At 45.1% G+C, this 72,089-nt stretch overlaps 2 protein-coding genes across 2 annotated transcripts; one reads left to right on the plus strand and one right to left on the minus strand.

The window, feature by feature from the left end:
- Positions 1-11,319: 11,319 nt before the first annotated feature.
- On the minus strand, positions 11,320-30,209 carry LOC311111132 (fibulin-7-like). Its single transcript, XM_084153820.1, has 8 exons — positions 30,069-30,209; positions 25,051-25,210; positions 24,380-24,550; positions 23,463-23,588; positions 20,205-20,387; positions 13,282-13,419; positions 12,569-12,704; positions 11,320-12,451 (listed from the first exon to the last, which is right to left on the minus strand). The coding sequence occupies exons 1-8, from the start codon at positions 30,132-30,134 to the stop codon at positions 12,088-12,090; spliced, it is 1,344 nt and encodes a 447-aa protein (XP_084009946.1). The 5' UTR covers positions 30,135-30,209; the 3' UTR covers positions 11,320-12,087.
- A 3,593-nt stretch (positions 30,210-33,802) lies between these two features.
- On the plus strand, positions 33,803-51,595 carry LOC311111174 (C-type lectin domain family 18 member A-like; the record flags this gene model as incomplete). Its single annotated transcript, XM_084153863.1, has 12 exons — positions 33,803-33,929; positions 34,376-34,467; positions 41,361-41,591; positions 41,883-41,980; positions 42,110-42,231; positions 42,858-42,965; positions 43,743-43,835; positions 44,831-44,937; positions 45,090-45,219; positions 46,966-47,062; positions 47,640-47,731; positions 51,038-51,595. 12 exons carry the CDS (start codon positions 33,803-33,805, stop codon positions 51,073-51,075), a joined length of 1,335 nt encoding a protein of 444 aa, XP_084009989.1. The 3' UTR covers positions 51,076-51,595.
- Positions 51,596-72,089: the final 20,494 nt, after the last annotated feature.

A 72,089-nucleotide genomic window follows, 5' to 3' on the forward strand; every position in this document is an offset into this window, starting at 1 on the left:
GGCAAAAGTCCTTCTATGCTCAAAGAAACATGGTATCAAATCTCTTCAGTAGCCAAGGTTGATATGACTACACAAAGGAATACAACGAACTGATCAACTAAACCCAATACTTAATGCAACTGCTATTTCAGGCACTATACGTTTTGCTTAGCTTAGATAGTTGTATTTTGATAAATTGTATCCGTCCCCACAGAGAGAAGCCCATGTGCTTCGCTCCACACCATCATGGCTGCTTTTCACTTCAGACAGATGTGTGTGTGGCTGCCCTGACCTTGGTTGCCATGGAGACAAGGCACAGAGTTATTCACTGCCTGCCTGGAAACCGAGTTCCTGCTAATTGCTGTTGTCATGGCAATGAAGCAGCTGATGTAATAGTGGGAAAGGGCAAGAATCTTAACCCTTTTTAGATGCAGCCCTAAAATACCATTCACTTCTCCAAGAGCCGAGGTACGGGAGGATGTGCTGTAGTTAAATTAGTCTTTGAATGAAATAATGAATATGACTGTAACATTTCTTTCCGATGGATAACAAAAATACATTTAGGCCTCCAATGAAATATGCCGCAAAGAAATGATGGATGACGAACAATGAATTTCTTATTGTGTTCTTCACACACAGTCTCAGTAATTCCAAGTGGTCTTATTCTGGTTTTGTCTTAAAGATGGCAATTTGTTATGGCCTCGTGGTAAACTGCAGTGTGCTGATTTTTGCCAAGTCTATGTGATTTAACCCTGCTGTGCCTCTACTTATGCAATCACTTGTTACAATAGAGGTTGCCTAACTGCAATGTCAGTGGTTGATTTAACAATAGCAACAGGTCATGTCATCAACAACAAGAGCCTTAGACGACTGCATCACTAACCCAACATCAAAACCAACACTCTGTGATTCTAGGGCCAAATTCTGATTGTCAATCTTTTACATGAGCAAGAAGTAGAATAACATCACTGTTTCAATACTTCCAAGGTTTAATAGCAACGTTTCAACCACTTACTGTAATTGCCTGATGAACACAGCATGCAGGTATTCAACTTTTCTTCCCCATTGGCATTATATACTGCTCCTGTTGGTGTTGGATTTGTGTACACTACTCAATCTTGAACATGGACCACACATTATTCAGAATTTTTACATGTTGTATATGTACAGTTTGTGAGATTTTACTTTCTTACTTCCTCCTCTTCGCTCCTTGTGGAGCATAAGGCTGCAACAAACCCACACCACAAGGGTCCTTAACCTGCCCCGGGGTCGTCTCCTTTGTGGCGTCCAACGAAGGACTGTCTTGACTTTGACGTCTGATTACATCCTCAGTACATGACCTAGCCACCTGAGACTGGATTGGTTGACTTGGCATTACATTTTACATTTTAGTCATTTTAGCAGACGCTCTTATCCAGAGCAACTTACAGTTAGTGAGTGCATACATTTTCCATACTGGCATGACCCAAAGACATGACAATACACATCTCTGGCATGACCCTTGTCTTAAGATAACAACACTTCCAGACATAAGGGCAGTGTTTCTCTATGTAAACCACAGTCATCCGAAATCACTATCTCACCAGTAACTTCTAACAGGAAGAAAGGGTGGTTTAATGAGAGATGGCATTTTATCGAGTGTTTCTTACCAGAGAGCAGGGTCTCTTCTGTCCCGTAGAGAAGGAGGTATGTAATTTTCACTTCCCCTGGGTCCTACAGAGTGACAGTGTGACGGGTGAGCACCCATTGAGAGGAATAAGGTTGTCATTAATGATGAACACCTCCAATCCTTCTACATTTATCCCTTGTATGTAACCAGCAACTCTTAACTTGTTTATTTGCAATTTGAGCATAATCCAATGGAAAGTGCTTGATAAAGTTATCATTCGTCACTATAACTGTTACTAATTTGCAAGACTGGGGCTGGCATAGGTACTTGGATGGGAGACCTCCAAGGAAAATCTGGTTGTTAGTGATTGTGTCACATACTTAGCTTCTGACTCTGTGTGGTCACTAAAGATCCTATGGCACTTGTCATGAGAGGGGCTATTGATCCGGTTTCCTAGCTAAATTCCTAATCTGGCACTTCATACAGCATTATCGTAGCAACCTAATCATCCCGGCGTCTAATTGGCCCATTCAACCCCTCAACCCTCTCTTGCAAGTCTCCAGCTGACTGTTGTTGGAAATGAGAATGCATTCTCGATCACAATCTACGTTTATAGACAAATATCAACTCCCGAGTGGCGCAGCGGTCTAAGGCACTGTATCTCAGTGCTTGAGGCGTCACTACAGACCCCCTGGTTCGATTCCCGGCTGTAATTGGGAGTCCCATAGGGCGGTGCACGATTGGCACAGCGTCGTCCGTGTTTGGCCGGTGTAAGCTGTCATTGTAAATAAGAATTTGTTCTTAACTGACTTGCCTAGTAAAATAAAAATTCTACCAACTGTGTATGGACCTCTGTAGTTATTGGTGTTTTTTCCTCTAGAGCGTTATTATATTTAAATCTTCTATATTGACACACCATACTTCCGGTTTTGATTATGTTGTTCTCTCTTCACAGGGAAATAATTTGACATCAGCAGGAAGTGCATACAGTGCATTTATTTACTAACTAGGAGATAAGACCCTCTCTGTGCGTTCGTCTCTGACATATTCATCATCAATGATTCTGTTCCCTTTCCTCTGATGTCGATGTCACATAGACACTGTTTGTCTTTTTTTTAAATGACGTTTAAAAAAATAAGCATTAAAAACATAGTTAGAGAAAGCAGATCATCAGGGGAAATAGCTAAGTACTTAAAGTATAAGGACTAATTGGCAGAGGGAAAAAACAGCAATATAACCCTCCCCTTGAACCCTCTCACACCCTATTGTCAAGACTAGAACATGAAGGCTTAGGAGAAGTTTGCCCCCAACTATTGATCTCACCACATGTATTTCATTATTTCATAGCAGCTATATATCTCAGCACAGACATTGTCTTTGAAAGTGTGGTCGCCACCAGAGGAGAGGCCTGTTACAACACTAAGACGCATGGACTGCTGACAGCTGATATTAAATTGAGTGCTGTCGCCTGGTGATGCCGGCTGTGAATGTATTGGGTGAGGAGAGGAAGGCCTCCCACAAGTTCTGACAGCACCCCACAGTGCTCCTCACAGCCCCCCACAGCCCCCCACAGCCCACCACACCGCTCCTCACAGCCCCCCACAGCCCACCACACCGCTCCTCACAGCCTCCCACAGCCTCCCATAATGCTCCTCTCAGCCCCCCATACTCCTCTCCCCCTAGCCCTCAGCGATCCTGCCGCTCGCAGCCATTCACTGCCTCATCACATGCTCAGTGTGTTTTCATCTCTGCTCTGCTCCAGGGACGCATCTGACCAGACCACAGCAGAGCTGGCTGTTTGTGGAAGGTGTGTGTGTGTGTCTGTGTGTGTGTGTGTCTGTGTGTGTGTGTGTGTGTGTGTGTGTGTGTGTGTGTGTGAGTCCGTCTGGGGGGGTCAGCTGCAGGGCACTGAGGAGGCAGAGTTTAAGTTCTTATCATTGATTGGATTCTAAGTGTTCAAATTAGCATTCACATTCCAGACAACATATCAATAACAGCATCCTAATGATCCAGTACAATGCAGATACACACACACACACACACACACACACACACACACACACACACACACACACACACACACAAACATACTTGATTACATTGCATTCATTAATTTGCTTAGCTATCTAAGCTAAGGAAATTAATCAAGAACAGAAATAGACATAACCTTTCAACAGTGTGTCGCCAATATTCCTCCTTGTCATTAATAAAGCAAGGATATCTGTTTGCATATGTCATCACCGCATTCCAGACCTGAGGTCTCATTTACCGTGCCTTAAGAATGTATTCACACCAGTTGACCTTTTCCACATTTTGTTGTGTTACAAAGTGGAATTCAAATTGATTTAATTTGCCCTCAGAACAGCCTCAATTCGTCAGGGCATGGACTCTACAAGGTGTCAAAAGCGTTCCACAGGGATTCTGGCCCAGGGATGCTGGCCCATGTTGACTCCAATCAATCAAATCAATCAAATGTATTTATAAAGCCCTTTTTACATCAGCAGATGTCACGAAGTGCTTATACAGAAACCCAGCCTAAAATCCCAAACAGCGAGAAATGCAGATGTAGAAGCAAGGTGGCTAGGAAAAACTCCCTAGAAAGGCATGAACCTAGGAAGAAACCTAGAGAGGAACCAGGCTCTGAGGGGTGACCAGTCCTCTTCTGGCTGTGCCGGTGTCGATTACAGTGTAAGAGTACATGGCCATTAAGGCTAGATCGTTCTTCAAGTTGTTCAAACTTTCATAGATGACCAGCAGGGTCAAATAATAATCACAGTGTTATAGAGGGTGCAACAGGTCAGCGCCTCAGGAGTAAATGTCAGTTGGCTTTTCATAGCCGAGCATTCAGAGATCGAGACAGCAGGTGCGGGGGACCTGTTGAGTGTGAAAAACCCAGCAGCGTTGCAGTTCTTGACACAAACCTGTGCGCCTGGCACCTACTACCATACCCTGTTCAAAGGCACTTAAAATGTTTGTCTTGCCCATACACCCTCTGAATGGCACACATTCTCAGTTGTCTCAAGGCTTAAAAATCCTTCTTTAACCTGTCTCCTCCCCTTCATCTACACTGATTTGAAGTGGATTTAAGTGACATCAATAAGGGATCATAGCTTTCACCTGGATTCACCTGGTCAGTCTATGTCATGGAAAGAACAGGTGTTTTTTACATGCTCAGTATATCTTGATTAGATAAGTATTCAACCCCCTGAGTCAATTAGAATCACCTTCGGTAGCGATTACAACTTTGAGTCTTTCTGGGTAAGTCTCTAAGCGCTTTCCACACCTGGATTGTGCAACATTTGCCCATTATTCTTTTCAAAATTATTCAAGCTCTGTCAAATTGGTTGTTGATCATTGCTAGGCAACCATTTTCAGGTCTTGCCATAGATTGTCAAGCAGATTTAAGTCAAAACTGTATTTGGCCACTTGGGAACATTCACTGTCTTCTTGGTAAGCAAGTCCAGTGTAGATTTGGCCTTGTGTTTTAGGATATTGTCCTGTTGAAAGCAGTGGGCTGGTGGGAGGATCTATAGGAGGATGGGCTCATTGTAATGGCTGGAATGGAATAAATGGAACAGTATCAAACACATCAAATATATGGAACATCTGGTTGAAAGTTTCATTCATCACCCAGTGTCTGGTGGAAAGCAGACTGAACCAGGTTTTCCTCTAGGATTTTGCCTGTGCTGTTCTTTTTTATCCTGAAACAGTCCAGAGTCCTTAATGATTACAAGCATACCCATAACATGATGCATCCACCACTATGCTTGAAAATATGGAGAGTGGTACTCAGTAATGTGTTGTATTGCATTAACAAAAAGTTAATTGTTTTGCCACATTTTTTTCAGAATTCCTTTAGTGCCATGTTGCAAACAGGATGCATGTTTTGGAATACTTTTATTCTGTACAGGCTTCCTTCTTTTCACTCTGTCATTTAAGTTAGTATTGTGGAGTAACTACAATGTTGTTGATCCATCCTCCATTTTTTCTCCTACCACAGCCATTAAACTCTGTAACTGTTTTAAAGTCACCATTGGCCTCATGGTGAAATCCCTGAGCGGTTTCCTTCCTCTCCGGCATCTGAGTTAGGAAGGACGCCGGTATCTTTGTAGTGACTGGGTGTATTGATACACATTCCAAAGTGTAATCAATAACCATGCTCAATGGGCTATTCAATGTCTGCTCTTTTATTAAATTTTTTCATCTACCAATAGGTGCCCTTTTTTGTGAGGCATTGGAAAACCTTTGCTGAATAGTTACAAGGGTAAACCTGCTTTATCAGAGTGTTGGGACATAGCCACAGGCATAAACATGATTTGTATGGGTATTTGGGCTGAGATATGCAGGTGTAGATCTGGTTTATATTAGTATTGGGACTCAGTCAAAGGTGTAGACCTGGTTTGGAGGAGTACTGGAGCTGAGGTGCAGGGGTAGACCTGGTTTACAGTGTATGAGTACTCAGGCTTTGGCACATTTAGACCTGGCTTAGTTGACTAATTGGGTTCAAGCACAGGTGCAGACTTTGTAGGTATGTAAATTGGGGCTGAAGTACAGGTGTAGACTTGGTTTGTATGAACATTGGGGGTGAAATGCACAAGTACACCTACTTTTATGACAATTGGGGCTGACATGAAGCAGTCAACCAGTTTTTTCTTTTTTTAAATCAATACTGGGTTAGACATGCAGGTGTACACCTGGTCTATTATAATATTGGGTCTGAAGTACGAGTGTAGACCAGGTTTGTATGAATGTTTTAGCTTGGTCACAATTGTGGCAAAAATGTGGGAACAAATGGGTTAAGGTATCCAAAGCCATCAAACCTGCAGGTACAATTACCCTGAGCATGATGTTGTGGAAGAAACAGGTGGCCTGACTCTGGAGCTGTAATTGGGGAAGTGTGTGTTATTTCAGTCACCGAGCCACAGTAATCACACAGACATGTTCTCTTCCACACAGTAAAGGTAGAAAGATATGAACGACCACCTGTTTGTGAGCTTGACTGTCTAATAAGTGATGGAGGTAGTACTAGAGGGATGAGGAAGAATAACAAACTAGAAGAGGAAACATACTGCAGGCTCCATTTGCTCATGAACAACAGCTAATAGATAGAAAACAACCCGAGTCTAATGCTCCATTCACAGGAAACAACATCAACCTCTCTGAAACCAGTGATTAACCTGATATCTATATTTAGGATCAATAACAGGAGAGGCTTTTGTGTTCCGATTACTTTATTGATTCATTTGACGAGATGATTGGGAGATGTGAGTCCTTTTAAAAGTTATATTGAATTCATAGCAGGGGAAACAGTCTTAACTTAATTTAAGGAGCTATGGAGAAGCAGTGGCAGCTCAGTCCACCTTTCACCATAATAGCAGTGGAGGCTGCTGAGGGGAGGACAGCTTATAATAATAGCTGGAACGGAGCAAATGGAATGGCATCAAACCATGTGTTTTGATGTATTTGATACAATTCCACCTATTCCGCTCCAGTCATTACTACGAGCCCGTCCTCCCCAATTAAGCTGCCACCAACCTCCTGTGCATAACAGTGAATTAATGTTAGCTGGTGCTGCCACCTTGTGGTATAACACCATTATTGACCAATCTGACACACCCTGTGTGGGGGGGGGGGGGGGGGGAATCTATAGGGGAGGCATGTTTGGTGAGAGGTAACATGCTGTTCCATTAGAGGATGCCTCCACATAAAACCATGTCTCCCCTCAGTCTGGTAAAGTGCCTTGTTATTGACACTAGGGAGCAGTGTAGCTCCATGTGACTGCCTGGTAAACCTATCTTGATACACACAGCTGCAGTGTTCCCCAACTGCCCCATAATAACCACACACAGACTTTGGAATCTTTGCTACTAATCAGAGCGAGGAATGAATTTCCATCATAGACTGAAGTGGGACTGTAGCCCCCTGAAAGAGAGCGACTCTCCATTTGGGCTGTTCTGTAACCTGCTAGCACCTCCACTGGTGAATGAGACAGATTCAGAGTTACACACAAGGGAACTTTATTGCCATACACATGCACAACAGACAGGGAATAGATGTTGGAAGGATGTGGTTTTCTGCATGCACTCCAATCCACAAGTCCACTCAGAGAAGTGAGGAGATAGTGGCCTGCACAGTCTGAAGTGGTGTCCTGGCCCCTAACAATGTGGCCCTTAGCAACCATCAATGAGGGCCAGGTCACACAGGTCAGGGAAAGCTTGAGAGGCCGGTCTATGGTGCCTCTAGACCCTCAGGCTCTGGTCGTGGGGGATTGGGAGTGGAGTGTGCAGCTTGGAAGGGCTGTGAGGTGCTGAAAACAGCCACCGGCAGGGAATTCATAACACCTCCATAACACCTTCAATAGAGAAAAAGAGAACGGGGGAGAGAGAAGGAAAGGGAGGAATAGAGGAATAGAGAATGACACAGACTCAGAACAGAATCCCGGAGAGAGGAGTAAAGGACAGTTAGAGGTCAGATCAGACATCTTCCGGAACAGTTCTTCCCCTTCCACCACCCCACACCCACCTTCCTTACACCCCCACATCCTGTTAGCCGTACCTGGCTGCATGTGTTACCTGCTCCTGGCTCTAGGACTGGGGGACTGACATGGGCACAGTCAGGCTTTGTTGGCCCCGGCTGTACCTCTCACAGACCTCCCATTGTAACAGCTGGGCACTGCTGCCATGCATACCAACCCCCCTCACCTGCCCTGCACGCCCACCCAGGTTGGGCCTGTGCCAGCCAAACTCTGGCTCTAGATCTAGTCCATGTCTCAGTTTACCTGGGCCCAGTCAACAGACAAGGGTCTGGGTCGCAACTCTCCTTCCTTCCCTTAAACCCATGACAGGGACGGAGTGTCCCCCTTTCACATACACATCTGACTGAGAGGGGCTTCAAAGAGGACTAGGTGAAGGCTTATAGCAGTATAAGCTCTTATTGTGTGGGGAGGCCGGACTGAATGAGGATATTGATTTCAGAGAGTTGGCACTGCTGGCACTCAGAGGTAAATCTGCTCAGAGGGTGACTCATCCACCACATCAGACAGACAGACAGACAGACAGACAGACAGACAGACAGACAGACAGAGAGAGAGAGAGAGAGAGAGAGAGAGAGAGAGAGAGAGAGAGAGAGAGAGAGAGAGAGAGAGAGAGAGAGGAGAGAGAGAGAGAGAGAGAGAGAGAGAGAGAGAGAGAGAGAGAGAGAGAGAGAGAGAGAGAGAGAGAGAGAGAGAGAGAGAGAGAGAGAGAGAGAGAGAGAGAGAGGGAGAGGGAGAGGGAGAGGGAGAGGGAGAGGGAGAGGGAGAGGGAGAGGGAGAGGGAGAGGGAGAGGGAGAGGGAGAGATGAAGGGAAGGAGAGACGCTCTAGACCTGACACATGGGCACCCACAGACAGGCCGTGATAGATAAAATCATCAGAGCACCCTATTGGCTGTACTGTGTGTGTGTGTGTGTGTGCGTGCGCGCATGTGTAGGGGGATACAGAGGAAGAGAGCTTGAATCTCTTTGATGTTGTTGGAATGGAATGGTGGTCTAAGGTTACTAATAGATAAAGAGTACTGGAACGCTCGCTACTGTTTCCGACTGTTTTCAACTCAGATCCAGGGCAGGTGTGTGTGTCTGTGTGTGTGTGTGTGTGTGTGTGTGTGTGCATGTGCCTGGGTGCTCATGCATGTTTGTCCATGCTTGTGTTTTAATGGCCCAGTGCAGTCAAAATTATGTTTTTATATAATATTGTACAACAGTTGATGAAACTAACACTGTGAAAAAATTTAGCAGCGTTATCTCCTAATAGTTGCTGGATTAAAATACAATCTTCCACAAAGGACCTTCTAATTAGCAGGTTTGCATGGGCGGGAGTTTCAGCTTTCCATGGTGACATCACCATGCGGTAAATTGGTTAATAGACCTATAGCAAAGAGAGTTCCAAACTTCTCTGCCAATAACAGCTAGTTTTTAGTTTTCCCCTCACCAAATAGTTTAGAATTTTTGCCCATTTTAATGGAAATCTATTACAGTAAGGTACTTAAGTGTTACCCAGAAATGATTTGATATTGATATTTAAAAATAAGGCTGCATTGGGCTTTTAATGTGTCTGTGTGGGTTCTGAGACAGATTGAAAAGAGAAGAGGAGTGAGGTCAGGGTGAGAAACAGGTAGTCCTGGGTGGGCAGAGACAGCAGAGTTAGGAGGGGGTGAGTAGAGGAGAGGTGTGGAGGGGGTCAGAGAGGATATGGGGACTGATTCATCACCACATCAGCTTTGTTCCTCCCCCGGGGACAGACAACATGGGCAGGCAGCCATTCAACTATACATCTCTTTTCTTCCTTTCTCTTTCTGTCCCTTCATTTCATCAAGACAGAAAGGGAGAGAGATACAGACAGAGTGAAGAACAGCGAGGGTCTCTTTCAGAGCAGAAATAGAGACACTGGTCTCTTAATTCACAGCAGTCCTCAGCCGATGACTGACTGACCGCTGTGAATTGCCTGCTATTCAGACCACTCTATTCAGCTCTCTCTCTCTCTCTCTCTCTCTCTCTCTCTCTCTCTCTCTCTCTCTCTCTCTCTCTCTCTCTCTCTCTCTCTCTCTCTCTCTCTCTCTCTCTCTCTCTCTCTCTCTCTCTCTCTCTCTCTCTCTCTCATTTTGTGTGCAATCTCATTTTGGGATCCTCCCCCCCCTCCCCCCTGTGGTCCCCTAGTGGGTCTCAGCCAGGCCAGGGGAGCCCCCTCCTCGTCTCTCTCTCAGCCCAACAGTGTGACTCCGAGGTGGGGCTGGGTTCAGCGTATTAGTGCCTGTTTGTCGCCACTGAGGCACACTGCCTGCCTCTGTGTGGCTGCACTGGGCTGGTTAACCCCTCACACTCTACACCTACATCAGTGTCTATATAGAGTACACTAACCGTGCCGTGGTCATTGCAGGGTGCTTTATTTTGAGGGAGCTGTGATGTGGGATATGTTGTACACTACTGGTAATTTATTGTGTAAGAGCATGTGTGTATGTGTTCTCACACCACTGCTCACATGGGTCTTGTTTGTGTGTGTCTGAGGCATTGGCCCTGTGTGTGGTGTGGTGTTAACCAGGGTTTTCACATCCGTCCAGATGATTGAGTGCAGAGAGTGGGGAAGGTTTTGTGGGCAGTCTGACACAGGGGTGAAACATTTCATCAGCCTCCTCTACAACCCACGCCACAACAACACCAGCCGGATCTACAGTACCTCTCCTGACAAACACACACACACACACACACACACACACACACACACACACACACACACACACACACACACACACACACACACACACACACACACACACACACACACACACACACACACACACAGGCATGCACCCCTAAGCACCCAAACACCCAGTGCTAAAAAGGTGGAAAAGAGCATTTCAATTCGTCATATCTCATTAAGTAACAATATACACAGTGTGTGTGTGTGTGTGTGTGTTTGCTGGTTTAGCTCATGCATATACTGTAAGGATATAGTAGCTCTTTAAGCAGAGTGTCTGTCTGTCTGTCTGCTGGACAGTGTAGCTCTGTACTGCCATGCCCAACGTCTTCCCCAGACCTGCATTACTCATACTGTACATCATACTCCTGTTTTAGCCTGTATGAGGAACAGATCATCTACAGGTCACACTTCAAGGCAAGCCCCTTATTCAGTCCTGTGCAGAGACATAACTATATAGGAAAACTAAATAATGAAACCATAGATATCATACAGTATTATTTGGATTAAATGTTTAATAGTGCTTTCTCAGATAAATAAAAAGCAGATAACAAACAGGGGTTTACAACACCTTCAAAATAAATATATCAACGCAAGTTTAACACAAGACCAGGAAATATAGGATTGTCGATGTGTAGCTTCATGTCTTCTCATCTTACAGATATTGATTGTCACTTTGTCATATGTTGGATGTAAAACAATAAAACCAGTTAAGGACTTCAGCTAGTATTTATAAGCCCTGCTCGCTCTCTCTGCTACAGTGGGAAACATTCAATCTCCACCACAAGTGGGTGAGGGTTTCTCCCTATGTAGTGATCCTATGCCATTTTCCTCATTTTCATGTCTCTGACCCCGTGTCCCCATCGTTAATTTCTAACCCCCCTAAACCCTTCCCTTTCTGTCATTAGAATTGATACAACCAAATGCATCCGTTCCTGTCATACCTGTATGTCTCAACTCAACTTCAACTCCCTCTTCCCCTCCTTTTAGTCCCTCTTTGTTTGTTAGGACATAGTGCCTCACCCCTCTCTAACCCCCTCCCAGCCCCCCAGCCCTAGACACTCCAAAACTCTTACCACAGTCCCCTTTCATGCACCCCTCTGCCAACGGCCCCTCGTCCAAACTCTTATCTAAACTCTTGTCTCTTTGTATTCCTCTCCATACCCACACCCTCTTTCACCCTATTCACTCTCTCCCCTCCCTTCTCCATTCTCCATCCAACTCCCTCTCTTATTTCCTCCCTCTACATCCCTCTATTTCTCTCTCCCTCTCTAGAACTCGTACTGGGAGATGAACATGGTGATCTTGGTGATGTACCTCCCCAGCTGGACCCCTTTCTCCAGCTCGGTCATCTCCACCTCAGCCTCCAGTGTAGCAGGGCCCTGCACCGGGCTCCCCAGCACCAGCTGGCCTGTCTGACGGTCTGACCGCTGCACCGTGAAGTGGCGTCTGGCCTGCCCGCGGCCTAGCAGGGAGAAACGCAGCGTGTCGCCCATGAGGCGGAGGGCCGACACACGGAACATGGTGCGTGGTGCCGACAGGTTGGATACGACAGACAGGTAGTGGTGGGAGATGGAGTTAGGGGCCTGAGAGCACACCTTGTTGTCCACAGAGCAGGGGTTACGCTCACAACGCCTGGGGAACGGGGAAAGAGAAAAGGATGCAGGCATTGAGAGGGTATTATTGCAAGAGAGTGATAGAGTTACATGTTATCAAATCTATTGTTGATTAACTATAAGAGAAGGTACTCACAGGGGGGAGGTTTTGCTGTAGGTGGCGTTTCGTATGCGGGGGCAGTCCACACGTACACACTGGAACCCTCCGTAGGTGTTGATACACAGCTGGTCCCGGGTGCAGTTATTCTGTCTGGTGGCACACTCATCTATGTCTACAGGACAGGGAGAGAGGGTGAATAATGTGTGTAAAAGTGATGGAGGGAGAGATAGAAAGAGAGGGAGAATAATGTGTGTAAAAGTGAGGGAGGGAGAGATAAAAAGAGAGGGAGAATAATGTGTGTAAAAGTGAGGGAGGGAGAGATAAAAGAGAGGGAGAGAAAATAGAGAGCGAGACAGAAAAATAACTGATTTATTGTAATTGTCTACAAAAACAAACATCAGACCAAATGTATGGTTTTGTTCAATTATTCAGCGAATGGTTTACAGAATTGCATGGAATTACTGATAAAACGGATATTGGAAATAATAGGAAACATTCATTATCATTCAGACAAGTTATCTTCTTTCTCTTTGTGGTAGACTATTAAAATGTTTAGTACTCATCTGGCATAACTGTGTGTGTGTGTGTGTGTGTGTGTGTGTGTGTGTGTGTGTGTGTGTGTGTGTGTGTGTGTGTGTGTGTGTGTGTGTGTGTGTGTGTGTGTGTGTGTGTGCGTGTGTGTGCGCGTATGACACTTTGGTGGAGCATTTGAGACTTTGGTACAGTGTGTGTGTGTGGTCTCCCTTCACCTTTGCAGTTGCGTCCGTCGCGGGTGACATTGTATCCAGCAGGACAGGTACAGCGGTATCCTCCAGGGGTGTTAACACAGGCATGTAAACACAGCCGGCCAGCCTGACCCATGTGGAACAACTCACACTCATCAATGTCTGAAACACACACACACACACACACACATAAACACACAGTTAAAATTGCCATTGATGTCAGTTATATAACATTATGTGGTCAGACTGTGTGTCTTTTGATGTTACCATAGCAAGACACTTGACACTAGACACTAGACCAGACACTAATGTGGGAAATTATTCTCTTATATTTTAGATGTGCTGTTAGCTTAGAAAGAATACATTAATGATTAAACATAATAGGTTTGTGCTGTACTGATATAGACTGTTCAACATAACAAGCTGTGATTAATGTGGGGAACTATTAGGGGGTAGGCTGAGATAAGACTTGTGTCTCACATACACACACACTGCCTCTTTGTTAGAACGCTCAAGGACATGTGTTCTGCTACAAAGATGTCTGAGGTTGCTGACTCGAGACAAGTTGCAAAACAACTAAACACCTGGCAACAGTGAAGCGCCAAGGGGCTGGGACCAGCCTGTGCGCCAACGATAGGCTGAGTAAGTCTAAACCACGCTCAGTCTCTACTCTGATAGGCCTGCTTGGAGCAGGAACTATCTCTGTCAGAGTATTTAAAGAAGAACTTATAACAATGGACCAGTTCTCTGACTGCCCTGCATGCTATTTCAGTGGACCCATATATACGAACATCATATTTACCATTGAAGTGTTTTGCATTAATTAAAATACTAGTCTATTTTAGAAGACGTTTATTGACCTCTTTTTGTTCCAATACCAGATTTGAATTGACGCAACTTAACACTAACTAGAGGCAAAAGAAAGAACTAGTCTGTTTGGTAACATCGCTAATAGACCAGACACTAACTAGAGGCAAGAGACAGAACTAGTCTGTTTGATAATATCGCTAATAGACCAGACACTAACTAGAGGCAAGAGACAGAACTAGTCTGTTTGGTAACATCGCTAATAGACCAGACGCTAACTAGATGCAAGAGACAGAACTAGTCTGTTTGGTAACATCGCTAATAGACCAGACGCTAACTAGAGGCAAGAGACAGAACTAGTCTGTTTGGTAACATCGCTAATAGACCAGACACTAACTAGAGGCAAGAGACAGAACTAGTCTGTTTGGTAACATCGCTAATAGACCAGACACTAACTACAGGCAAGAGACAGAACTAGTCTGTTTGGTAACATCGCTAATAGACCAGACGCTAACTAGAGGCAAGAGACAGAACTAGTCTGTTTGGTAACATCGCTAATAGACCAGACACTAACTAGAGGCAAGAGACAGAACTTGTCTGTTTGGTAACATCGCTAACAGACCAGACACTAACTAAAGTCTATTAATCTAAAGTGGAAGTTGGGAGAGTTATATTTGAGTGTTTCAGTGAAACGTGAGGGAGGCCCCGCTCTCTCGCTTTCCCAGATGCTTAGTTAATTTCATTCCGATCTCCTTTGCATTATTGTAGCCTTTTCTGTAGCCTGTCAACTATGTGTCTGTCTATTGTGGGGATCTATTCTCTTACAAATAGATGTGATGCCTAGCTTAGAAAGAATACATTAATGATTAAACATAATAGGTTTGTACTGTACTGATATAGATTGTTTAACATAACAAGCTGTGATTAATGTGAGGAACCGTTAGGGAGTAGGCTGAGATAGATTTGTGAGACACACACTTTGTTAAACTGCTCAAGGACATGTGTACTGCTACAATGAAGAAGTGCTGACTCTCGAGACAAGTTGAAAAAACAACTAATGCCTGGCAACAGTGAAGCGCCAAGGGGCTGGGACCAGCCTGTGTGCCATCGATAGGTTGGGTAAGTTTAAACCACACCCAGCCTCTCCTCTGACAGGCCCAGCCTGGAGCAGGAACTATCTCTGTCAGAGTATTAAAGAATAACTTTGGGTTGAAAAAGTTAGTTCCCTGTCTGCCCTGCGTGGTGTTTCAGTGAGCCTGTATATACGAACATCATATTTACCATTCAAGTGTTTTGCATTAATTAAAATACTAGTAAATCTTAGAAGACGTGTGTTCACCTCTTTTGTTCCAATACCAGATTCGAATTGACGCAACCTAACACTATCCCTGTTCTCTCCTCTCCGCACAGGCCATACAAGCGCTTCACACGGCGTGGCTGCTGCCACTCTAATCTGGTGGTCCCTGCGCGCATGACCCACGTGGAGTTCCAGGTCTCCGGTAGCCTCTGGAACTGCCGTTCTGCGGCCAACAAGGCAGAGTTCATCTCAGCCTATGCCACCCTCCAGTCCCTCGACTTCTTGGCGCTGACGGAAACATGGATTACCACAGAAAACACTGCTACTCCTACTGCTCTTTCCTCATCTGATCATGTGTACTCGCATACCCCGAGAGCATCTGGTCAGCGCGGCGGTGGCACAGGAATCCTCATCTCTTCCAAGTGGACATTCTCTCTTTTCCCCCTGACCCATCTGTCTATCTGATCATTTGAATTCCATGCCATCATAGTCACTAGCCCATTCAAGCTTAACATCCTTGTCATATATCGCCCTCCAGGTTCCCTTGGAGAGTTCATCAATGAGCTTGGCGCCTTGATAAGTTCCTTTCCTGAGGATGGCTCACCCCTCACAGTTCTGGGTGACTTTAACCTCCCTACGTCTGCCTTTGACTCATTTCTCTCTGCCTCCTTCTTTCCACTCCTTTCCTCTTTTGACCTCACCCTCACACCGTCCCCCCCAACTCACAAGGCAGGTAATACGCTTGACCTCATCTTTACTAGATGCTGTTCTTCTACTAATCTCACTGCAACTCCCCTCCAAGTCTCCGACCACTAATTCGTATCCTTTTCTCTCTCGCTCTCCTCCAACACTACTCACTCTGCCCCTACTCAGATGGTAATGTGCCGTCGCAACCTTCGCTCTCTCTCTCCCGCTACTCTCTCCTCTTCCATCCTATCATCTCTTCCCTCTGCTTAATCCTTCTCCCTCCAATCTCCTGATTCTGCCTCCTCAACCCTCCTCTCCTCCCTCTCTGAATATTTTGACTCTCTGTGTCCCCTATCCTCCCGGCCGGCTCGGTCCTCCCCTCCTGCTCCGTGGCTTGACGATTCATTGCGAGCTCACAGAACAGAGCTCCGGGCAGCCGAGCGGAAATGGAGGAAAACTAGACTCCCTGCGGACCTGTCATCTTTCCACTCCCTCCTCTCTACATTCTCTTCCTCAGTTTCTGCTGCTAAAGCCACTTTCTACCACTCTAAATTTCAAGCCTCTGCCTCTAACCCTAGGAAGCTCTTTGCCACCTTCTCCTCCCTGCTGAATCCTCCTCCTCCTCCCCCTCCCTCCTCCCTCTCTGTGGATGACTTCGTCAACCATTTTGAAAAGAAGGTTGACGACATCCGATCCTCATTTATTAAGTCAAATGACACCGCTGGTCCTGCTCACACTGCCCTACTCTATGCTTTGACTTCTTTCTCCCCCCTCTCTCCAGATGAAATCTTGCGACTTGTGATGGCCGGCCTTCCAACAACCTGCACGCTTGACCCTATATTCTCCTCTCTTCTCCAGACCATTTCCGGAGACCTTCTCCCTTACCTTACCTCGCTCATCAACTCATCCTTGACCGCTGGCTATGTCCCTTCCGTCTTCAAGAGAGCGAGAGTTGCACCCCTTCTCAAAAAACCAACACTCGATCCCTTTGATGTCAACAACTACAGACCAGTATCCCTTCTTTCTTTTCTCTCCAAAACTCTTGAGCGTGCCGTCTATAGCCAACTCTCCTGCTATCTCACTCAGAATGACCTTCTTGATCCAAACCAGTCAGGTTTCAAGACTGGTCATTCAACTGAGACTGCTCTTCTCTGTGTCACGGAGGCTCTCCGCACTGCTAAAGCTAACTCTCTCGCCTCTGCTCTCATCCTTCTAGACCTATCTGCTGCCTTTGATACTGTGAACCATCAGATCCTCCTCTCCACCCTCTCCGAGTTGGGCATCTCTGGCGCTGCTCATTCTTGGATTGCGTCCTATCTGACAGGTCGCTCCTACCAGGTGGTGTGGCGAGAATCTGTCTCCGCACCACATTCTCTCACCACTGGTGTCCCCCAGGGCTCAGTTCTAGGCCCTCTCCTATTCTCTCTATACACCAAGTCACTTGGCTATGTCATACAGTGGGGGGAAAAAGTATTTAGTCAGCCACCAATTGTGCAAGTTCTCCCACTTGAGATGAGATGAGAGAGGCTTGTAATTTTCATCATAGGTACACGTCAACTTTTTATTTCCAGAACAACAACACAGAATTTTATTTCCAGAAAATCACATTGTAGGATTTTTTATGAATTTTATTAGCAAATTATGGTGGAAAATAAGTATTTGGTCACCTACAAACAAGCAAGATTTCTGGCTCTCACAGACCTGTAACTTCTTCTTTAAGAGGCTCCTCTGTCCTCCACTCGTTACCTGTATTAATGGCACCTGTTTGAACTTGTTATCTGTATAAAAGACACCTGTCCACAACCTCAAACAGTCACACTCCAAACTCCACTATGGCCAAGACCAAAGAGCTGTCAAAGGACACCAGAAACAAAATTGTAGACCTGCACCAGGCTGGGAAGACTGAATCTGCAATAGGTAAGCAGCTTGGTTTGAAGAAATCAACTGTGGGAGCAATTATTAGGACCTGGAAGACATACAAGACCACTGATAATCTCCCTCGATCTGGGGCTCCACGCAAGATCTCACCCCGTGGGGTCAAAATGATCACAAGAATGGTGAGCAAAAATCCCAGAACCAGACCTAGTGAATGACCTGCAGAGAGCTGGGACCAAAGTAACAAAGCCTACCATCAGTAACACACTACGCCGCCAGGGACTCAAATCCTGCAGTGCCAGACGTGTCCCCCTGCTTAAGCCAGTACATGTCCAGGCCCGTCTGAAGTTTGCTAGAGTGCATTTGGATGATCCAGAAGAGGATTGGGAGAATGTCATATGGTCAGATGAAACCAAAATATAACTTTTTGGTAAAAAAAACTCAACTCGTCGTGTTTGGAGGACAAAGAATGCTGAGTTGCATCCAAAGAACACCATACCTACTGTGAAGCATGGGGGTGGAAACATCATGCTTTGGGCTGTTTTTCTGCAAAGGGACCAGGATGACTGATCCGTGTAAAGGAAAGAATGAATGCGGCCATGTATCGTAAGATTTTGAGTGAAAACCTCCTTCCATCAGCAAGGGCATTTAAGATGAAACGTGGCTGGGTCTTTCAGCATGACAATGATCCCAAACACACCGCCCGGGCAACGAAGGAGTGGCTTCGTAAGAAGCATTTCAAGGTCCTGGAGTGGCCTAGCCAGTCTCCAGATCTCAACCCCATAGAAAATCTTTGGCGGGAGTTGAAAGTCCGTGTTGCCCAGCGACAGCCCCAAAACATCACTGCTCTAGAGGAGATCTGCATGGAGGAATGGGCCAAAATACCAGCAACAGTGTGTGAAAACCTTGTGAAGACTTACAGAAAACGTTTGACCTGTGCCATTGCCAACAAATGGTATATAACAAAGTATTGAGAAACTTTTGTTATTGACCAAATACTTATTTTCCACCATAATTTGCAAATAAATTCATTAAAAATCCTACAATGTGATTTTCCAGATTTTTTTTCTTCTAATTTTGTCTGTCATAGTTGACGTGTACCTATGATGAAAATTACAGGCCTCTCTCATCTTTTTAAGTGGGAGAACTTGCACAATTGGTGGCTGACTAAATACTTTTTTCCCCCACTGTATCCTCACATGGTCTCTCCTATCATTGCTACGCAGACGACACACAATTAATCTTCTCCTTTCCCCCTTCTGATAACCAGGTGGCGAATCGCATCTCTGCATGTCTGGCAGACATATCAGTGTGGATTTCGGATCACCACCTCAAGCTGAACCTCGGCAAGACGGAGCTGCTCTTCCTCCCGGAGAAGGACTGCCTGCTCCATGATCTCACCATCACGGTTGACAACTCTGTTGTGTCCCCCTCCCAGAGTGCAAAGAACCTTGGCGTGACCCTGGACAACACCCTGTCGTTCTCCGCTAACATCAAAGCGGTGACCCGATCCTGTAGGTTCATGCTCTACAACATTCGCAGAGTACGACCCTACCTTACACAGGATGCGGCACAGGTCCTAATCCAGGCACTTGTCATCTCCCGTCTGGATTACTGCAACTCGCTGTTGGCTGGGCTCCCTGCCTGTGCCATTAAACCCCTACAACTCATCCAGAACGCTGCAGCCCGTCTGGTGTTCAACCTTCCCAAGTTCTCTCACGTCACCCCGCTCCTCCGCACACTCCACTGGCTTCCAATTGAAGCTCACATCTGCTACAAGACCATGGTGCTTGCCTACGGAGCTGTGAGGGGAACGGCACCTCCTTACCTTCAGGCTCTGATCAGTCCCTACACTCAAACGAGGACATTGCGTTCTTCCACCTCTGGCCTGCTGGTCCCCCTACCTCTGCAGAAGCACATTTCCCGCTCAGCCCAGTCAAAACTGTTCGCTGCTCTGGCACCCCAATGGTGGAACAAGCTCCCTCACAACGCCAGGACAGCGGAGTCACTGACCACCTTCCGGAGACACTTGAAACCCTACCTCTTTAAGGAATACCTGGGATAGTATAAAAGTAATCCTTCTACCCCCCCCCCCCCCCCCCCACCCCCCCCCCACAAAATATAAATAAATAAAATACTTTTAAAAAATAATTTGACTCATATTTGTAAAGTGGTTGTCCCACTGGCTATCATAAGGTGAATGCACCAATTCTCTGGATAAGAGTGTCTGCTAAATGACGTAAATGTAATGTAAATGTAATGGTAGCTGTTTGCGGTGTACCTGTGCAGGTGGTGCTGTCGCGCCCAGAGATGGTGTATCCGGGGTCACAGGTGCAGTGAGTGGTGCCCTGGACCTGCGTACAGCGAGACGGACGAACAAGCGGACCAACAGTCACAGCCGGGGGAGAGAGGGCAGCAGCCGCAGAGGAGGTGGCAGAGGAGGTGTTCGTCATGGTGACAAAGACTGGAGAAAAAGAAAGAGAGGAATGAGGAGAAGAGTAAAACTAAGGACGATTCTCATTGATTTGGAGGTTTCTGACTGCAGTCTGAGGGCATGGCCATCTAAACATCTCCATCTTCAAATTGGTACAGTGCAGCTTATTTCTTTATAAAACACTATGGTTACCATGTGAACAAAGAGTAACAAACTAACTATTTGTTCACAGGGTAACCACAGTGTTTGGAACAGTGTTGTGTTCGAGACCACCTAAAGCGAGACCAATTCAAGACCAAGACAGGAGCAAATCGAGACCAAGACCGGAGGGGGGGGGCAAGAACGAGTCAAGACCGAGACCGGGAGGGGGACAAGGGGTCCGAGACCAAGTCAAGACCGAGTCCAATTCAAGACCATGAATGATTGTAATTTTGTCAAATCGCCACCATAATAAGAGTTCAAAATGCCCAGTATTTCTGTGTTCATATTTCAGAAGAAAATATGGATTATTTCAGAATGGTGAAAAAATGCATGCTGAGGGAAATAGAGCCACTCTACAAATTAATACTAACCCGAACACAGTGGGGAACAATGAGGGCCTTCTACACCTTCAGAGAATAGCTAAAGATTTATAAAATAATTATAATAACAATGATAATTCTAATTACATTATTCTTTTCAATGATATTCTGATTTAATCTCTTCCGTTTTTGTTGGAAAGGAAAGGGTTAACGCTGAAGAGAAAAAAAGATCCACTCAGGATTTTTCTTTAGTGGTCTCTGGGGAGATAAATCTAGCTAGGGAAGTCAGCCATTGGCTAGGCCATCAGAAGCTAGATAGAAGGCATCTGCCGTTCAACTGTATTAGGACAACATTTTGGAGTGACAGTGGAATCAACCAATCACATTGTGACTTGTAATGGGTGGGACTGTTATTACAAAAAACAAATAGAAACTTATGCCTTCTCAAAGGCCAACAAGTCACTGCGCAATAGCAAGCAGTAGTTTTCCCATGGTGTAGCTAGCTATCTTTTGTTGTAGGCTAGTTTGCAGTGACTGTAGCAGGTGTTATCGAAGAGGATGTTGTTGCTAATTTGTTAGCTTCTCCCTTTTCAAGAATAACTTTCAACAACAAGTTAAGCTTCAAATGATCTTAATCTAGTGAGTGGAACTGTTTTTTTTATGCAGCTCGCTTGCTGTTGTTAGCCATCTCTTTGAAAATAACTTATGTGTGAAACATTGTTACGTTTAAACTTTAGGTCACCGGCTACTTTGTGTGCTGAACGTGAAATGTTTTTTTGCAATGGGAAGTAATAGTTGTACATTTCGATTAGGAAATGCTTAACCTAATGGTTGTGTTTTTGTATTCTTATGATTGGGACCTACTGGCTTATTATGTCTGAGTGAATGGACTGCTTATCCTTTAACATCATGCTGTGTGTGACAGCTGTCTTTCCATCAGCCCTATGCAGTGGTGTAGTGGAGCCTGGAGAAGTGGGCATACTCAAATCTTGCAAAACATTTTTCCAAACGACCTGCCCAGCAAAGGAAAGGCACCCTGTGTGAAAAATCATATGTTTTTCTATGTTTTTTTATTAGTATTCCTATATGTTTTTCACATTTGCACTCTCTAAATCACCTTTTTTAAAATAGAAAAACAACAAAAATGTGATGTTCTATGTCCACAACAATGCTTAAACCACATCAGGATACCATTTTGGAGGTCTGGGAAAAATACAAATAAATATATTTTTGGGGGTGGGGGAGTATTTTTATAATAATAATGTATTCTTTTTCTGGTTTTGCTCAATCTGATTGGGTGGGCCTGGCTCCCCAGTGGGTGGGCCTGTGTCCATCTATGCCCACCCATACATACGCAAGACCGTGTATAAATTTATCCGACACGAAACAAGACCGAGACACTCAAAATGTAGTCTCGACACCGGACTCGAGTACTACAACACTGGATTGGACTGACTTGCAACTTAAGTTAGGCTACATTCAACTTTTTAAAATGAAACCTTACATTTACATTTTAGTCATTTAGCAGACGCTCTTATCCAGAGCGACTTACAGTTAGTGAGTGCATACATTATTTTTTGGGGGGGATCGAAACCACAACCCTGGCGTTGCAAACACCATGCTCTACCAACTGAGCTACATCCCCGCCGGCCATTCCCTCCCCTACCCTGGATGACGCTGGGCCAATTGTGCGCCGCCCCATGGGTCTTTCATGCAACACTTTATGCAACACTGTAGTTTCCCAGCAGTGTTGGCCAATGCTTCCCCATATACCACAGCTATATAACATTTATTGGGCTCAGTGTTCACATCCATTGCACCATGCAGCCCTCTATTAGTGGGCTGTGTGTGCGTGGGATGATGGACTTATAGAAATCTCCCACACAGTGCCAGCAGTGTTCGTCATTGTCAAAGTCCATCTAAATCCCCATTAGTCTGTGTGTAGCTCTCACCTACAGTAGTGTACTGTACACAGGGGGGAGAAATTAAAACAAACAGACAGAGAAAAACAAAACCTAACTGGGCCGTATTGATTCACTGGCTCTGCCTGGAGCCCTGAGTGTGTATGATAGCCCAGCCGGCCAGAACCAGCGAGAGGGAGTGGACCTGGGTCTATCTCGGTGTCTGGCCCTTGTTTGTTGTTACTACAGTAGTTAGCCATAGCATAGAGATAGACTGTAAGTATTGGTTCTGCGCTATTGCTTGTATTTATATTCAAGTCATACCCTACCTTGTACTCATTGTGCAACACACACTTCAGAACATAGCGTGCTGTATACACCCAGAGGTCATGACCTAGTGGGTATTATAAACCGCATAGTTTGGGTCCTGGATGCTGATTGGCTGAAACAGCTTTTCAGCCATGTGTATATCAGACAGTATGATGTAAAAACACTTGTTTACTGTTCTATTTATGTAGGTAACCAGTTTATAATAGCAATAAGGCACCTCAAGGGGTTTGTTGTATATGGCCAATATCCAAGCACTCCACTTCGCGTCGTGCGTAAGAACAGCCCTTAGCCGTGGTATATTGGCCAATATACCACACCCCCTTGGGCCTTATTGCTTAAGCATCTCTACATACATGTTGGCATAGGGCTCTGGCAGGTGGCTCCGGCCCAGCCTTTGGTACACGTGCAGGAGAACTGGTTCACCTCATCCACACACATCCCCCCATTCAGACAGGGAGACGAGGCACACTCATTTATGTCTGAGGAAAGACAGGAGGAGTAAGGGATTAGTCAGGTGAGGAGAATGAAGTCATATTAGCCCTGATGTAAATGTTGGCTAGCTAACTCACTGACATGTGGAACCTTATAGCTCTGATGCATGAACCAAAAGAGAAAAGCTCCTTCTTTCTCTCTCTCTCTGTGTGTGTGTGCGTGTGTGTGTGTGTGTGTGTGTGTGTGTGTGTGTGTGTGTGTGTGTGTGTGTGTGTGTGTGTGTGTGTGTGTGTGTGAGTATTCGACCTAACCAGAGCGAAAGGGATGGCCTGACTTTTAGTCTCACAAAACGTCTTTGAAGCGTTATCTAAATGTTAACGAGCTGTCAAGACATAGAGGGCTGCTATCACTATGTGTCACAGTCACTGGATTCAATAACCCCTCCTGGATGGCCACGAAAATACATAAAAAGGAAATTTGATAATGAAACGTATATGGATGCAAGCCATTTTATCTAGATAAATGTTAGTAATGTGCATGAAGTTTAAAACGAAGGAAAGAGAGATAAAGAAAAGAGGGGGCACAAAGACGATGGTGACAAGGACATGAGAGAGATGGGTAGAGCAGATAAAGAGATGAGTGACGGGGCATAGAATAGGGAAGGAGAAGAGAAATGGTGGGGGAGGAAGAGACACCAGACAGGAGCCAGAGAAAGAGAAGAAGTAGATGGTAGCTGACAAAAGACAGTGATTTCACATCAGATATGTGTTAATCTCCCTAATGGTTAAGGTTTGGATTAGGGGTAGGGTAATCTGTAGCAGATGGTAGGGTCACTCACTGCGGCAGGTGGGCTGCTGGCCGCTCCAGGTGAGGCTCTCCTGACACACCCTGCTCTCTGCTCCCACCAACTCATAACCCGCATCACACAGGAAGTGAACCTCGTGACCTGGGGTTTGCGCTTTTCCCAACTTCCTGCCATTGGCAGGCGTGTCCAGCTTTAGACAGGTACCTGTAAAGCGAGGGGGATGGTTGATAGGGCGACATAAGCCAAGACTTAACTCTCCAGCCATAGTTCAATAGGAGCTAAATGTAACTGTTATCCACCAAAAGTCAAATTACATACCAGTAGTAGCAAAGGAATAATAATCCACGAGAGTAAACATTTTTAGAACGCAGCGTGACGCTGTTAACAGCATTTTTACAGCTAATTAGCATTTTTACCGCGACTAGTCGGTCCGGCTGTTGCTGTGTGTAGGCCTACACAACTTACTGAATCACGATTGGTTCTCGTTCACGAGGTTGACAACAATAGCAAAAACATTAGTAATACAAAACTTCTTCACATCCTTGCAACTGATGTTTTTTGGATTCTAAAATAAAGAGCAGCAGGCCTACTAATAGCCATTTTAGGTGTTTCAGTATCATTAAAAATCGAATTTAAGCCTTTGGCTAAAATGTTAGGCTACATGTTGCTTCTTTGACTGATGTTTGGGCTGTGTGCATACTTACCATTGTTTGCCTTGCCAGTCTGTTTGGTGGCTGTGTTCTGTAGCAAGTTGAGTTTCTTCCTCAGGGTGCGGAGGCTCTGAAGATATGCAGCCTCGTGGGTCGACAGCAGCTTCTGGACCTGCTTTAGGGAGCTCTGCATCTCCTGCCTGCTGGGACAGTCCTACAGGGACAGTGGACAGGGGCAGTGGAACAGTTAAAAAGTGTTATACAGGGACAACTTGACAAGAGAGTCATCCCCAAAAGGCAATTCATTTGCAGAGTTACTGTATTTTAAAAAGCTGTAATACAGAAAGATCTTAATTGCATTTTAGCAAAGCGCCAGGTTACAAACATGGGTTTGCAAGATCCATTAAAACATTGAGAAGCATGCAAGTTTATTTTTCCAATACTGACATAGGCTACACAGAGCACATTCATTGCCTAAAGAAATGCAGTTACAGTTGATAGATGACTGACTAATTTAAACTCAAGTCAGGGACCGTGAGACATAGGTGACTTGGTCAAAGGATGGAGGCAGAACTAACTCTTACATTAGCTTCCTAGAATTTGACATCACTCAGTTATACAGACCACATTCACTGCAGACACTGGGCAAATGTCCTCGCTACTCAATCGCTGGACAGAACAGAGAAATCACCTTCCCAAAAAGTTAATGTTGGAATAACAGGACGGAAGTACAGCAGCTACTGTACATTTGCTTGAATTATGAATGACCATCATCATGATAAACTAGTATCTGGTGAGCCACATTAAGTGATTTGTTACTGCATTTAGGGTTTTCCTAAGATAGCACTGAAAGGTAAAGAATGTAGTGTACAGTTCATAAAAGTTCCTAAAAAGGCATATGGTCACCCGTCTGGGTTTATGGGGAGACCAGAGGAGAGACATCAGAGTAGACATACCTGCTTCACCACTACATCAGCACTCAGAGGGTCATGTTTTTAATCTCACTGTCCACAGTAGGCAGCCTAGTCGATGTGGTGAATGGTGAAGGAATTAATTGAGCGGCGACATCCTCCCCCTGGTTGTCTGACCTACATGTGAACTAAGAGTTCTGAGCACGCATTGGCATCTCAACAACCCCTACCACCAGCTGGGGAACATAAAGTCAGAGGTGGTTGTAGTGTTGGTAGGCTTTTGCCTTTGTGCAAAGTTAGTTATTCTCTAGTGGTAGTAGTTTTATGTTTTGGAGGTCGCGTGCTTATGCCCCTGGTGGTGTTACTTGATGGTGCCAGAGAGAAGACCTATAGACCTACTGTACGGTCTAAGGCAGGGCTGCCCAACCCTCTTCCTGGAGATCTACTCCTGTGGGTTTTCAGTCCCTAATTTAACACACCCGATTCTACTTATTAGCTGCTCAACAAGACCTTAACTACCTGAATCAGATATGCTACATTAGGGTTGGACTGAAAACCTACAGGACAGTAGATCTCCAGGAAGAGGGTTATGCAGCCCTGGTCTAGGGGGTTTGCTGTGAAACACTAAAGACACTCTCCACGAGAGAAAGAGTGGCTCCAATCCTATCTGGACTCATTCTCACGACAGATTCCCATCATACTAAAGCCCCTCCCAGTCTGTCTTCGCTCATATCCCAGCCTGTCTCTTCTGTTCTATCTCTTTAGCCCAGAAGTGTGTGTAAGTTCTGACAGTCAGTGGAAGGATCACCCTGGAGGTGCTTGCCCATAGCATTCATCGTTTGATGCAGGGGTGGGTGTACTGTAGGTTTTGATAAAGGGTGGAGAGGCTGTTTGGGGTCAGATGGTGTGGCATAAACACCCAGAGGGTAAACATCCCCTGTGTATGAGGCACAGCCTCTCCTCCTATTGGCTGGGAAAATCAGGGAGTAGTAGTAGTATATTTTCCCTAAACTCTCACTCTCTCTTTCAACTCTCTCCCTCCTTGTCTCTGTCCTCTCATGAATGTTTTCAGAAAGCCAATTAGTGTTTTCATCCGGCAGAAGTTATGTAAGAAAAGTCAATATTTGGTCATCCTGTGAAAACACCTGGCTGATTGAGACTGGAGCAGGGAGCTGGGCTGCTGGAGAGACATCAGTCAGGACGGAGGGAGGGAGGGAGGGAGAGGCTGCTGTTTGTGTGCCCCAGCGATAATGTCCTCTTTCTGCCTCCACTGCAAAACATTTAATGTGTTTGCATTTCATGTGTCTGTGACATTATCTTGGTGTGCCTAGGTAACATACCTATAGTCTCCTTCAGTAAGTTCTGAGCTGCTCTTTGAATTCGAGAGGTGTGCAGTGCAATGAAGGCCAAAGTAGCATGGTGATCTAATCCAAGGATTTTAGATTGTTCTAAGTGAATTCTGTGATGCTGAAAGGTTTTGCTTTAAAATGAAAAGTGTTCTGTAGCTTATAATACTCTGGCTGACCTTGTTCAATTATACACTGCTCAAAAAAATAAAGGGAACACTTAAACAACACAATGTAACTCCAAGTCAATCACACTTCTGTGAAGTCAAACTGTCCACTTAGGAAGCAACACTGATTGACAATAAATTTCACATGCTGTTGTGCAAATGGAATAGACAACAGGTGGAAATTATAGGCAATTAGCAAGACACCCCCAATAAAGGACTGGTTTTGCAGGTGGTGACCACAGACCACTTCTCAGTTCCTATGCTTCCTGGCTGATGTTTTGGTCACTTTTGAATGCTGGCGGTGCTTTCACTCTAGTGGTAGCATGAGACGGAGTCTACAACCCACACAAGTGGCTCAGGTAGTGCAGCTCATCCAGGATGGCACATCAATGCGAGCTGTGGCAAGAAGGTTTGCTGTGTCTGTCAGCGTAGTGTCCAGAGCATGGAGGCACTACCAGGAGACAGGCCAGTACATCAGGAGACGTGGAGGAGGCCGTAGGAGGGCAACAACCCAGCAGCAGGACTGCTACCTCCGCCTTTGTGCAAGGAGGAGCAGGAGGAGCACTGCCAGAGCCCTGCAAAATGACCTCCAGCAGGCCACAAATGTGCATGTGTCTGCTCAAACGGTCAGAAACAGACTCCATGAGGGTGGTATGAGGGCCCGACGTCCAGAGGTGGGGGTTGTGCTTACAGCCCAACACCGTGCAGGACGTTTGGCATTTGCCAGAGAACACCAAGATTGGCAAATTCGCCACTGGCGCCCTGTGCTCTTCACAGATGAAAGCAGGTTCACACTGAGCACATGTGACAGACGTGACAGAGTCTGGAGACGCCGTGGAGAACGTTCTGCTGCCTGCAACATCCTCCAGCATGACCGGTTTGGCGGTGGGTCAGTCATGGTGTGGGGTGGCATTTCTTTGGGGGGCCGCACAGCCCTCCATGTGCTTGCCAGAGGTAGCCTGACTGCCATTAGGTACCGAGATGAGATCCTCAGACCCCTTGTGAGACCATATGCTGGTGCGGTTGGCCCTGGGTTCCTCCTAATGCAAGACAATGCTAGACCTCATGTGGCTGGAGTGTGTCAGCAGTTCCTGCAAGAGGAAGGCATTGATGCTATGGACTGTCCCGCCCGTTCCCCAGACCTGAATCCAATTGAGCACATCTGGGACATCATGTCTCGCTCCATCCACCAACGCCACGTTGCACCACAGACTGTCCAGGAGTTGGCGGATGCTTTAGTCCAGGTCTGGGAGGAGATCCCTCAGGAGACCATCCGCCACCTCATCAGGAGCATGCCCAGGCATTGTAGGGAGGTCATACAGGCACGTGGAGGCCACACACACAACTGAGCCTCATTTTGACTTGTTTTAAGGACATTATATCAAAGTTGGATCAGCCTGTAGTGTGGTTTTCCACTTTAATTTTGAGGGTGACTCTAAATCCAGACCTCCATGGGTTGATACATTTGATTTCCATTGATCATTTTTGTGTGATTTTGTTGTCAGCACATTCAACTATGTAAAAGAAAAGTATTTAATAAGATTATTTCATTCATTCAGATCTAGGATGTGTTATTTTAGTGTTCCCTTAATTTTTTTTAGCAGTGTATAATCACTGCATGGCTTCAGTTCTGCAGTGTGAGTTGTGCCATGACAAGAACAAGCCAAGGATCACTAATGAGACCTGGACAGACTCCTCTTTCACACAGCTCATTACCATACAGTACGTCATGATCTCAACTAAATGTGGACAAAAACAAAATTGAGTCCCAATTTGACATTCCACATTTATTTCTAACTGAAGAACAGAAAGAGTACAGCATAGCATGCACACACACACACCAGCCTGCAGTAATATAGACCCTTGCCCTTGGACAAGGTAGAGGTTTAGCAGTTTTGTGCTGAAACACGTCAGAGGTGTTGGGTCTATTTATAGTGATGGGCCTCACGGTGTCTGGACATGCATGCAAGGGGCCTTAGTCATTGTTTGTTCAGCTTGCCTGGGAATTGAGGTCGACCAAACACCAGTGCTATCAATGGGTATCTGTCCATGTCATGATGCAGTGATAATGACCTTATAGCTGGACTTGCAGGCTCCTGACTTTGACAAGAGATTGTCACTTCAGCTTAATGCATTGTGACCTTCAACAACACCCAGACATCAATGCTGCATCCCTCAGTGTTAGATGTTGAATTAAAGCCTGTCCATGAAAAAGGCATTCAGACAACCTTTCTCTCAGGTCTATTTTCTCAGTTGTAAATCTTGTGTGATATTCACCCACTGTCTTTTCAGGTCATTACAGATAATGGCAAGAATTTTAACTATGTCCTGAGGCTATATGTGATAATGAATTGGTCTGGAAATGTGTATTACGTTAATGGACTACCTAAAGCATGTCAGAAACCACAATAGCCTACATTAAATCGTAACACTCATAGATTATAATGGTAACCCATTATCAAATACGGTAATTTACTTAGATTTTACGTTTTACTCTGTGATATGTAGTGTGATATGTGCTTTTAAATCAGCTACAGTTTTGATTGGACCAACCAGCTGTGCAAAATAAATCCAAGAAACACCATATGTTGTCTCTTAATAGTGCCCAAGGTGCCCCCATGATACTGACAAGCGCAGGAAACACTCACCTGCCCAAATGCAGCGTGGATTGGACAAAGACACAGGAACACAATGACAGCGTGCATCCAAATCATTTTCAGTTAATCCTGTACTGCGTAGAATACACTCACTCCCCAAGCGCGCTGGGTTGGGTATCTTCCGGGTACAGTGAATTTCCAGTGCGTAAAATGCGCTTATAAGCACCTCAGTGGTATTTGTGAGAAAAGCTATTAATTCATTCACATGTCAGACAAGTTGCAAAAGCGAAACTTTATGGAATGTAGGGTTTACTCTTCGAGAACCAATCAGGTTATGGGACTAGAAGACCTGTTGACCACATTTTACAAAATAACCATTGCGTAGGCATGTGTATTTTTTTCAAACTCTTTTCCTTTTTTTGGAAGGCACATGGCAAATTTCCTCCCTCATGAAAGCATCTCAGATGTGGAATTTGTAAACTGGAGAGAACCACATTTAGCAGGAAGCTTGGATGGATTTAGGCAAGCTCCACTGGGCAGTGGGCACTGTGGGCAGGTGACAAGCAGGGTCATGTGAAACACAACTCATACAGGTTTCATCTTCTCATGATTTATGTAGGCCCATCTTTGATTAGGGAAATAACTATGTAACACAGGGATACATGTAACCTACTTGAACAGCACACACATTTTGTTGAATTAACTCAGCTTTGTGCTTATTACCAGGTAATTACAGTAGCCTAATGGATAATGAGTCTGTGTTCCAATGTGTTTTTCTGTTATCTTGAATGGCAGACATACTGAGAGTAAAAGTGTACTGTTGAATGAGCATAGAAAGTGGGGAAGGTGTGCCCTCTGCAGGGAGTAAGTGTTCATCACCTTGCCATCATCTAAATCAACGGTTCTGTTCTCATCTCCCCAGCAGAACACACCTGACACCCCCACCACCATGGAAGTATAGCTGAGGTTAGTTGTTCTGTCATACCCCCAGCCTGGTGATAGTTCTCATACCATAAAAATGTTCTCATGCCATAATCAGCTCCAGATATTCAATCACCAACTGCTGAAGCATCAGGAGTCCTGTTTCATTCCCCACACTGGGGCCATCACAGACCTGTCAGTGAGTTAGATCTGATTCCACCTGTACCTCTCCTCCCACACAACCACCCACCCACGTAGTATAGACCCACTGTGACTGCACTGAACTGTACTGCATTTACAGGCTTCTACTTTACTGCTCCTTGCTTGCCTGCTTGCTCAGCTACAGTTCTATCCCACTGCTTGAAGGTCCACTGTCCATTATGATACACGTTTATCCCTTCTGCATTCCATTCTATTCCAGGGCTTGTGGTTATGCATCACTCATCACAGGCACTTCCGCACCCGTCCTCTTGGGTAAAATCTCTGTCTCTTTCACGACTCATTGACATGATGGTCTCAAATCCCCCAGGACAGCACTGAAGACAACAGTCACACAACAGTAACTTCCCCACTACCACCCACCCACCTACTCACCCATGTACAGTACCCCATCCCACTGAAAGCCCTTCACTAGGCCCAGGATGTGATGTAAGCAATGCAGAGTAAGCATCACCCCCATGTCTGAATCTCTGTCCTATTCACTGAGGTGACTCAGCGCTACTACAGTACCTTCCCTAATCCTAGTAGGTGATGTCACTATGGGAGGATAATGGGAAGAGAGCAGCATGTAGAATAGATAGCCCATGACCAGTGAGTGGTTTGTGACTGATTGGCGCCTCACTGCATGGGGGTCTCAATCCACAATGTCTGTTTGTTAATATCTTTGAGAATTTAATACAGAAACACGAGATGGCTCTCAATCCTGTGAGATCCTTCTGTAATGAGAAGCAGAACAGTACAGCTAGTTGAGGTTCTGTTGAAACTGGTTCCCCAATATACACCCCATACCCCCTGTCCTTGGGTTTCTGTGGGGAACACACACATACAGTATGAACCCTCAAATGAAATCATAGAGTCTTGAGAAGACTCAAGTTTGGAGGGATCTATTGTGAAATGTCATTTTTGATTACATTTATGCCAGTTATTCGCTACTAATGGGCAAGACATTTGATGTGCTGTTTGCATGTCATGCGGCAGGGGGTATAGTTGGAAAAGTTGGGTTTTGATGTGATGATCGAGAATGATTGGGTATCAGAACTCTTCTGTTCAGCAGACGTTTCATAGTTTCACTGTGGTGATTATATTGTCTTGCTACCTTTGTGGGGATCTACTGCAAAGGATTCATGTTTAAAAAGATGGGTGGGATTTCTCTTCATGGTGTGTGAGCATTGCTGATTATTGAAACTTCTCTCATTCTATAGCTGTAGTGTCACGCCCTGGCTCTGGGGACTCTAGTATGTTGAGCCAGGGTGTGAGTTTTCATGTGTGTTATTCTAGTTGTTGTATATCTTTGTTGGCCAGGGTGGCTCCCAATCAGAGACGGCTGTAGCTCGTTGTCTCTGATTGGGAGTCATACTTAGGTAGCCGTTAGGCATTCATTCGTTGTGGTTTCTTGTTCGTGTTGGTTTGTGTTTGACCATTGACTGTCACGTCATCGTTTTGTTGTTTTTGATCGTGTGATCATTAATTAAATAAATATGTTCGCATTCAACGCTGCGCCTTGGTCCTCCTCTGTTCCCGACGAGCGTGACATGTAGTCTGTGTTTGCAAAGATTAGCCGTATAAAGCTGGCATAGGAAAACCTCTGATTATTTGGTCTCTCTCACAGTGTTACCCACTATTGCATAAAGGCAGACTGAGTAATTTCTTTCAGCGCTACACCCTGCAATCACTATAGTTACCTATCCTGAGGGAATAGGACAAGCGGTGCAGGTTTCTCCAAATGAGTGCCATAGTTAGGACTGTAATGCCAGTAATTGGTAGCCCAGTCTCATCAAATACACACACACACACACACACACACAATATCTGTTCTTTGGGAAACCTTCACTGAAAAAAAGATTGTGGAAAAAAAGATTGTGCCACATGTCAGATATTTGTTACGTCTGTGGCCTTCAGTGAAACATAAATATTTTCATTGTGAGTCTGTAGAAGTTGGAGATGTTATTCTCATGGATCAGTGGCACTGATGTCTGCTTGGTTTGGGCTTCTTGTCTATCTCTCAAGTACTGTATCTGTTGTTTATAAAGCGTTTAGGTTACAGTAATTGACTTGCTAACACGGATGTAGCCCACTGTTGTCTATAGCTTGCCCTACACCAAAGCTGGGATCACTCAAATATGTCTACTGACAGTCACCTTTGGCTTTTCATAAATTTTTTCTTGATTGTTTTACCTAGGCTATACATCGGCCTACATTATTTCATGTAAAACTACGTTTCACAGATATAGTCCGTTATGGTAGGCCTATATTCTCTGTAAACTACTTGATTGAGTTGAATTGTCCCACTTAATTTTCCTTGGGAATGGTTGGCATTTACAACATTGAGGAACAGACAAAACATTTTCACATATGAGACTCAATACTGTGTGGTTGAAAGCTCAGCCAAGTTTTTAGAAATTTGGTTGTCCTTGTTCATCGCTGATCGTGTATCATTAATTCAATTAAAGTTTGAGTAGGCAGAGTGGCTTGGGCCAAATGTGTGCGCGTGAGTGAATAAGAACAGTTGCAAAAGGTTGACAACTCGTGGGAGGGGAGAGAGAGAGTGAGTGCGAGAGAAAGAGAGAGAGAGAAGAGCAGGGTTAAAGAGGGAGCCACTTGTCCGCAAGGAGTTAGAGTACTTGACACTATTTACTTCAGTAGCCATGGGGTCTCAAACGGGACCCTGGTGTCTGCTTCTGTTTTTCATGGTGAACCTCCAGACCCTGTACAGCACCCGCTCGAATAGGATAATCACGGAGAAACCGGGCCGCGCTTATTCACCTGAGAGCGGTAAGAGCGCGCGTCGCCTGTTGTGTGTTGTTCGGCTCAGCACCCGTCATGGGAAAACAGCAGCGTGGCGGATGCACGCAATATAAGATGATTTAGTATAGGGAGGGACTTCGTGCTTTCTATATGCCTTGCAAATAATCCTCAAACTATTCTAATTAATGCAGAATATTTCACTGTGCGATGTCATTTACTTTAGCAGCAGATACAACAGGAAGGCTATATTAGACCTAAACATCGAATAGAGATATTTGTTCTCCAATGATAGGCGAAACAAATGTGTATGTCCTATCGCATATACAGGCTGTGGATATACACTGTCCTAATGTTGTGGAGTGCTACTGTATCAACAGAACATTCAGCCAACCCCCTTTCCCCCCTTACAGACACTTGCATTCCATTGCCATGGGGACCTGTCCTAAATAATTGTGTGCTTTTCTTTATTCCAGGACTTGGGGTGAAGGAGCATTTTCTGATTGTTACACAGCACAATAGGCTGCGCAGCCGGGTCACCCCCATGGCTGCTAACATGCAAAAAATGGTTAGTTGCCTTGCCTGCCTTTCATTACATTTCTTGTGTGTGTGTGTCAGTCTGTCTGTCTGTTTGTCTGTTTGTCTGCCGTCTGATTGGGGAGGATAGGCTGGTCCTAGCTCTATAAGGGCAGCTTCTACCCGGAGCTGTAAGCAAATGTAACTCTGCCGACTGCCGTGCTGCCATGCAGGCTTGCCCCATTGAAACACATCACTGAGTTACATGGCTGCTGCTGCTTGCTGGACACCAAGGTCACCTGAAATAGAGCCCTGCCAGAAACCCTCCTCTGTGCTCTTTCCCATGCTCCCAATCCGTGTGTGTGTGTGTTTGACAATGACAGTTTGTCACGGAGTCTGTCTCTTGGTTAACCGAGCCCTCGGTAAAGGCCCCCCATTTGATCCATGATTTATAACAGTCTACCATTTCTCACAGGGTATCTTCTGTTGAAACGTTGATATCCCCAACAGTGAGAGACAGTGGGGATCAGTGTGTTAATGTACGCAGTGCATGTTCCAGTCACAGGAGCACTGACACCACAGCTGTTCTGTATGGTGCTGTCTCTGTCTGGGTGTTAATGCTGAAGGCCATAAACACTGTTTGGGGTGGCTCTGGGATCTGTCCCTGGGGCTCTGAGATACGTATATCTGTTAGGGACCAGGAGGATTACATACTGCATCTCTCTGTTTCTACTCAAACTAACAGGCAGGATAGATGTTATATCAGTGTGTGTAGATGAAGTCAATGGCAGCGCCTACCTGGTGGCTCAGATAGATTTAGGGTTTCCTCACTGTTAGAATCATTGTTAGCCCGCAGACTGATGAGTCACGTGAAAACTACAGCGACTAGTTATATACAGTGCTTCAGAAAGTTTTCATACCCCTTGACTTGTTCCACATTTTGTTGTGTTACAGCCTGAATTCAAAAGGGATTAAATATATTTTTTCTCTCTCACCCATCTACCCTATAATGGCAAAGTGAAAACATGTTTTTAGAAATGTTTGCGAATGTATTGAAAATTAAATACAGAAATATCTCATTTACATAAGTATTCACACCCCTGAGTCAATACTTTGTAGAAGCACCTTTGGCGGCGATTACAGCAGTGAGTCTTTCTGGGTAAATCTCTAAGAGCTCTCCACACCTGGATTGTGCAATATTTGCCCATTATTATTTTCAAAATTATTCAAGCTCTGTCAAATTGGTTGTTATTGATTGCTAGACAGCTATTTCCAAGTCTTGCCATAGATTTTCAAGTAGATTTAAGGTAAAACTGTAACTCGGCCATTCAGGAACATTCACTGTCTTCTTGGTAAGCAACTCCAGTGCAGATTTCGCTTTATGTTTTAGGTTATTGTCCTGACAAAAAGTGAATTGCTTTGACACATTTTTTGCAGTACTACTTTGGTATTTGGTATTTTATTAGGATCCCCATTAGCTATTGCAAAAGCAGCTGCTATTCTTCCTGGGGTCCACTTTAGTGCCTTGTTGTTGTTGTTGCCTTGTTGCAAACAGGATGCATGTTTTGGAATATTTTTATTCTGTACAGGCTTCCTTCTTTTCACTCTGTCAATTAGGTTAGTATTGTGGAGTAACTACAATGTTGTTGTTCCATCCTCAGTTCTCTCCTATCACAGCCATTAAACTCTGTAACTGTTTTAATGTCACCATTGGCCTCATGGTGAAATCCCTGAGCGGTTTCCTTCCTCTCCGTCATCTGAGTTAGGAAGGAAGCCTGTATCTTTGGAGTGACGGGTGTATTGATACACCATCAAAGTGTAATTAATAACTTCACCATGCTTTTTTATTTTTACCCATCTACCAATAGGTACCCTTCTTTGTGAGGCATTGGAAAACCTCCCTGATCTTTGTGGTTGAATCTGAGTTTGAAATTCACTGCTCGACTGAGGGACTTCACAGATTATTGTATGTGTGGGGTACAGAGAAGAGGTAGTCATTCAAAAATCATGTTATATACTATTGCACACAGAGTGAGTCCATGCAACTTTATTATGCGAGTTGTTAAGCACATTTTTACTCCGAAACTTATTTAGGCTTGCCATAACAAAGGGGTTGAATATTTATTGACTCAAGACATTTCAGCTTTTCATTTGTAATTATTAATATTTTTTAAAATTATGGGTTATTGTGTGTAGGCCAGTGAAAAAAAATATCAATTTAATCCATTTTAAATTCAGGCTGTAACACAACAAAATATGGAAAAAGTAAAGGGGTGTGAATACTTTCTGAAGGCACTGTAAATTAATCTTAATTGAACTTAATTGAACAAGGAGCGAGATCAGAAGAAGTGGTAGTTTTCATCACTGATGAGGTAATGCAGACTAATGGTCTCAGAGATAGTCTCATGATTTCCACTTAAACACTCAGATAAAGCGAGACAAAACAAGCATGTTGCCCAAGGAGTGAGTGAGTAGTATGGGTGAGCACTGTGAAGCATGAAACAACACCCATGTGTGACAAGCCTCCAATGATAATCCTCCTGTTGACTCAATGAGAACCACTGGGCATTTTCTCCATATCTGAACCCATCTATTACTGTGCTATTCTTATCTCCCTTTGCTTACATTGCATGAGGACAAACGAAGACAGAGGACAATCAGTCAGTGGATAATGAAACACACAACGGTGGGATTGAATAGTCTATGTCCTAGAGGCCTAATGGACGTTTTGTCCAAAACCATCACTTATCATAGATTGCGTTCTCAAAGCCCATCAATACAGATAGAGCAGAGTTCCTAGACTGCTGCTCAGCATTGGCAAACTGCACATAGCTGATAACACATAATCGGAAAAAGAGGATGAGGATATTATCATGCTGCATTCAGGACTGTGGTATTACAGGTAATTTGCCTGCGAAGGCCGATGGAGGAATCCCGGGCGAGCTGAAGAAGCATATTAAGGAGCTTTACTGATAAACGTTTAAAAGGCTCAGGGCTTTAGCGGCGTTTGTGATTCTCTTTGAGGAATTTCCACCCAGGCAGGGCAGCAGGCGTGGGGAAGCGCTATCTGATTGTGTCGGTAAAGAGATTATAGTGTGGCCCTGCAGCCTCCCTCTTCTCTCGCTTCTTCTCTTCAGGAGATAAAAGAGCAGCGCTTCACAAAGTTTCACAAATGAGGCTCTTCTCTTTCTGTACTCAGTCCATGCCCTCTGGGGGTTCACCTAGGGCTGGGGAAGCCTGTCTGAGAATAGGAGGCACTTAGCTTCAAATACAGAAATGGAAATGAGGTATTTTCTTTTGGTGTAAGACATGAGAGGGAGGCGTTTGTTTTACATCTACTCATTGCAGAAACTAGTTTTCTCATTGTAATGACGTAATTTCAAGTTTTGCCTGCTGGGTATGTGTGAGAGAAAGTGTATAGGCTATGTGTGTGTCTGTAGCTAAGTAATTTACTGTACTTTAGGTCAAAGTTCAACCCTCTTAATGTCTCCACTTAGCTGAGGACTCCCACGGCTAAAAAACAGTTTTGAGTGGACATGAAAACATCGCATGGGAAACAGTGTTCCTGCTCACTGTCACTTTGCTATAAAAAGCTCTGTGCTGTCTTGGCTTATTTTATGGACTACACTCCTTGCCAACATCATATCCTCAGCTATAAGTTGTTGACTTTACGGACCATAACAGAGTAAGACTAAACATATTCCTATGTCTGGTCTTTGCTTCACTCCTGTAGTTATTTAATTCCTCGCACTGATGCATTGTGATGTAAAAATTGAATATTCATGAAGGGGACTTGACCGGTGACTCTGCTCCCCTCTGGTGGCATCAAAGCGTGCGCTTATGATTTTGACCAGAGGACATCAGAGGGACAGAGGGAACAATGTGCTCAAAGGGGGCTTAGCACAGACTCTTAATTAGCTGCTCTGCTCGACACATAACTAATGTCACTCCCCTGACATCTGGACATGCCTCCATTCATCAAACAACAACAAATATTATACGACAAGGAAATAGTGCTAATGATGAAGTTAGTCCTACAGGAAGCAATACCATCCTTTTCAAGTTCTTTATAGTATGGCATGCATACTCCCGTACACTGGGCCAGTTGTATGTGCCCCAATGTTTTTATGTGTCAGTCATAAGACCTTCATCAGAGTTTTAGTAGGTCTATTCCTTAATAAATTGAAACAAATGGCTCCAATTAGTGTTTCTGAGTATTGAGGATATCTTACTTCACTGCAAGGTTGAATAATTGACAAACTGGACAGTGTTCCCTTTTAGAAGGGCCTTAAATATGAACACAAATGTGCCAGAGGAAGATTAACTTAAAATGTGACAAGATGAAAACTCCCCTCTTTTCACCCCTCAGTGTACCCATTTGAAGCCACTGTGGAGGAAATTACACTGATTTGTTTGGCTGTCTCATTCTGGCTCCTCTCTAAGGGGGGGGGTTATATAACACACATTCAGGTGAAAACACCAGCTGTGAGCTCTGCTGAGCACACACAGGCAGGCTGTGAGCTGTGGCTATCAGTAGGACAGGAGTGGTCTGGAGAGGGAGACAAGTCTGTTTGTGTGGGGGTCCTCTCAAGGTGATGGAAGGCTGGCAGAATCTCTGAGGAGCAACGTTGAGAAGGTTTGGAAAGATGAGACAGGTGGGGGGTGTTGTAATGGTGAAGGGGAAGAGACGGGGTTCAGTGAAAAGGAGAGATGGTTGAATGTTGACGGCCTGGCTAACTTTTAGATCTCTCTGAAGAGCGAGTGGGAGTCGGATAGCTTTGCATGACATCCCACTGTGTGCCAGGATACCCTCTCTCCCTCCCTTCCTCTTTCCTCCCACTTACTCCCCTCTCCCCATCTCTGAAACAGGACCCCTTCTTGGGGGGCTAGTCGTGAAACGGCTAATGCGGAAACACCCCCCTTTCACGCTCGGGTCCTGAGTACTGACAGCTGTCTCCACGGTAACTGGCTGCGGTTGCCGGGGTGGCTCACGCTGAGCAGAGACATTCTGCTACCACTCGACGCGCACAAGACGAGACAGGGGTCAAACGGCTTAGCCAATGAGTGACAGCCACTGGCCGTCTCCCTGTCCTAACAGAGGCAGAGGCTGCCTCATCAGTTCCTTATCAGCAAAACAGAGGAATCCACACTGTTTATATGCTGCTTATACAGTGCGTTCTGAAAGTATTCAGACTTTTTCCACATTTTGTTACGTTACAGCCTTATTCTAAAATGGATTAAATAAATAAAAATCCTCATCAATCTACACAAAAAAACAGGTCTGCAGAAATGTTTGCAAATGTATTAGAAATACAAAACAGATACCTTATTTACATAAGTATTCAGACCCTTTGCTATGAGACTTGAAATTGAGCTCAGGTGCATCCTTGAGATGTGTCTACAACTTGATTGGAGTCCACCTGTGGTAAATTCAATTGATTGGACATGATTTGGAAAGGCACACACCTGTCTATATAAGGTCCCACAGTTGACAGTGCATGTCAGAGCTAAAACCAAGACATGAGGTTGAGGGAACTGTCCGTAGAGCTCCGAGACAGGATTGTGTTGAGGCACAGATCTGGGGAAGGGTACCAAACAATTTATGCAGCATTGAAGGTCCCAAAGAACACAGTAATCTATCCTCAGGTCAATTTTTTATAAATTTGCAAAAATTTCTAAAAACCTGTTTTTGCTTTTTCATTATGGGGTATTGTGGGTAGATTGATGAGGGGATAAAATTGAATTACATTTTTTAGAATAAGGCTGTCAAGTAACAAAATGTGTCAAAAGTCAAGGGGTCTGGGTAAATTCCGAATGCACTGTATGCTTATAAATGTGTCTACTGGGACACTGTTTAGACACTCAGTTGTTCATCTGTCTCAGTGCCTTGTGTCTCTTTAGTGGGTGGATATCCCAACTCTGTACTTGATACTGACAGGCCCATCATGTCTCTGACTGTACTATGTCTTTAAAAACAACTCTGTGAGTCTATCTATGTTGTAGCAGGCTCTGTGCCAGGAGAGGAGAGAATGTTAATAGGTGTGTGACGTTGGGGTTTCATTTGATCCCTCCACTTTGGAGACACGCACCTCTCACCAGACCCGTCCAGACTGTCCCACCTCTGGCCCCCTACTCCCCACCCCCCATTTCCCCCTACACTCCACAACCCCTTCTCCAACTCCCCTTACTTCTCTCCCCCCTCCATCCCACTCCACCAGTGTCTCTGTCTCTCCTTTCATAGGGCAGTGAGTGGGCACAGGGCTCATAGGCCACCTTGCTTAGCTGTAATCCTCCCCCAAGTGCACCAGCTTTGAAAGCAGAGATCACCTTTCAGCCTCCCATGGTGTTCGCTGTTCACCATCCTAACTGTGTAGTTCATTTAGGACTGTCCTGTTTAAGATCAGGTACCATCACATGGCCTCTGCTGGCCCTTAGCGATGCATAGCAAACTTGCTGTTGTTCATCTATTTAAGATCTATGAGGATGAGATAGTGTACTCAGTGACCTAATGGTCAGATGGCAGAGCAGCAGAGTCACTATGCCATGGTCTGTGCTTATATAACAAACTTTATTTCTTTCTTTCTCTCCTATACTCCCACACAGTCTGTCTTTTTATCGATCTCCCCATCAGCCCCTGCCCAAATACTGTATCCATTTTAGGCTATAGATTTCCAGAGCTCTGCGACTAAGTCTTCAGAAGAAACCTTGTCAGTGAACATTAACAATAGGAGGCTAAATGGAGAGCCTGACATGGCATGGGAGTGTCCCAAAAGCAAAATGTGTCCCTGAAAAAGGGCCATTCAGGTCACAAAGAGAGGAAGTCGGTCTTTCACCCTCAGTCATGGGAAGGTAGTTCCCCATTGTATTTGTTTAAATGTGTGTGTGTGTGTGTGTGTGTGTGTGTGCGTGCGTGTGTTGTCTCCTCCCCCTTCCCCATATCTGTAGGACTGGAGTGAGAAGCTGGTCCTACTTGCCCAGGAGAGGGCGGAGTCTTGCCACACAGACCCCTCTCCTCAGGACCAACAGCTCCGCCACATTGGTTGGAACACCCATCACTCAGCCCATGCCACCACCTCATTTGCTGAGGTCATTGACTCATGGTTCGAGGAAGGGCGGGACTACATGTACCTGAGTGGGCAATGCAGAGAGAATGCTACCTGCCAACACTACACACAGGTAATGGTTAACAGTCCTGGATCTGTTAACTGTGCAGCAACCCTAAGTAACTTTGTGTCAAAACAAGAAGTCTCAATTCAACTCTCAACTCAATTTGAGTAATTGGTGTGATTGAGTTTGTGTTGCCCACTTGCCAATACATTGATGTCGCCAATATATTCCCTCTCTCACTCTGTTTCTCTCTAACTCTGTCTGTGTCTGTGTCTGTCTCTGTGTCTGTGTCTGTGTCTGTCTCTGTGTCTGTGTCTGTGTCTATGTCTGTGTGTCTGTCTCTGTCTGTCTCTGCTGTAGTTGGTGTGGGCTACCTCCAGTAATGTGGGCTGTGCCAGACAGTTGTGTCTGAGGGGTGATGCTCTCTGGGAACTGTTTGTCTGTGCATACTCCCCTGGGTAAGAACACTCCTAATTTACCTGATGTCAGACTTCTCCTCCTGTTTTAGTACTCAGCCTTAGTGTGTGTGTGTGTTTGCCTACATGTGCGTACACGTATACATGTGTGTGATATATGTCTCTCTGCAGGGGTAACTGGGAGGTGAATGGGAGGTTGGTGGTGCCCTATAAGGCTGGTTTCTCTTGTACTCTCTGCACCTCTTCCATGTCAGGCTGCTTCAGACTGTGGGACCATGTGGGAGGACTGTGTGGTGAGAACCATAGAGAACACTCATTCATTAAAGGTGCCACGAGCAGATATTGCGATGAGCGAGATGCAAGACTTTGCTCTCACAGTCACACACAGTATCTGTGCATGTGCATGGGTTTGCTTCACGCTGTTACAGCATGGTAGCCACGGGACCAAAACAGCTGAGAAGTTTAGCCTCGCACTTCAATGCTCTTAGTTGTTGCGGAAATTCACCCACTATGCTGTTTACTTTGTGCACCTAAGTCATATTGCTGAGTCTACCTTTACATTTGTGATTTTTTTGGGGATTTTAATCATGTTAGCTGTTCCTTACTCAAAGTAGGATTTATTTCAACAATTTCAACCAACTCTGTTCTCTACAGATTTTTGTCTTAGAAGCTCTTTAGTGCACTAAAAGCGACGTATCACCTCTATTGAGGATGACAGTTCATTATCTATTTTGAGCCAAAGACATTAAGTGTATTTTTCCCCTCACTGAAAGTATTGTCATGTGAAGGGGTTTTCACTTAATCCAGTTTAACAGTATAGTCAACACTTAACCACTTACCATGCAATGATGGCCTTGTCAGAGAACAAGCACAAACTGGAGTCTAAATGTATTCATGGACAAAAGTGTGTGTGTTCCAGAGACCCCCAGGAACCCATGTCGTATGAGCTGTGGGCAGCATGGTCGTCTGAACGTCTCCTCTTGCCAGTGTCATTGTGGACCTGGGTTCACCGGGCGATTCTGTCAGGGTACCAGTCTATGTGCCTGTGTTTACCAGTCTGACAGTCTACTACCAGTCTATGTGCCTGTGTTTACCAGTCTGACAGTCTACTACCAGTCTATGTGCCTGTGTTTACCAGTCTGACAGTCTACTACCAGTCTATGTGCCTGTGTTTACCAGTCTGACAGTCTACTACCAGTCTATGTGCCTGTGTTTACCAGTCTGACAGTCTACTACCAGTCTATGTGCCTGTGTTTACCAGTCTGACAGTCTACTACCAGTCTATGTGCCTGTGTTTACCAGTCTGACAGTCTACTACCAGTCTATGTGCCTGTGTTTACCAGTCTGACAGTCTACTACCAGTCTATGTGCCTGTGTTTACCAGTCTGACAGTCTACTACCAGTCTATGTGCCTGTGTTTACCAGTCTGACAGTCTACTACCAGTCTATGTGCCTGTGTTTACCAGTCTGACAGTCTACTACCAGTCTATGTGCCTGTGTTTACCAGTCTGACAGTCTACTACCAGTCTATGTGCCTGTGTTTACCAGTCTGACAGTCTACTACCAGTCTATGTGCCTGTGTTTACCAGTCTGACAGTCTACTACCAGTCTATGTGCCTGTGTTTACCAGTCTGACAGTCTACTACAGTCATTATTGTCTCTGTGTGGTTGTCTAGCCATGCTCTGCAGTGTGTGTGTTCAGGGATCTCTGTGGGTGCATCGTGGTCAATATACTGTATGTGACTGTGTGTGTGTGACTGTGTGTGTGTGACTGTGTGTGTGTGACTGTGTGTGTGTGTTTCAGTGCGCTGCAGTGTGAAGTGTGTGCACGGCCGCTACAAGGAAGAGGAGTGCTCCTGCAAGTGTGATGTTGGTTATGGGGGTGCTGAGTGTGCAGGTGAGTGTGTATGTGTAAGGGAATCAGGGTGGGGGTCAATTCCATTTCAATTCAATAAGTACACTGAAATTCCAATTCCAATACTTTACTTTTTTAATTGAAATGGAAGTGACCCCAACCCTGGTGGGAATACGTTTATGTAGCCAATGCACTATTGTTTCACCATTACTTTAAACCAGAATGAACCAGACTCCTATCATCACTGGGTCTAAGCCAATGCACCCTCTTTTCTATTAAGCTTCAGCCTGATTAGATTCAAGTTGTATCTGCTAGTTTGAGACAGTATGAATTCCAATGTTTATTGTGTTATCAAGCCATATGTATCTCAGAGTTTTTCTTGTTTGGGCAAAAGACCGTCCTCCGTCCTCTCTTCTCCATCCTCTCTCCTCCGTCCTCTCTTCTCCATCCTCTCTCCTCCTTGACCCGGAAACCGATAAGTGGTCGAGTGGTCGAGCACTGTGTCAATTCGTTAGTAGGAAGAGTGTCCTCCCCTCCTCGATAGCCACCTTTCATCGAGGATACTTGTGTATCCTACCACGGCAGAGTTTAGAAATCTGTCACACCCCCTTTGAATCAGCTTTTGTTTTGTCAGAGACTAAGAACATGCACACGTTTAAAAACAATATGCTACTTATTGTTTTAGCTATAAAATATCTTCCACAACTAACTTAAATTGTTTTGATTACTTTAAACGTAATTTGCCTAATGAGACGCGAGTGGAGAAGGACTGTCTCATTTCAAGCGTGCGCATTTTCATCCACGTTCACTCTGCTCGCCGACTCTCCTCTATTAACTTTGAAGTTTTCAAAAGGAGGTGAGAGAGGACGGAGGAGAGAGGACGCAGGAGGTGAGCAAATCTAAATGATTAAAGGTCATAGTGTTTATTGTGACCAGAATGGACTGTAGTCTGTACACTGAGTTTGAGCCAAGATGGATGGTCAGTGCCTGTTGTCTCCTTTACTGAGGCCTAATGTGTGTTGCTTATGTTTCTGTAGAGAAGCAGCAGTTTCCCTTCCACAGCTGTGACATGAGGATCGATGGAGAGTGCTTCATGTTGTCTCCAGAGGCCGACACCTACTACCGAGCCAAGACCCGCTGTCAGGTTAGTGTGTGTGTGTGTGTGTGTGTGTGTGTGTGTGTGTGTGTGTGTGTGTGTGTGTGTGTGTGTGTGTGTGTGTGTGTGTGTGTGTGTGTGTGTGTGTGTGTGTGCGCGCGTGTGTGTAACCCATGTTGTGTTGTGTGTTTGGACCCCAGGAGCGAGGGGGGATTCTGGCCCAGATCCACAACCAGAAGGTTCAGGACATCCTGGCATTTTACCTGAGCCAGCTGGAGACCAGCAACGAGGTCACAGACCCCGACTTTAAGACACGCAACTTCTGGATCGGTACGTCATTTTCACTGACCTTCTCTACATACAGCCAAATACAGTGGGGGAAAAAAGTATTTAGTCAGCCACCAATTGTGCAAGTTCTCCCACTTAAAAAGATGAGAGAGGCCTGTAATTTTCATCATAGGTACACGTCAATTATGACAGACAAAATTAGAATATTTTTTCCAGAAAATCACATTGTAGGATTTTTAATGAATTTATTTGCAAATTATGGTGGAAAATAAGTATTTGGTCAATAACAAAAGTTTCTCAATACTTTGTTATATACCATTTGTTGGCAATGGCACAGGTCAAACGTTTTCTGTAAGTCTTCACAAGGTTTTCACACACTGTTGCTGGTATTATGGCCCATTCCTCCATGCAGATCTCCTCTAGAGCAGTGATGTTTTGGGGCTGTCGCTGGGCAACACGGACTTTCAACTCCCTCCAAAGATTTTCTATGGGGTTGAGATCTGGAGACTGGCTAGGCCACTCCAGGACCTTGAAATGCTTCTTACGAAGCCACTCCTTCGTTGCCCGGGCGGTGTGTTTGGGATCATTGTCATGCTGAAAGACCCAGCCACGTTTCATCTTCAATGCCCTTGCTGATGGAAGGAGGTTTTCACTCAAAATCTCACGATACATGGCCCCATTCATTCTTTCCTTTACACGGATCAGTCGTCCTGGTCCCTTTGCAGAAAAACAGCCCCAAAGCATGATGTTTCCACCCCCATGCTTCACAGTAGGTATGGTGTTCTTTGGATGCAACTCAGCATTCTTTGTCCTCCAAACACGACGAGTTGAGTTTTTACCAAAAAGTTATATTTTGGTTTCATCTGACCATATGACATTCTCCCAATCCTCTTCTGGATCATCCAAATGCACTCTAGCAAACTTCAGACGGGCCTGGACATGTACTGGCTTAAGCAGGGGGACACGTCTGGCACTGCAGGATTTGAGTCCCTGGCGGCGTAGTGTGTTACTGATGGTAGGCTTTGTTACTTTGGTCCCAGCTCTCTGCAGGTCATTCACTAGGTCCCCCCGTGTGGTTCTGGGATTTTTGCTCACCGTTCTTGTGATCATTTTGACCCCACAGGGTGAGATCTTGCGTGGAGCCCCAGATCGAGGGAGATTATCAGTGGTCTTGTATGTCTTCCATTTCCTAATAATTGCTCCCACAGTTGATTTCTTCAAACCAAGCTGCTTACCTATTGCAGATTCAGTCTTCCCAGCCTGGTGCAGGTCTACAATTTTGTTTCTGGTGTCCTTTGACAGCTCTTTGGTCTTGGCCATAGTGGAGTTTGGAGTGTGACTGTTTGAGGTTGTGGACAGGTGTCTTTTATACTGATAACAAGTTCAAACAGGTGCCATTAATACAGATAACGAGTGGAGGACAGAGGAGCCTCTTAAAGAAGAAGTTACAGGTCTGTGAGAGCCAGAAATCTTGCTTGTTTGTAGGTGACCAAATACTTATTTTCCACCATAATTTGCAAATAAATTCATAAAAAATCCTACAATGTGATTTTCAGGATTTTTTTTCTCATTTTGTCTGTCATAGTTGACGTGTACCTATGATGAAAATTACAGGCCTCTCTCATCTTTTTAAGTGGGAGAACATGCACAATTGGTGGCTGACTAAATACCTTTTTTCCCCACTGTAGCTTTGACAGACTGACTTTGGGAGTTTGTGTGATTAGCATTGAGATGTGTTAAGGTGATATAAGGATAAGCGTCCTGTAAAATTGTGTGTATTGTGTCCAGGGCTGACATATAAACCTCTGAAGGACTCTTTCCGCTGGGACTCAGGAGAAATCCCAACATACAGCAGCTTCGCCTTTGGACAGCCTGACAATCAGGGGTGAGAGAGACTATTTGTTACTACAAGTCATAACTTTTAACAACTTAATGATAATAGTAACAAAAATCATAGCTTTGTATTATCGTGTCATCTTGTTCAGTGGGTAATCATAAAATGATATTATTGTAGTCAGAATACACAGTAAGCAGGTGGAATGAGGCACTGCAAATGCGACTCCACTATATTTTTCACTGGAATGAACATATTTATAATATCATGGTTATTCTACACTGTGTGGGACACAGGTATAGTCTCACGTAGCCAAACATTATAATCTCACATTATAATCTCACGCCTGGGCCCGTACCCACAAAGTATATCAGAGTAGGAGTGCTGATTCAGGATCAGTTTTTCCTTTTAGATCATAATAAATAACATTATATGGACAGATCCTAGATCAGCACTCCTTCTCTAAGATGCTTTGTGGATACGGGCCCTGGACATTGAGGCTACTCTGAGAGAAGTGTTTGAAAGCAGAACTGTCATTTTACTGTCTGACCACCAGATGCCTCTGTGTCCCTTCTCTCCATCTCACTCTTCCTCCCTCTGTCTTCTCCCTCGTGTCTTCTCCCTGCAGCTTTGGGAACTGTGTGGAGTTGCAGGCATCCAGCACCTTCAACTGGAACGACCAGCGCTGTAAAACACGAAACCGATACATCTGCCAATACGGTGAGAGAGAGAGAGAGAGAGAGAGAGAGAGAGAGAGAGAGATTCTAATCAAGGAAATCTGTCCTCCAGACTCATTACCATTAGATGTAGCATTCACTGCTATATCTTAAAACTCTCCATACCACAGAGAGAGAGAGAGAGAGAGAGAGAGAGATTCTAATCAAGGTAATCTGTCCTCCAGACTCATTACCATTAGATGTACCATTCACTGATATATCTTAAAACTCTCTATACCAGAGAGAGAGAGAGAGAGAGAGAGAGAGAGAGAGAGAGAGAGAGAGAGAGAGAGAGAGAGAGAGAGAGAGAGAGAGAGAGAGAGAGAGAGAGAGAGAGAGAGAGAGAGAGAGAGAGAGAGAGAGAGAGAGAGAGAGAGAGAGAGAGGATGTTCTTCCTCGCTGCAGGGAGTAGAGTGAGAGAGCTGTGTAGCTGTGTGTTTTAAACACCTGTTGGACATGGACATCACCATGACAACAGAGTAAGCGAGAGACTGACGGACAGAGAGGAGTTCAAACACTATCAGAGCAGAAAACTCAAAACTGACCTTAGATCAGCATGCAAGGGAAAGACATCAGGACCCTACATCTTTACCTGGTCTGTCTGGCTGAGGGATGCTGGAGTCAAAGTGAGTGTTCAGTATAAAACCAGAGCAGAGAACACAAAAACACACCACAGCCCTAACTCCTGATCTGGGTGCAGTGTTAACGTCTGTGTTTATGAGGGAGAGGCTGTGTGACACAGCCTACACATTGTAATGATACACTCAGTTGGAATCAATGGCACTCAGGGCTCCTCATAAAGAGCCTTTTAGAGATCGATATACGTCAGGCCTACAATGGCACCAATTGTCTAAACACACACACACATTTCTCAACTCTATAATTCATCCGTGTGATGGAGTCAGAATAGGAGGGGTTGTATTGTTTGTTTGGTTTTGTTTAATTGTGTGTGTTCTAGGCAGGTGGCGAGATCTGCAATCTCATATTGATCATCCAGGGCCGTCCTAATGCAGTCAGTGTTGCTGGGCTGACATTTTAACAGCTCACCGTTTAAAAGCTCTTAATCTCCTGGTGCCGATTGGTGGAAAACGATCGGTTCTCTCTTCTTAGAGAGCGAGGCCTTTGTGTAGAGAGGGGTCAGTAAAGAGGATTGGAGAGGAGTGTGTGTGTGTGTGTGTGTGTGTGTGGGTGGGTGGGTACGTGTGTGTGTGTGTGTTTGCCTGTGTGTATGGGTATGTGTGTGTGTGGAATGGACCTGACCAGAGCTCGAAGTGGAGTGATAAGGCTGGTGAAAACAGAACACATGAGAACACAGCTGAACTAGCGGGGAGCATGTTTTACTCAACCCCCTCCTCTACACAAGCACTCTAACTAAAACAAAAGATTCATTGAAGCAACAAAGAGTGAAATGAATGGATTTGACTGTGATTAATAGCTCCCCTACACACACACACACACACACACACAGACACACACACACACACACACACACACACACACACAGACAGTCTCGTACCGCCCTGAAGGTATATTTGTGAAGCTGCATTGATGTGTTCTGTTAATTGGCAATAAAATGATAAGTGGAAAGCACAGATAGCCGGAGGGGTCCACACAGTTACCCAGATACAGAGTATGCCTATGTGCGTCTTTGTGTGTGTGTGTGTGTGTGTGTGTATATATATATACACACACATATACACACACATATACACATATACATAGTTTGGGGTCAGCAATTTTTTTGTCCATTAAAATAACATCAAATTAATCAGAAATACAGTATAGACATTGTTGATGTTGTAAATGGCTATTGTAGCTGGAAACGTCTGAACTGGCAGCGTCATTAAATAGTACCTGCAAAACACCATTCTCAATGTCAACAGTGAAGAGGCGACTCCGGGATGCTGACCTTCTAGGCAGAGTTGCAAAGAAAACCCATATCTCAGACTGGCCAATAAAAATAAAAGATTAAGATGGGCAGTCTGAGATATGGCTTTTTCTTTGCAACTCTGCCTAGAAGGTCAGCATCCCGGAGTCGCCTCTTCATTGTTGACGTTGAGACGGGTGTTTTGCGGGTACTATTTAATGAAGCTGCCAGTTGTGGACCTGTGAGGCGTCTGTTTCTCAAACTAGACACTCTAATGTATTTGTCCTCTTGCTCAGTTGTGCACCGGGGCCTCCCACTCCTCTTTCTATTCTGGGTAGAGCCAGTTTGCGCTGTTCTGTGAAGGGAGTAGGACACAGCGTTGTACGAGATCTTCAGTTTCTTGGCAATGTCTCGCATGGAATAGCCTTCATTTCTCAGAACAAGAATAGACTGACGAGTTTCAGAAGTAAGTTCTTTGTTTCTGGCCATTTTGAGTCTGTAATCGAACCCACAATTGCTGATGCTCCAGATACTCAACTAGTCTCAAGAAGGCCAGTTTTATTGCATTTCTAATCAGCACAATATTTTTCAGCTGTGCTAACATTATTGCAAAAGGGTTTTCTAATGATCAATTAGCCTTTTAAAATGATAAACTTGGATTAGCAAACACAACGTGCCATTGGAACACAGGACTGATGGTTGCTGATAATGGGCCTCTGTACGCCTATGTAGATATTCCATAAAAAATCAGCCGTTTCCAGCTACAATAGCCATTTACAACATTAACAATGTCTACACTGTATTTCTGATTAATTTGATGTTATTTTAATGGACAATTTTTATTTATTTATTTCGAAAACAAGGACATTTCTAAGTGACCCCAAACTTTTGAACGGTAGTGTATATATTAGAGAGGTAGGGGTGTGACTGATCCAGTGTTCTGCAGCATGGGAATTGTGTTTTCGGCTACAGCCACATCTGTTTGTTAGCTCCCCTCCTACCCCTTGACTGTTGGAGCTTCCATTTTGGGCCCTCATTGCAGTAGTAATGAAAACAAGGCCCAATGAGAGATTACTAGGAACTTGTTTTGTGTGCGTGTGTGCATGCTTGTTTGCACTTGTGTATGTATGGTGTGTGTGTGCACGTGGGTGTGTGGGTGTGTGGGTGTGCACGTGGGTGTGTACAGTTTGTGTGGTGTGTGGGTGTGCATGCATGGGTATGTGTCTATAGAGAAAAGCTCCTCCATTCTTAGCCTCCTCCGCTGTGTTGTAGAATATGAATGTCCTCTGCACTGTCACGTCTGAATGGAGCGCTAGCTAGGATTACTGGGGATTTGGGATACAAACCACACCATTTATTCCCTCTACTCTATCTGTCTCTATTACTCCTCTGTGTCTGTCTGTCTGTCTCTGTGTGTGTGTGTGTGTGTGTGTACATCCACAGCTCCAGAGCACATTGCCCTGTGGGAGGTTGGCCGGTGATGAACTCGGCACTCGAGGGTGGAGAGCACAGCATTGGAGGGGCTGGGGAGATGGGTCGTTTGGGCCGTTCGATGTACCCGGCCTGGGTGTGTGTGAAGCAGAAGCTGGGAAGATGTATTCTCTATGGTTCCACTTGAAATGGTTTTATTTCATCCAGTGTGTTCCAACCCTTGTTGCTCATATACGCTATTGCTGGTCAGAACTGGGCCTGTCTAATCAGTGCAGGAAAAAAGCATACAATGGGAGAACTTCCAAACCAAAATACAGAGTTTGAGCTCTACTATAGATGGTCCATGGCAGCACAAATCTATGTTTTGTACTATACTGTTTTTTTGTATTGCATATTATTTTCTCAGACTTAGCTAAATTATGATTCATTTGTGAAGTTTGCCATAACTGCCTCCCTGCATTGTCAATTTGATGGTACAATTCTCCCCAATGCACTGAATGTACAGTACCATGACCACCACTGTCTCTGCTTTCTCAATCATCCAGTAACTGAATTAAAACGGTTTGCTACAATGTGTTTTGGGGTATTTTTACAGACTGCATAATTCCATTGGTCTCTGTGTTTGTGAGCATGAGAGTGTGTGGTTTTTAGTGGAACTTTTGTGTTCTAGTATCTGAGTGTTTGTTTGTTCTGAATCGTTTGTGAACGTGGCAGTGTGATGTGTGTCTTTCTAGACTAGTTTGGGAAGAGGCCAGTTTTAATCCTGTGTGTTGGGAGCATCTCTGAGGTCTCTGAGGTGACATCACAGACAGTGTCCAGGAGTCCCTATGGACCAGGGATGAGTGTGTTCAGCTGTTTGGCCGGCAGCGCTAGGAGGGGGATGAGGATGGGAGGATGTGGGGAGGAGTCGGGCTGCAGATAAAGGGATTAAACCAAACTGCAGTGCTGCAATGTAATCATGCAAATGAACAAAGCAGGGAGAAGGTCACCAGGTTAAACAGGTGGGCAGTGGAGGAGGAAGACAAGCAATAACAGTGTGTGTGTGTGTGTGCATGTGTGTGTGTGTGTGTGTGTGTGTGTGTGTGTTTACCATACCTGCATTAATCAGTGTTGTTAATACAAAGCTCCACTGCGTAGCCTAGCTACCACTCAACAGTTGATTGGTACAGGAGACAAAACTACTGAAATAGTTGTTGTTTTTAAAAGGGAAGTACAATCACCCATTTTGACTTACAGTAGGTCATAGTCAGGGTTGTTCGGCACTGCATTGAACAAACTGTACAACAGCACTGGAGCGCCTGATAACGGGATATTGATTGTAGATGCAGAGAGAAATGCAGATACTGTGTTCATGTCTTAGTGTGATAGACAAATGCCTGCCATAGTGCAGATGAAACTGGTTTTAGAGATTCTAACTGTTTGTATGACTGAATGCATGTGCTGCGACTGAGTCTATTAATTTACATGTCTGCATGTAAATTGTGTGCGTGCACTAGGGCTGGTTGATATGGCCTAAAAATCATATCTAAACATTTTTCTAACTTATGGACGATTCATGATATACAGTATACAGTATCTAGATTATTTTAAGGTTTTTCTAACTAAGCTTTGTTGTACAATTAAAGGTCAAATACACTGCATTTCAAACAGTCAGCAATCATCTAATGAATTCAGGGCTTGTGAAATTATAACTAGGCTAAATATAATTATTTTATTTAAATAGTTTAACTGGCTTTTTTTTGCAATAATCACTGATCTGGCTTTCAAGTCTGCCCACGTTCTAGTGAGTAGCCAACTAATCTTTATATTTCAAGTTTAGCCAACTTGGATCTCTAGTATTTGATAGCTTACAAGGCAGAACAGTTAAATTGTTATGAACACACCCTTCTGTCTGTCTCCAACTGTTTGAACAGCATGTTAGCCTGTCACTGTAATTCTGTGCAGAGCATAAATTTTTCAGAAACAATGTTAATTGAGACTCCCGTTTTAGAGAAGTTGAGACATAAAAGGGTATCGATACCTTCTCCTCTATTACAGTAAAATAATGTCTCAATGTGTTTCAGTGTCCATATGACCGATTTTGTTGGACCACCAAACCTCAAATGCAAATAGCGTGTTGAAACCGCTTATCAGAGAGGAAGAAGTGATCTCATCTGTGTTGTTTTGAGAGGCAGGTGGAGGGCCTAAGTGTGTGTGTAAATGGGAAGGAGCACACTGCCAGAGATCTGTATATAATGATGAGATACTCATGTCTCCGCCCTAACAATGGGAGTCGTTGTCCCAAAGGAGGGAAGGAAGGTGACAAACTTATGTCCAAAATAAGCCCATAGTAAACACGTTGGATTTCTGTACAGATTCTGGTGAGAGTGAAACCTCTCGCTTCGCCTCTTCCTCTCAGACACAGCACAGAAAGAGTGAAGGAGACGAGACGAAAAAGACAACATGAGAACAAGCAGACATAAACACTAATTAAAACGAAAAAATAAAACATAAAATTGATTCTTGTAATACAGGCATTTGGAATATCACGCAAAAACATATATTTGAATTAACCAAATTAATTTGATTGCCCAGCCATAGCGTGCACTGGATATACTATTGTATGTGTGTATCATGCATGTTACAGAAAGAGTGTGTTTGCCCATGCTCTATACGTGTGTGTGTACGAGAGTGCCTGCACATGTGTATGTGTGTGTGTGTGTGTGTGTGTGTGTGTGACTGTGCGCCCATGCTCTATATGTGACTCCATGTGAGAGACAGAGCCCTATCCCAGAGACAGTGTTAGCGTGGCTGGCCGGCCTGCAGCCTGCTGGTCTCATGGTGCCCTCTGATAAGCTGGCGCCGTAGCTCGCCTCAGAATTAGCTCCCATTGTCATGGTAATGACAGCGATATTACTGCCCTCGTCCACCACCGACCCACCATTGTAAGGAAACAGGAATGCAATTTCTCCTGGGGCAGCGAGCGGAAGGAGGATGACAATTACTGTTGTGTGTGAGAGTGAAAGTCTCTAAATGACTCTCCATTCAAGCGAGGCAGATGGGCCAGTAGCCAATTAAAGAAGGAGCAGGGGAAGAGCAGCATCCCCACAACCCACAGCTCTTACTCAACACACACACACTTATTCAGGGTTACACACACACACACACACACACACACACACACACTCGAGCATACACACATGTTAAGAGGGACAGACTGAGGCACTTATTTCTCATTGTCAAACAAAGGCACGCACACACACAACACCCCCTGACTGAATTCTCTCAGATACACATATGCATAACTCTAGCAGAGTTTTATTCAACGTTACACCGAGTCTCATAAACATGAGTTATTGATTTGAAATGTTTAAATATTTGAGTTTGTGGACTTCATAATGCAGCGGAGGTTCGTCTGAGCTGCATGGATCCACTCCCACAGACACCATCCGTCATGATTAAATGCTCCTGTGGTGTTTATGGGATCAGCCAGTCTCCTCTGATTCCTACAGATATTTATCTACACAACAATGTGCCGTGTGAATCACCATGGAGGAGGCCACAGAAGAATAATAAAGTACCTGAGTAGCAGCGTAGTGGTAGCGAGCTGGCGGCGTGTGCAGGAGATATGTGGGCCTTTCAGCGAGGAGGAGAGCTCCAGATTAGTTTGGTTAAACCAGCGGCTGATAATCAGCCACAACAATAGAGCCAATTACTCAGAGCCCACAGATAACTGAGCTCCCCTTCAGACCCAACCCTTCCTCTCCTCTCCTCCGCTATGGCTCATTTATTCTGGAGGTGTTTCTCTCTCTCTCTCTCTTTCTCTCTCTCCCTCTCTTTCTCTCTCTTTCTCTCTCTTTCTCTCTCTGTCCCTCTATTACTTTTTCTATTATATTCACTTGCTCTCTATATCTTGCCTCTCTCTCGCTCCCTCCTTTTCCATCCTGTTCTCATCTCTCTCTCTCTCTCTCTCTCTCTCTCTCTCTCTCTCTCTCTCTCTCTCTCTCTCTCTCTCTCTCTCTCTCTCACTCTCTCACTCTCTGTATAAGTATCTCAAAGCAGCAGGGCTACTGAAGGCTGCAATCAGTAGTCAATTAAAGCCTTTTACATTCCAATGGTAATGAGGGCTCCAATGCCCACCTGCAATGAGGGAGAGGAGGAGGGAGGGCGGAAGGGAGGGATGGGGAGGGGGGATGAAGGGAGGAAAAGAGGGATGTCTGATTATGACTCTTATGGGGAGGTTGATGGTAGGTGATATAGACACAAGCAGACAAGGCCTATGGAGTTATCATAAACCTATTTCCCTCCAGTCATTGGGAGCTGCAGTGTGTTGTGGTTTTCATCCCTGCCTTTTAGTAACTGATTAAGACCTGAGACACCAGCTGAGTGGATTCTCCAACCAATCAATGGCCCTGATTGCCCAATTAAGGGCCAGCATCACAGACTGTTGCCCCCAAGGGCAACAGTCTGTGATAACCTCATTGTGTTTGGGAGATGTGTATTTATATAAAGACATTTTCCTTTTCATTCTCTCTTCTCTCTGTTCTGTTGAACTAGTTGAAGAGTAAATAACATGCCACTGCTTAGAGAAAAACTATATTGGATAGGTTGATAAGGTTGCATCTTTATTTCTCTCCAAGGTACTAATGCATTTCTCATGTATTTCCCAGCCCTCCAAATCCATACACACACAAAGCCAATTATATAGTTATGGGGAGAGAGAATTATCAGGGCCCACTACCTAATATGAACAGAGTCTAATTTTAGCCCAAACCAATAACTGAATCTATTCAACGGGAGCTTGTGAATAAGCTACAGTTCCCCTCATCATTAAACCAATATCTTTGAGCCTTTTATCTACATTATGGGAACATGCTCACTCTATTCTCTCTTCCCTCTGTCTTTGTCTACTCCTCTCTTCCTCTCTTCATTGCAGAGCGAGTGCTCGGCACATTGCATTTAGATGCCAGATGAACTTTGATAAGAGTTAATGAGAAAGCAGCATTGTGCTGTGAGGACATAATGGCCCTGGCCACTCTTGAGAGCCTCCTCACCACAAGATGGAGAGAAAAGAACTGCCGCCCACTCCAGCTACTGTATGTCTGTCAATAGGAGGGGGGAGGATGGGGAGGAAGGGGAGAGGTCGGATGAGAACGAGGAGGGAGGAGGAACAGTACGTTTTCAGTCAGTTACCCAACCATGTTCCATTTTGTCTTGTTATTAACCATTTAACCTACTCTCCCTCTGTTTACATGTTCTCCCTCACGGCTGCAGGTTTCATCTCAAAATGGCGTCCCCCGTCCTCAGAATCTACAGTAGCTAACCTGGATGGGACCTCTAACCACACTCTTTATAAGAGGTTCATGTTCAGCTCAGGCCAAGACATTCAACTTGCACTGGAGTGGGACATGGGAAATAGAGTAGATTGGTTTTCTTTAGATGCATTAGTTCCGCCTGATGATATTAAGCAATGATAGACATTTCAGTATGTCCACAAGGCTCTACTGTGAAGATAATGGATTTGACCTGCTGTTTACTTCATCCCAATAAAGTCTTCCTTAGCATTTTATTTATAAACACTTAATGGCCTCAAGGAGGATACGAAATCATCGTCAGGCTCCAATCAAATCAAAATAAAATAAAATCAGATGCAAGTGTCACGATCGTCTGAAGCAGGAGACCAATGCGCAGCGTTGTGAGTGAACATGATGACTTTATTTATAAAAGCAACCACGAAAAAACAACAAAAGACGATACGTGAAGTTCTCTATGACACCGACTGAACATAGCACAAGGAAACAAAAACCCACAAACACAAGGAGAAAAACACACAGAATATATATGGCTCCCAATCAGAGATAACGAGCCGACAGCTGACACTCGTTACCTCCGATTGGGAGTCATTAACCAATCACCAAAAAACACAAACAAATGAAACTCACCCAACCCAACACCACCAAATGAAATACACCCTGGCTCTAACACACAGTCCCGGAGCCAGAGTGTGACAGTACCCCCCCCCAAAGGCGCGGACTCCGACCGCGCCTAACCCCAAAAATGGGGAGGGCTGGGTGGGTGTTACTCCACGGAGGCGGCTCTGGCGCTGGTCGTGATCCCCACCCCACCATAGTCATTACCCACTTAATTTGCCTCCTACACATTACCACCCCCCAACTACACCCCACTGGGTTAAGGGGCGGCACCGGACTAAGGGGCAGCACCGGACTACGGGGCAGTACCGGACTAAGGGGCAGTACCGGACTAAGGGGCAGTACCAGGCTAAGGGACAGCACCAGGATAAGGGACAGCACCAGGATAAGGAGCAACACCGAGCTAAGGGGCAGCACCTGACTAAATGGCGGATCCTGGCTGGCTGGCTCTGGCGGATCCTGGCTGGCTGGCGGATCCTGGCTGGACGGCCCTGGCGGATCCCGGCTGGACGGCTCTGGCGGATCCTGGCTGGACAGCTCATGGCTGGCTGACGGATCTGGCTGCTCATGGCTGGCTGACGGATCTGGCTGCTCATGGCTGGCTGACGGATCTGGCTGCTCATGGCTGGCTGACGGATCTGGCTGCTCATGGCTGGCTGACGGATCTGGCTGCTCATGGCTGGCTGACGGATCTGGCTGCTCATGGCTGGCTGACGGATCTGGCTGCTCATGGCTGGCTGACGGATCTGGCTGCTCATGGCCGACTGACGGATCTGGCTGATCCTGTCTGGCGGAAGGCTCTGGCTGATCCTGTCTGGCAGAAGGCTCTGGCTGATCCTGTCTGGCAGAAGGCTCTGGCTGATCCTGTCTGGCAGAAGGCTCTGGCTGATCCTGTCTGGCGGAAGGCTCTGGCTGATCCTGTCTGGCGGAAGGCTCTAGCGGCTCCGGTCTGGCGGACGGCTCTGATGGCTCATGGCAGACGGGCGGCTTTGCAGGCTTTGGGCAGACGGGCAGTTCAGGCCCCGTTGGGCAGACGGCAGACTCTGGCCGTCTGAGGCGCATCGTAGGCCTGGTGCGTGGTGCCGGAACAGGAGGTACCGGGCTGAGGACACGCATCTCAGGGCTAGTGCGGGGAGAAGCAACAGGGCATGCTGGACCCTGGGGACGCACCGTAGGCCTGATGCGTGGTGCCGGAACTGGAGGTACCGGGCTGAGGACACGCATCTCAGGGCTAGTGCGGGAAGCAGCAACAGGGCATGCTGGACCCTGGGGACGCACCGTAGGCCTGATGCGTGGTGCCGGAACTGGAGGTACCGGGCTGAGGACACGCATCTCAGGTCTAGTGCGGGGAGTCGGAACAGGGCATGCTGGACCCTGGGGACTCCCATAACGCCTAGTGCGGGGAGCCGGAACAGGGCATGCTGGACCCTGGGGACTCACCTCACGCCTAGTGCGGAGAGCAGGAACAGGCCGGGCTGGGCTGGCGACGCGCACCGTATCCCTGGTGCGAGTGGCCGGAACAGGCCGGGCCGGGCTGGCGAAGCGCACCGTATCCCTGGTGCGTGGAGTAGGAACAGGCCGGGCTGGGCTGGCGACGCGCACCGTACACTTGGTGCGGATGGCAGGAACAGGCCGAACCGGGCTGGCGACGCGCACCGTACACTTAGTGCGAGGGGCCGGAACAGGCCGTACCGTACGGGGAACACACACTACTGGCTTCAACCGAGGATCAGGAACGGGCCGGACCGGACTGGCAACACACATCAGTCCTTCACGCCGTGCCACACACACTTCCCTCCTTCTACTCGCCAATAGCCCCCTTGACCTGGTAGCCTCCTGAATCCGTCCCTTCTCTGCCTCCGTCAGCCCCCTTAACCTGGCAGCCTTCTGACTCTGCCTTGTGGCAGCCTCCTGCTGCTCAGTCGCCCAAGCCATGTGCCCCCCCCCAAAAATTTATTGGGGTTGCCTCTCGTCCTTCCGACGTTGGCTCTGCCGACGCCGTTGCTCCTCTCTCCGTCGCCTCTCCTCTGTCTCGCTCCATGGACGGCGATCCATGCCATCCAGGATTTCTTCCCACGTCCAGGACCCTTTACCGTCCAAAAGCTCTTCCCATGTCCAGACCCTCGGCTCCTGGACACGCTGCTTGGTCCTTTGATGGTGGGTTTTTCTGTCACGATCGTCTGAAGCAGGAGACCAATGCGCAGCGTTGTGAGTGAACATGATGACTTTATTTATAAAAGCAACCACGAAAAAACAACAAAAGACGATACGTGAAGTTCTCTATGACACCGACTGAACATAGCACAAGGAAACAAAAACCCACAAACACAAGGAGAAAAACACACAGAATATATATGGCTCCCAATCAGAGATAACGAGCCGACAGCTGACACTCGTTACCTCCGATTGGGAGTCATTAACCAATCACCAAAAAACACAAACAAATGAAACTCACCCAACCCAACACCACCAAATGAAATACACCCTGGCTCTAACACACAGTCCCGGAGCCAGAGTGTGACAGCAAGCATACTTCTGTTAAATGCGGTCTAACTTGGAAGGCTGTGTGTGTGTGTGTGTGTGTGTGTGTGTGTGTGTGTGCGTGCGTGTGTGTGCGTGTGTGTGTGTGGAGCTGATTCGTCAGATGGCGAGCCGGAGAGACGGGGCTTGTCTCAGACACGCCAGAGAGGCTAATGTATCTCTTCAGCCCTCTGATTAGAACCATTTATCTGAGAGGAGAGGAGAGGAGAGGAGGGAGGGGAGCATGGAGAGATGAGGAGTGTTGGAGAGTGGGAGGGATACAGGGATAGACGAGGAGAGTAGAGTGAAAGTGGGATGGGGAGGAGAAGGAGTGTGGAGAAACAAGGAGACGGAGAAGCAAGGAAAGAAGGAGAGATATAGGAGAGTGAGGGAGTAAGGATGGAAAAATATGGAGTGGAGAATGAGGCAGAAACAGAGGAGATGGGAGGGGAAAAGAGAAGCGATAAGAGGAGAGAGAGAGAGAGAGAGAGAGAGAGAGAGAGAGAGAGAGAGAGAGAGAGAGAGAGAGAGAGAGAGAGAGAGAGAGAGAGAGAGAGAGAGAGAGAGAGAGAGAGAGAGAGAGAGAGAGAGAGGGGAAGGAAGGGTGGAAAAAGGCATAGAGGAGAGAGAGGATGGTGCTCCACAGTGGAGAGGTGATGAGACGGGTCTTTAACTCTGGAGGAGAGGTAGAGGAGAGGAGGGGATCTGGCAGAGGAGTAGAAAAGCAAGGGAGTGTACCAATAAATGAATAAATAAAGGAGGAGGGAGAGATGAGAGGGCCTCTCAAGGACGTCATATCTTAATTGAAAATGACAGCTTCAATTAAAAATGTAATCATTCTGTCCGTTTTCTAATTAAAATTGGGAGGGCTGATAGTTTGTCTCATTAACTTCAAAGGGCAATGCAGTGCGACGGGAGGGGGGAGGGTTATCGTTATTCGAAGTGGGAGGAAAGGGAAGGAGAGGGGTGAGGAAGGGTGAGGATGAGGAGGGAAAGAGAGGATGAAAGGGTGTTCTCCTGTGTAAAGGGATACCACCCACCCACCTACTCTGACCTAAGAGTGAGAGGAACAGACAAGAATGGAGCTGGATGACAGATAAATGTTTTGAAACATTTAAATGATTTGTCTTTGATCCTCTCCATGAGTTGATTGTAAGAGAAGACTGACAGAGTTTGTTGTTGTTTGTTTGTGAAGGGGGTTGGGCAGGAGGAGTGGTTGGCATGACTATACACAGCTCTCTCACTCTACTCCCTGCAGCGAGGAACAACATCCGTCACCACTCCAAACATCTCTCTCTCTCTCTCTCTCTCTCGTCTCTCTCTCTCTCTCTCTCTCTCTCTCTCTCTCTCTCTCTCAAAGTGACTCCCTCCCTGTCTTTCTCCAACCCATACCACTGAGTATCCATGTGTGGATAGACTCGCTAAACACTGTAGTCTTAATCAAAGGTCCATTGGTATGAGGTTAAAGCTCCACTCTGCAGTGAGATTGCTACTCTTTTCTTTTCTGGGGCATTTATTAAACTCTCTGTTGTGTGGAGCTAGTCGTCTCTGTTGTATTTTGCGTCGTGCCATATTGATTTCCCCTCAGCGCTGGAAAGACCACATTTTAAACCGGGTGTCTCGACGTGAGGGGAATAGAATGGTGGGAAAAAACACACATACACACCCGTGCAAGCACACAGACAAGCACACACACACAAACACACACACACACACAGTGACTTCACAGTTTGTTAACCCAAATCAATGGAGACCAACAGGATTATTGAGGTGGGATTAGGGTCAGAATAGAGCCAGTCACTATTTTCTCATTTTCATTTTTCATCTTTTCAATACCCCTTAATCCTTTTATCTGGTTGTATGTTGATTCCTGTCATACTGTACACACACTGTTCCACAGCAAACATACAAACACTCACAACTCCCCATATTCATCCCACCACTCTCCTCATCCAGCCCTTCATATTCAGACTGTTGCAGACTAATCACTAGAAACACACTGCGATTTCGGACGTTTGAAAAGGTCCTGAGAACATCAATATATGCCTTCCTCGGCGCTCACCCCCAAAAATGTAAGCAATTGCCTGGCACTGAGAGCAAACTCGTGATGCTCGGAGCCGGAGCACACTGCTTAGAACACTGCACCATGGCAATTCACAATGATCTAGCAAGCCGCAAGAATACTGATGATACCTGAGACTAATAGTGCATTTCTTTAAAAAATTAATAAAAATGGCCTTCCCAAACCATAGCCCTAACCTTAACCACTCGGAATGAGTACCTAAACTTAACCCTTTGAGTTGTTTCTGTTTTAACCCTGTAACCATGCAGAAATAATGCATAAAAAATAGATGTTCATCCAATAATACGTTGAATTCCGAAGGGAAACTATGAGATCTTCTTGCTATAGTCACCCTCCTTTCCAGCGAGTTCTGGTGAGGTTCCCCATGCTTACTGTGGACACGCTGCGGCCGACCTTGACTGTGCTGAGATCACTTACAGCAGGGAGAGAAGGAGCGGACCATTAGCTTGTGGCGAGAATAGAGACGCATCAGAGAGGATGACGGTGTAAAACTCAGAGTTTCAACAGTGGGCAACTGTAGCTGAGCAACCTTCAACTTGATGAGACAAAAAGGGAGAGAGAGGGAATGAATGCTATTTCCTGAAAGGTTATCCATCAATGAAAATAGTGACACTGGTTTAAGATGATTTTGTGTGTGTGTGTGTGTGTGTGTGTGTGTGTGTGTGTGTGTGTGTGTGTGTGTGTGTGTGTGTGTGTGTGTGTGTGTGTGTGTGTGTGTGTGTGTGTGTGTGTGTGTGTGTGTGTGTGTGTGTGTGTGTGTGAGGTAAAGGACCATGTGCTATGACCAAAAATGTGCAATACAAACACAAATGTTTAGGATATAGGTTTTAGAGCCAGTATCATACATGTAGTTTCTGTGTGCTTTTACAAGTATGCTCTTTAGAACACACAAAGCCTCCATCCATAAGCATGTTCATCTCCAACATTGTTCGGAGACCGAGAGCCTCTTCCACATAATCAGCACTTTCTTTTGCATAGAGAGAGATGATCATTAGTTTGTGATGGTGGCAGCAAATTGGACTTACAAGGCACCTAATATCTTCCTCCCACTTAGAAAAACAATTTTCCTGCTTATTGTATTAGTGGGCCGCACTTCTCCTCAGCTAATCATCCTTCTCTTCTTCTGCACAGAGAGAGTGAAAATGAGAGAGAAAAAGAGGGAAAGGAGAGAGATAAGCAGGCAGAATCAGATAATCACTTCTGCTAGGAGGATTAGAGAGATTATTATCTTTCAGAGCTGTCGTCTCAGTGGATCTCTCTGTGTGTGTGTGCATCTGTGTGTGAGTTCCTCAGTGTGTGATTCCCTGTGAGCCACTATGTAGGTACCTATCCCTTACACCCTGAACAACAATTCACTAATTGCATTTGGCCTCTAATTGTCTGTGTGTGCAGATGAAGCCAATCAAATATCTATTCAATTTGGCTGTTTGTTATTTTCCCTTTCTCCCACGTAGTGTCTCTTTCTCTCTGTTCCTCTTCCTCTCCTCCTCTCTCTCTCCGTTCTGATTTTCGTCAGGCTCTGTGGCCGTGGCGCTGGTTGCAGAGACGTCTGGTTAGAGCGTTATCGTCCCGGCCGGGAGGGGAGGGAGAGCCTACCAGGCTCTGGCGTGACAGAGAGAGAGACAGGGCTGCGGAGGATGATGAATGGGGGTGTCAGTGAACGCTACTCTGTTCTAAAGTGTTCTCCGCTGCACTCTCCACTGCATCTGTCTCATTAGACCCAGCCAGCCCTCTGTTTTTGTGTTTTCTTGTGTTTCTAGCTCCAACAGTGCAGTAATACCTAGCAATACAAAACAATACAAATCCCAAAAATTTAAATTAAGAAATTAAGAAATATCTCCCTCTCTCCAGCCCAAAACATAGTTTAATCTGCCTGCCTCCCCATAGTTAACTCGTCATAACACGAAACACCTTTCTTTAAATGATGGATTCTCCACTGAGGGACCTAGCTGGGTCTGGCTCGGCTGGGGCTTGGCTGGGCCTGCTCTCTTTGTTCAGCACATCACAAGTTTAGAAAGTGTTGTTGGACAGTCTGACTCTCCCATATCCCTGGGCGAATCCACAATGCCTGCAGGACTTTGATCAAAATCAGCTTGAACATTCACATGCATTCATCTATCCAGTAAACAACCATATATACATCTCATGGGTTTGTAGTGTAACTTCAGATGTCAGTCCCGCTGTGCTGCAGTGGGTTTGTCCATATGCTGTACTCTGTAACCCTGTTTATCTTCCTTGAAGTAATCACTGATCTAACGTGATTGGATGGGTGAAAGCCAGAGTTCCATTACAGGTTTTACAGACCCAGTCTTGTCAGATCAGTGATCAGTCAAAGGAAGGGGGAAGGAATGATGCACTTAGGAGGTATTCAAACAGGGCCATTGTCTTATTAATAACAGTGCAGTAAGTGCAGCAGTATGGAGGGTGAAACTCCATCATAAACAGCCCGACAGGACAGCAGTTGATATGCAGTGCAGGTCTGAGTGTACAGTGTAGTGGGCTGTACTGAGGGAGGTACTGTAGTGTGGATTGTAGAGTGAATGGGAGGTTGGGTTGGATCACTCAGTTAGTGCTCTCTAGTGGAATGAAAGCCTGGCTGCAGTCCTTCTCCCATTAGCCCTTCCAACACTCACTGCTGCCACGGTTACCCAACGTTGTCCCCCCTCCCCCTCCCCGCCCAGTGAGGGGAGAAAACACCCCATCTGGGCACTGGCTCTTTGATCAAGTGGCGTCAATCTCAAACACACACACACACAGTCAAACACACATACTCCCATCTCACCCAGGCAAGTTTTAACAGATGGCTGGTCATGGCTTAGAGACCCAGACTCTGACCACTTGAGATGGCAGCTCAGCACCGGACATAATGAGGCTCTCGCACACCAAGACTCCAGCCAGAGAGATGAGGAAGGGATGGAGGGTGACAGACAGAATGTGGGGGGTGGAGGGAGAGAGAGAGAAAAAGCAGGAGACACAGGCAGACAGAGCAATATAGAAATAGAGAGAATGTGTGAGAGGGGGAGAAGTTAAACAGACAGAGGAAGAGAGAGAGAGAAGGGAAGGGGGAGTGAAAGAGAGAGAAAGGGGAGGGAAATGAAAGAGAAAGGCAGTCAATGATAATGTATGAGCTGCCTTTTCTGATCTGTAGCGGCTGGGAGGGGAGCAGTGGTGCATTTAAAGAGGAGATTATTATGTCAAGACTCAGTAATACCTCTGTGAACACTCAACTTCAGTGTGTGTGTGTGTGTGTGTGTGTGTGTGTGGGGGGGGGGGGGGGGGGGGGGGGGGGGGGGGGGGGGTAGGAGGGTGTACTTTTTTACTTCTGTGTGTGTGCTTGTGTATGTGTGAGTGTGTGTGTGTGACTGGCTCTGATTTCCCCTCTGATGAGAATAGATGTGTCCAGACATAGCAAGCACCACTGCCCTCCCTTTTCTATTCCCTGGCCATATTCCCCCTCTCCCTCTCCTCCCTTCCCCCTCTCTTTGGCCTTGTTCCTCAGTCCTCACTCCCCTCCCCCCTCACTCCTCTCTATATTTTTCTCTTTCCCTTGTGCCTCTCTCTTTCTCGTCCACACTACCTCTGAGTTATCATGCCAATTCTCCCTCTCTCTCCATATCCTTCTCCTTCCTCTCCCTCTATCCCTTAACTCAATCTCACTGCCTCTCCAACTCTCTCCCTCACTCACACTCTTCGTCTCACCTTCTCCCAATGCCGGTTCCTTTTTGCATCTCTTTCTTTGTCTCTCTTTCCCTCTCTCTTTCTTCTCTTATTTTTTACAGATGGCGATGCTGATCCAGCTGTTTAAAAATATATATATTTACGAACTTGTTAATAATACTTCATTGAAAATAAAATAAAAGCAGTGATCCACTATACGGATAGCCACACTAGCTTCACCATCATGTTGGTGCTAGCAAGCTAGCAAGCAGGCTAGGGAGTGCTAGGTATCGACAGCCAATCCAGTAGGGGCTGGAAACTACAGTGAGCTTCAATTGGTCAATAGCAACGCGATGTTGCTTTCCCCAACTTTGGTCCCGTCCTGTTCAAGCTACTGCCCAACTGTCCCCCACCCGCTTCGCTTCCCTTCTTTGAAAATCAAAAGCTATGGTCGTGCCTGTGTATGTGAAGAGATAGTTTATTGAAGGTGTGTATGTGTGTGTGTGTGTGTGTGTGTGTGTGTGTGTGTGTGTGTGTGTGTGTGTGTGTGTGTGTGTGTGTGTGTGTGTGTGTGTGTGTGTGTGTATGTGTGTGTGTGTGTGTGTGTGTGTGTGTGTGTGTGTGTGTGTATGTGTGTGTGTTACCGCACAGTGATTAGTGTGTCTTTGTTTGTCGTAGAGCATTATTTAGTCACCCGGTAAGTCCTGATGGGTAATTACATGGATTATGATAGCTCTTTCAGAGTGCTGGTGGAGATGGGCCTTAAAGGGTAGGTAGCATAAACGTAACCACATGTAACATATGGATTTGCATTAAAATACTCATCAAAAGTCCCAATGCAAAGTTACACCTCACCTTTCTATTTTTCGAGTTATTACATAAAACTGATCAGAATTCGGAAGAATGCCGAAGTCATGACGGAAAAAAAAATTGCGGGGTGTGACATAATATGGAGGACCCGGCAAGCCAGCCTATTCCCTATAATGTGAACTCCAACAGAAATAACTATAAATTAAACCAAATCGTTTGCACTCATGACTTCTGGTTTCATTGACATTTTCTGCCAACTTACAAGCAAATACTTTATGAATTTATTGTTACAAATCAGCTTGCAAGGTTGCTAGCCAACTAGCCTGCTAACGTTAGCCCTACTAGCTTAGCACTGCGTGAGTCAGCCAGTTGCTATCAACACCTAGCTTACAGCTACATTAAAGTAAACCAAAGTTTTGGAAATAATGTTACCAGTATATGCAGTTATCTTAGCCAGAAAGCCAGCCTGCTAAAGTTAGTTATTTTAGCCTGCTAGCTAGCCTAGCCAACTAACTAGCCTAGCTAGCCAACCACCACGGTCGACATTGCTAAGTAGTAAGCCAGAGAACAACCACAGATGGGGTTAGTTATAAATATATTTGGAACAACTAGTCAAGCACAGGCAGGAACCCACAGAACAGCGAGCAGATATAAAGTAGAGTGAGTGGAGACTTACCTATTGACGGCTGAGTTAGCTACCAAAGTCAAAGAAGAGCCAAGGAGAGGCCTTCAGAGGGAGTGTCAGCTAGTAAATCCAATAGCGATATAGTGACATAAATCCACATTGAATTTACCCGGTTTATCTCCATCACTGCTGACACTCGCAATGTACCGGTAGGTTGGTAGGAAATAGAGGTTACAGGCTTCACGTTCACGCTCGGCACAGCACCTGGTTTCAGTCAGAGTCTCATTCCGAATCCTGCCTTCCACTGGTTATACTAAGCCATCGAAAGTCCTCCGGGGTGAAATGAGCACCGCATACAGTAGACTTGTGCATGGTTCCCATACTCTAATCCACTCGCTTCAACCGGATAAACCATTCCGACTTCAAAGCTTGCTACTCGTTTTTGTGCCACAAATGATTGGGCCACAAATAAGTCGTAACCCCGTCCTTGTGGGTATTACTGCACTAGTTACAAACAACAGAAAACGACTACAACACTCACTCGCTTGCCAAACGCACAGGAGAGAAAGTTGCAGTTTTTCGCATGAATTTATATGGTTTCTTCTTTGTGGATGTACATTGTAGCTCACCAGTGTCAACACTTGGTTTGGAATGTAATTACATGCTAGCATGTCTAGTAGCGAACATTAGACATCTGGAACTAGCTAGGTAGCAACGGTTCTCTATATGATGTTGAGAATTAGTGCATTGTGGATAGTTCCAACAATATCTGGAAATAAGCAAATAAATATGTAAAAATGCTAAAACATAACTATGTTTGTAGTTATAGGTAACTAATGTATATAGATTGTGAGTGCAACTAAGTCTTTGACCAAACTGTGTTGTTACTTTGGTGAATAAAAACTCATACTTCCTACCCTTTAATATATGTGTGTGTGTGTGTGTGTGTGTGTGTGTGTGTGTGTGTGTGTGTGTGTGTGTGTATGTGTGTGTGTTTACCACTTCCCTCCCAAACCACAACCCCAAGTCATGAGCAAACAAACCCAACTGTTATCATACGGATCAGTAGAAATCTGAGGTTTTCTTACAGCTTAACAAAGTGTTAATTAGTGTTGATGACAACAGCCTCTCAGTCTAAAGCCAGTCTACTCTGTGTTGACTTTTAAATAACCAAATTAAATACCTAGATGAAAGCCTCTACCCTGGGACTAGAAAGATAAAACTCCATCAGCTCTACCTTCTACAGGCCTATATACACAACACTACACTAAACAATGGAACCACTATTAACTATGCTGATGGTTACAGATGGATTCAGTTGATTTTGGTGTTAATGGTTATGATGATTGTAAACACAGGCCTAAGTGATATTAATGATGCAGGGAGCTACAGCAGAATTATTTATCCTAGGCTCAGCCTTCATGGATTTATTTATGCTGTATGTATGTGTGTGTGTGCGTGCGTGTTTTTGTGCATGCAAACTTGTGTACATATGTATATTTGTGCACATGTACATGATTTCTTGCCTATATCTGCATGGATGCATGTACATACAGTGCCTTCAGACAGTATTTACACCCCTTGACTTTTTTTTGTGTTACAAATTGGGATTAAAATGGATTTAATTGTTCGTTTTTTTCAATGATCTACACAAAATACTCTGTAATGTCAAAGTGGAAGAAAAATTATATATATTAAAAAATATATATAAAACACTAATATATCTTGATTAGATAAGTATTCAACCTCCTGAGTCAATACATGTTAAAATCACCTTTGGCAGCGATTACAGCTATGAGTCTTTTTGGGTAAGTCTCTAAGAGCTTTGCGCACCTGGATTGTACTATTTTTTAATTTATTCTTCAAGCTCTGTCAATTTAGTTGTTGATCATTGCTAGACAGGCATTTTCAAGTCTTGCCATAGAGCAACATCTGTCCAGTGAAGTCCACAAAGCAAATATTGCTTGTAACAAACAGTTACATGACCTACAGTATGGTCAAGCAAGTTAATGTTTCGACAGTTAACTAAACAACTACTGCTTTAGAACCACTGAGTTACCGCAAGTCAGCACAAAGACAACAGGAGCACTGCCTCCGCTATTCAAGCACCATTTCAACTTAAACATTTAAACATCATCAAATCAACTAGGCTATATATGCTTAGTTTAATACAATGAAAACAAACTTAAAGATACCAAAAACAATTTAGTCAGTCACAGTGGTCAGGTATTCTGCCACTGTGTACTCTCTGTTTAGGGCCAAATAGCATTCTAGTTTGCTCAGCTTTTTTGTTTGTTCTTTCCAATGTGTCAAATAATTCTCTTTTTGTTTTCTCATGATTTGGTTGGGTCTAATTCTGTTGTTGTTGTTGTTGTCCTGGGGCTCTGTGGGGTCTGTTTGTGTTTGTGAACAGAGCCCCAGGACCAGCTTACTTAGGGGACTCTTCTCCAAGTTCATCTCTCTGTAGGTGATGGCTTTGTTATGGAAGGTTTGGGAATCGCTTCCTTTTAAGTGGTTATAGAATTTAACGGCTCTTTTCTGGATTTTGATAATTAGCGGGTATTGGCCTAATTCTGCTCTGCATGCATTATTTGGTGTTTTACGTTGTACACGGAGGATGTTTTTGCAGAATTCTGCATGCAGAGTCTCAATTTGGCGTTTGTCCCATTTTGTAAATTCTTTGTTGGTGAGCGGACCCCAGACCTCACAACGATAAAGGGCAATGGGTTCTATAACTGATTCAAGTATTTTTAGCCAGATCCTAATTGGTATGTCAAATGTTATGTTCCTTTTGATGGCATAGAAGGCCTTTCTTGCCTTGTCTCTCAGATCGTTCACAGCTTTGTGGAAGTTACCTGTGGCGCTGATGTTTAGGCCGAGGTATGTATAGTTTTTTGTGTGCTCTAGGGCAACGGTGTCTAGATGGAATTTGTATTTGTGGTCCTGGCAACTGGACCTTTTTTGGAACACCATTATTTTTGTCTTACTGAGATTTACTGTCAGGGCCCAGGTCTGACAGAATATGTGCAGAAGATCTAGGTGCTGCTGTAGGCCCTCCTTGGTTGGTGACAGAAGCACCAGATCATCAGCAAACAGAAGACATTTGACTTCAGATTCTAGTAGGGTGAGGCCAGGTGCTGCAGACTGTTCTAGTGCCCTCACCAATTCGTTGATATATATGTTGAAGAGGGTGGGGCTTAAACTGCATCCCTGTCTCACCCCACGGCCCTGTGGAAAGAAATGTGTGTGTTTTTTGCCAATTTTAACCGCACACTTGTTGTTTGTGTACATGGATTTTATAATGTCGTATGTTTTTCCCCCAACCCCACTTTCCATCAATTTGTATAGCAGACCCTCATGCCAAATTGAGTCAAAAGCTTTTTTGAAATCAACAAAGCATGAGAAGACTTTGCCTTTGTTTTGGTTTGTTTGTTTGTCAATTAGGGTGTGCAGGGTGAATACGTGGTCTGTCGTACGGTAATTTGGTAAAAAGCCAATTTGACATTTGCTCAGTACATTGTTTTCACTGAGGAAATGAACTAGTCTGCTGTTAATGATAATGCAGAGGATTTTCCCAAGGTTGCTGTTGACGCATATCCCACGGTAGTTATTGGGGTCAAATTTGTCTCCACTTTTGTGGATTGGGGTGATCAGTCCTTGGTTCCAAATATTGGGGAAGATGCCAGAGCTAAGGATGATGTTAAAGAGTTTAAGTATAGCTAATTGAAATTTGTGGTCTGTATATTTTATCATTTCATTGAGGATACCATCAACACCACAGGCCTTTTTGGGTTGGAGGGTTTGTATTTTGTCCTGTAGTTCATTCAATGTAATTGGAGAATCCAGTGGGTTCTGGTAGTCTTTAATAGTTGATTCTAAGATTTGCATTTGATCATGTATATATTTTTGCTGTTTGTTCTCTGTTATAAGGCCAAAAAGATTGGAGAAGTGGTTTACCCATACATCTCCTTTTTGGATAGATAGCTCTTCGTGTTGTTGTTTGTTTAGTGTGTTCCAATTTTCCCAGAAGTGGTTAGACTCTATGGATTCTTCAATTACATTGAGCTGATTTCTGACATGCTGTTCCTTCTTTTTCCGTAGTGTATTTCTGTATTGTTTTAGTGATTCACCATAGTGAAGGCGTAGGCTCAGGTTTTCTGGGTCTCTATGTTTTTGGTTGGATAGGTTTCTCAATTTCTTTCTTAGGTTTTTGCATTCTTCATCAAACCATTTATCACTGTTGTTACTTTTCTTTGGTTTTCTGTTAGAGATTTTTAGATTTGATAGGGAAGCTGAGAGGTCAAATATACTGTTTAGGTTTTCTACTGCCAAGTTTACACCTTCACTATTACAGTGGAACGTTTTGTCCAGGAAGTTGTCTAGAATGGATTGAATTTGTTGTTGCCTAATTGTTTTTTGGTAGGTTTCAACACTACTTTCCTTCCATCTATAGCATTTCCTAATATTATTCAGTTCCTTTGGCTTTGATGCCTCATGATTGAGTATTGCTCTGTTCAAGTAGACTGTGATTTTGCTGTGGTCTGATAGGGGTGTCAGTGGGCTGACTGTGAACGCTCTGAGAGACTCTGGGTTGAGGTCAGTGATAAAGTAGTCTACAGTACTACTGCCAAGAGATGAGCTATAGGTGTACCTACCATAGGAGTCCCCTCGAAGCCTACCATTGACTATGTACATACCCAGTGTGCGACAGAGCTGCAGGAGTCGTGACCCGTTTTTGTTGGTTATGTTGTCGTAGTTGTGCCTAGGGGGGCATATGGGGGAGGTAATGCTATCACCTCCAGGTAGGTGTTTTTCCCCCCTGTGCATGAGGGTGTCAGGTTCTTGTCCAGTTCTGGCATTTAGGTCGCCACAGACTAGTACATGTCCCTGGGTCTGGAAATGATTGATTTCCCCCTCCAGGATGGAGAAGCTGTCTTCATTAAAGTATGGGGATTCTAGTGGGGGGATATAGGTAGCACACAGGAGGACATTTTTCTCTGTTGAGATCATTTCCTTTTGAATTTCTAACCAAATGTAAAATGTTCCTGTTTTGATTAATTTAATAGAGTGAGTTAGGTCTACTCTATACCAAATTAGCATACCCCCTGAGTCCCTTCCCTGTTTCACACCTGGTAGTTTGGTGGATGGGACTACCAGCTCTCTGTAACCTAGAGGGCAACCAGTGGGTCCGCCTCCTCTATACCACGTTTCTTGTAGGATGACAATGTCTGTATTTCCGATTTCTTTGGTGAAGTCCAGATTCCTGCTCTTTAGGCCAAAGGCAGATGACCTCAGGCCTTGGATATTCCAGGATGAAATAGTGAAGGCTTTGTGATCCATAAAGTGTCTAATGTTGTTGGTTGTGTGGTTTGGCCTCAGGCCAGTAATTGTGAGCAGAGCCTGCTGAGCATCTGGTACATGCCATTGGCTTGGGCTAGTGTAAGAGTGGGTGTTGGGCCT

Source organism: Coregonus lavaretus, assembly GCF_964263955.1.
Source record: "Coregonus lavaretus genome assembly, chromosome: 37".
NCBI lineage: Eukaryota > Metazoa > Chordata > Actinopteri > Salmoniformes > Salmonidae > Coregonus > Coregonus lavaretus.

Bases quoted from the DNA above. Each gene is read 5' to 3' on its own strand.
- LOC311111132 (XM_084153820.1), bottom strand. From the start codon at position 30,134: ATGATTTGGATGCACGCTGTCATTGTGTTCCTGTGTCTTTGTCCAATC. The intron at 23,589-24,379 runs GTGAGTGACCCT...GTCTTTCCTCAG, and splicing joins CCAGCAGCCCACCTGCCGCA to ACATAAATGAGTGTGCCTCG. The intron at 12,705-13,281 runs GTGAAGGGAGAC...CCTGTCCTGTAG, and splicing joins CGACGGACGCAACTGCAAAG to ACATAGATGAGTGTGCCACC.